The 70,556-nt window shown below is 45.4% G+C and overlaps 7 protein-coding genes across 8 annotated transcripts in view; 2 read left to right on the top strand and 5 right to left on the bottom strand.

Annotated features, from left to right (window-relative positions):
* Positions 1-2,930, bottom strand: part of ass1 (argininosuccinate synthase 1) — a 29,797-nt gene extending 26,867 nt beyond the window's left edge. Inside the window, exons 1-2 of one of the 2 annotated variants that reach the window (XM_084486666.1) lie at positions 2,764-2,930; positions 373-478 (exon numbers count right to left, since the gene is read on the bottom strand). In XM_084486666.1, coding sequence (XP_084342792.1) covers positions 373-474 — 102 coding nt within the window. In that variant the 5' untranslated portion in view covers positions 475-478; positions 2,764-2,930. Of the gene's footprint in view, positions 1-372; positions 479-962; positions 1,056-2,763 lie in introns of those variants that run through there. The other variant, XM_084486665.1, reaches the window with a different exon arrangement.
* A 2,755-nt stretch (positions 2,931-5,685) lies between these two features.
* On the bottom strand, positions 5,686-7,565 carry LOC311367964 (butyrophilin subfamily 3 member A2-like; the record flags this gene model as incomplete). Its single annotated transcript, XM_084486831.1, has 3 exons — positions 5,686-5,795; positions 5,935-6,207; positions 7,202-7,565. The coding sequence occupies 3 exons, from the start codon at positions 7,563-7,565 to the stop codon at positions 5,686-5,688; spliced, it is 747 nt and encodes a 248-aa protein (XP_084342957.1).
* Positions 7,566-15,504: 7,939 nt separating this feature from the next.
* On the bottom strand, positions 15,505-17,101 carry LOC311367284 (ubiquitin carboxyl-terminal hydrolase 29-like; the record flags this gene model as incomplete). Its single annotated transcript, XM_084486099.1, has 4 exons — positions 15,505-15,584; positions 15,699-15,834; positions 15,949-16,021; positions 17,054-17,101. The coding sequence occupies 4 exons, from the start codon at positions 17,099-17,101 to the stop codon at positions 15,527-15,529; spliced, it is 315 nt and encodes a 104-aa protein (XP_084342225.1). The 3' UTR covers positions 15,505-15,526.
* Positions 17,102-27,701: 10,600 nt separating this feature from the next.
* Positions 27,702-29,291, bottom strand: LOC311367323 (ubiquitin carboxyl-terminal hydrolase 29-like; the record flags this gene model as incomplete). The annotated part of the gene is made up of 4 exons (XM_084486147.1): positions 27,702-27,781; positions 27,891-28,026; positions 28,141-28,213; positions 29,244-29,291. 4 exons carry the CDS (start codon positions 29,289-29,291, stop codon positions 27,724-27,726), a joined length of 315 nt encoding a protein of 104 aa, XP_084342273.1. The 3' UTR covers positions 27,702-27,723.
* Positions 29,292-37,801: 8,510 nt separating this feature from the next.
* On the top strand, positions 37,802-49,888 carry prkaa1 (protein kinase, AMP-activated, alpha 1 catalytic subunit). Its single transcript, XM_084486707.1, has 9 exons — positions 37,802-38,058; positions 39,372-39,513; positions 41,406-41,499; positions 42,078-42,222; positions 43,128-43,215; positions 44,081-44,305; positions 44,902-45,481; positions 46,002-46,128; positions 46,651-49,888. Exons 1-9 carry the CDS (start codon positions 37,959-37,961, stop codon positions 46,962-46,964), a joined length of 1,815 nt encoding a protein of 604 aa, XP_084342833.1. The 5' UTR covers positions 37,802-37,958; the 3' UTR covers positions 46,965-49,888.
* Positions 49,889-51,042: 1,154 nt separating this feature from the next.
* On the top strand, positions 51,043-64,039 carry ttc33 (tetratricopeptide repeat domain 33). Its single transcript, XM_084486989.1, has 4 exons — positions 51,043-51,598; positions 56,135-56,216; positions 60,288-60,419; positions 63,083-64,039. The coding sequence occupies exons 1-4, from the start codon at positions 51,375-51,377 to the stop codon at positions 63,467-63,469; spliced, it is 825 nt and encodes a 274-aa protein (XP_084343115.1). The 5' UTR covers positions 51,043-51,374; the 3' UTR covers positions 63,470-64,039.
* A 1,828-nt stretch (positions 64,040-65,867) lies between these two features.
* ptger4b (prostaglandin E receptor 4 (subtype EP4) b) lies at positions 65,868-69,123 on the bottom strand. Its single transcript, XM_084486160.1, has 2 exons — positions 68,106-69,123; positions 65,868-67,486 (listed from the first exon to the last, which is right to left on the bottom strand). Exons 1-2 carry the CDS (start codon positions 68,883-68,885, stop codon positions 66,857-66,859), a joined length of 1,410 nt encoding a protein of 469 aa, XP_084342286.1. The 5' UTR covers positions 68,886-69,123; the 3' UTR covers positions 65,868-66,856.
* Positions 69,124-70,556: the final 1,433 nt, after the last annotated feature.

The following is a 70,556-nucleotide window of genomic DNA, read 5'->3' as shown; positions in this document are numbered from 1 at the left end:
CTCCTGACACCAACAATGTCAAATCCCTCCTCCCCCCCCCCCCCCCCCCCCCCCACACACACACACACACACGGTCACACACAGCTGTTCCCATGAATAAAGAGTTTGAAAACAATATCTGTCCACAATCTGCAATGCTTTGCTGTTCTGAAAGCCCAAGGGCAAAGCGTTAATCCAGCTAGCTTTGCACTGGCATTATGGAGATAAATCCTATGGTTTGTGTGTGTGAGTGTCTTTTTGTGTCAAAAGAAAATGTGACAATGGAAAACACGCGAACACAAACACCTGTTGTAGGCTGTATGCTGTAGGCCTACATTCACGCAAACGATTGCACAGCCACACAAATGGTTACACAACTGGTCCCAACCTTACCAAGTAGGCAATAACGTCGTAGCCCTGCTCCTTGAGCCACACAAGAATACAGGAGGTGTCCAATCCACCGCTGTACGCCAGAACCACGGTGCCCTTCGACATGATGCTGAGTGTTATGGAAAAATTGAAGAATGAATAGAAAATGAATATAATTATGTACTCAAATGTAATTGTATGATGATGCAACAATATCAAATTGCATGCTTAATCAAGTCCAAAGATGCGATCGGGATGTGAGGGAGTCATAGTGGTGACGAAATGGCGTTTGCATCAGCCATCAACAGCATGATATATGGAGCAACAGCAGGAACTATAAGGAGCGACAGCGTGATATGTAGCGACAGACCGCTATAGGGAGCAACAGCACGATACAGAGAGCAACAGCACGATATAGGGTGGACGCTGTTATAGGACCACGGATGTAGACAGGTTTCTTTAAAGTTAATGTCTGTTAATGTGGCCGCAACAGATCACTCGAATGAATCAGTGCATATTCCTGTTAAATATTCCTGCATATTCTCTGAATCAGAAATAGTCCACGTTGAAAGAGAAAATACGAAACGAAGTGGTACTTAATCAATTCTACTTACAAATAGCAAAATGATGCGGCGTAAAGGGAAATATTCTCTAGGGCTTGATGGTGGAAGTCGGGGCCTCTTTGACTCAATAAAGTGAAGACTACAGAGAAAGCGACCAGTTGTGGTTTACGACACAGCGTGGTCGAGCCGAGCTCAACTATGATTGGTCGATCGTATAGAGCGTCACTACATTCTGCGTAGCCGACGTTTGTCAATAAACAATGATGTACTAACAACAGTAATAACAGTACTAACAACAGTAATAACAGTACTAACAACAGTAATAACAGTACTAACAACTGTAATATTAGTACTAACAACAGCAATAGTAGTAGGCCTACTTACAACGGTAATAATAGTAGCCTACTAACAACAGTAGGCCTATGTACTGTTTTCCGTTAGTTTGTAAGTATCCGTGCCTTAATGTTTGCTATTAATGTATTCTCAGTTCGTGGCACATGCTCAATATATATAGCCTAGGCCTATATATATAATTTTTTTTACTTCAGATTGAACATTTGCAAAGCAGGAGACCCATCCACATCAACTCCTAGCAGGAGACCTCTAAAGCCTGTTCAAGTCCTCCACCGTAGCACCAATGACTTACCATCAGATAAGGAATACTAATTATAGTAATAATATCACTTCTCAACCGTTAGTAGAACATGACAGAAATTGAATCACAGGTCCTAGATGAAAGGTGACGTTAAACTGTATTATTTCAAGATTCAAGATTCAAGATTCAAGAAGCTTTATTTATCCCGAGGGAAATTGCTGTGCAACAGTTGCGATATAAAGTGGAGAAGTAATACAATAAAATAAAAAGTAACAAAATACAACAAAGTGCAAGCACAATAGGATAAAAAGCACAGTAGCATAAAGACTAACATAAAATAAAGTACAACAGCAACTAAATGCAACAATGCCACAAAAATGAGATGAGTTTACGTAGGTAGGCTATATATATAATATACAACAATACGCAAGTTCGCTGCATACGTTGAAATAAAATAAGTAGGAACTAAATATAGTGATCAATTGTTTAAAGTGATAAAGTGACAAGATGTATCGGCATAGTACACACAAAAAAAGTGATGAAGTGATATGATAGTAAAAATGATAAAGTGACAAAGTGACATAGACACAGTGTCTCCGCTGTCCCTCCTGCGGCCGGAGGCAGATGTGTTGAACAGTCTGATGGCCACAGCCTGTGACGGACTGGGATTAAAAAACGGCCCTAGCATTTTCACCCACCAGCGGCCCACACGGGGGCGCACGTGTGGGCCCCCCCCTCTACACAGATATAACTTCACACGCACGGAAATAACACGCACTTTTGTAGCCTCATTGGTGATTAACTCTAACTATAATATGCATAAAGACTGCACCAAAAACATGGATATATCAATGCACAACTCCAAAAAAAAAAAAAATAGCCTAGAATAGATCTTCAGAGCAGCCACTCCATAATACAAACGTGTCTTAATTAACGTCATGCAGTTAACAAGGTGCGAAGGAGCTTGCTCTTCTCCGCAACCCTGTCTATCACGTCATCAGCATCCAAGTTCATTAGGACCTCTTTCTCTGTCACCATCAGCATAAAGGCCTCCAAATTATCCTGTGACAATCGTGTCCTTAGGCGATTCTTGATTAATTTAAGAGTGGGAAAAACTCCGTTCGCATGCCACTTGAGTAGGCTACATGGGCATGGCCAACCATATATTGTTGTACTAGGCACAGGTGAAGAGGTTTAACTGCTGGAGAGGGAAATTGCAACAGATTACACAATGCAGGTAGCACATTCCTTGCTCACCAGGACAGGTTTATTTCTGTAGCCTATCTTCCTCTATCTCCGCGGCATCATCAAATTCCGACGCTCTGACGTCTCTCTGTGTTCTCGTTTAGAGGAGACTTTCATTGTCAGCCAACAGTAATCTCATTCTCTCCTTCTGTCGCTGAATTCCTCGATTCATAGTTTAACCTCAGCAGACTCTCTTCCAACAACCCCCTAACACGCAGACGCTGTCTGATTCGGTTTTGAAATTCCCAGAAGTCATTGCTTCATATAACTTTTGTAAACCACCGCGGTAAAGTGAGCCGCTGTTTGCGAGTAAGCGGTAAAGTGAGCCGCTGTTTGATTTTCGTTGCGCCCGAACTAGAGTAACTACGGTAAGCATGGTCCTTGAGCAAAGTGAAGGTCCTGAAAGATACATAAAGCCTACATGTTTTTACTGGAGAAATGTGGAGAAAAATCACCTCAAAGATGAGTCAAGTTATATTAGTTGTATTTTATATATTATATTATGTATTATTAGTTATATTTCACTGCCATAATGTAGAGAAAAATCAGATTCCATTTACAGTATGCTGACCTTTGACCGTACGTCACAATATTTTTAAATATATTTTTTTAATTATGTAAATGGAGTTGAGTCATTATGGGTGGTTTTAATGCGTTTTTTCTCCACATTGCTACAGTAAAATGTCACCAACATGATATCAGAAGTAGAGTAAGACATCAGGAACAATATGCAAAAGAAATGAGGATCACATGTATGAAGGAATTGATGTGACGTACGGTCAAAGGTCAGCATACTGTAAATGGAGTTGAGTCATTATGGGTGGTTTTAAAGTGGTTTTTCTCCACATTGCTACAGTAAAATGTCACCAAAATGATATCAGAAGTAGAGAAAGACACCAGGAATAATATGCAAAAGAAATGAGGATCACATGTATGAAGGAATTGATGTGACGTAAGGTCAAAGTTCAGCATATTGTACTGTAAATGGAGTTGTCATTATGGGTGGTTTTAAAGTGATTTTCCTCCACATTGCTACAGTAAAATGTCACCAAAATCATATCAGAAGTAGAGTAAGACACCAGGAACAATATGCAAAAGAAATGAGGATCACATGTATGAAGGAATTGATGTGACATAAGGTCAAAGGTCAGCATATTGTAAATGGAGTTGAGTCATTATGGGTGTTTTTTTCTCCACATTGCTACGTTGCGGCGTAAGGTCAAAGGTCAGCATAAGACAGAATCTTCCACAGGTAGGGTTAAAAATGTATACAGCTTTAAAACTTTATTGAAGGTGATACCAAAGCAACACACATACAAACACATACACTACTATCTCTCTCTATTGCCTTCCTTAGAGGTTGAAGGCTTACAATGTCACCCAACTGGTCGACTTCATTTGCACCAGACTGGAGGCCTACTACATCAGGCGACTCCTTGATGTAGCAAACGGAAGGACTGTGAACAGTGTGAGTCCTGACAGAATAGTTAAGGTATGTGTTCTTTGTGCAACTCCACTACCAGTAAGTTTGGAACCCAGAAGCATTAGTGAGGGGTTTTGTAATGCAACGAAGGGATCCTATTTAGGGGTGTAGTAGATCTGGTTGTCCAATTAGAATTTAGTATTTCAGAGAGCCTTGTAAACAACTCATTTTGGGATTTACAAAAATGCCTTGTTTTATTATAATTAGCAACATCTATTTTTTCTTTTTCCTTTTTCTTCTCGATGAATCAATCTACACTGTTCCCAGTGAACAAGGGGGTGTTTATCTGGTGAACATCTCCATGGGCATGTGCACCTCCCCAGCTGGCAGCAAGGGGGCGCTCTGCAAACACCAGCATTCTGTAATGCAGGCCTTCAAGCTGCAGGGAGGCCAGAATTTCTATAAGATGGCCACAGGTATTAGCTTGCTTGTTCTGAAAGGTCATTAGCTTGTCTGTTGCAGCTTGCTTGTAGAGGGGCAACTGTAGCTCAGTTGGTAGGTTGTTCAGTACCTGAAGGGTCGGCAGTTCAAAAAAAGTTTTGCTATTCTCCCCCATACAAGTGAAGGTTCCACTCTTTGTGACGTCGGACTACCTTTTCCGAGGTCTATTGTTGCCAGCGGCTCGGTTTGTGTGGACGTCGTCACCTCTGACTTGGCAGCGGTTGGCTGGTTGACATTTATTGTAAAACACCACAGTGTGTGTGTGGATGTTGAAGTTCTGTCGAAGCAGCAATGTAAATAATGTCCGCGTCCGAGTGATGGTTATGCTTCCTGACACGGCAAACCTTTTAGGGATTGGAATTGGCAAAAATGTAACAATCCGAGTAGTATTGTGATTTTTGGGCCACGATTCCATAGAGGAAAAATAAGACTGATCAACTTATCTTCTACACATTAACTTGAGTGCAAAAACTTTGTCGTTGAACATTCAGGACACAGGACCATAGTAAGAGACCTCTCACATGAAGGCTGAGCACATAGCTTAAAATGATTTAAATAAAATCGAGTAACATAAAGCGGACATAATAGAGTATATAAACCTGGGAATAATAACATATATAATAACATAATAAAAATAACAAATAAGATTAACTTAGAGCTTCAATAAAATTGAGAAAAATAAATAAAAATGTGTACTGCTAGAGTCCAGTCCTGTTGGCTGCAAGGTCAACAACCAAAATGTTAAATTCATTTGGGAATATTGGCACATTTGTTCAGAAAAAAATAGTTGGTCAACATGCTATCAGAGTAAACTAAATATATATTTATAAAATGGGTGGCTTAAATCAAGCAATCTGATTGGTTCCTAACTGTTGTATAATGAGCTTATACAAACAGCTCCCCCCACCACTAGCACCTATAGTATGTGTGGTGGAACGGTATTAAAAAGATATTATAAAGTTGGCGTAGGTCATAACCGGGGGGATAACACAACCCCCTCTTTCCCTCTTTCAAATGTAATGTATAAATGTATAAATGTATATAAAACCTATAATGAATACCACAACCACAGCAATAAAAATTATGAGCCGATGGTTGATGGTCGATGACTGCTGATTGCCTGAACAAAAGGAGAGAAGAGAAGAACGTTATTCTACGCGTGATTATTACCACATAAACATGTTGGTGTGCTTGACAATCCTACAGATACGGCTGCTCTTGCCCTCATGGCCCAAGATGGCTGAGTTGATAACACTCACCAAAATATTGTCTCCTAACTCGAGCAGGGTTGACGTCTCCCTGCAAGGCCAGACAGGTGTAGTTCCCTGGCTTGGTCACTCTCAGGTCCAGACGCAGATTGTAGCGGCCACTACTGTCTGTTGAGTTTGTTGTTTGTCCTGCAGGGATCTCCGCTCCGTCCTGGTTCTGCAAAACCAGACCCGTGGGCTGGGGGTGGCCTCCTGTAGATACACACGATAGCCTGGCCCCGCCTGAGTCCTCTTCAATAGTCAGCCTCAACTGAGGACCAACAACTGTAGGCAGGATGAGGGAACTCAGTCACGATAGAACCATGTGTGCGGATTAGAGCCGCTGCTCCTCTGCTTAGAAAGGAGTCAGTTGAGGTGGTTCGGGCATCTGGTAAGGATGCCCACTGGACGCCTCCCTTGGGAGGTGTTCCAGGCACGACCAGTGGGGAGGAGACCCCGGGGAAGACCCAGGACTAGGTGGAGAGATTATATCTCAACACTGGCCTGGGAACGCCTCGGGATCCCCCCGTCAGAGCTGGTCAATGTGGCCCGGGAAAGGGAAGTCTGGGGCCCCCTGCTGGAGCTGCTGCCCCCGCGACCCGACCCCGGATAAGCAGACGACGATGAGGATGTGTGGCCTTGCCCAACAATTGCTAGGCCTGGTGGTCCTACACCTCCACCCTACCAATAGACCCCGGCCCTAGACCCTACCCCTGGAGAGGAATATTGATGAACTGCTCTGATTGCAGTTGGTTCTTAGGTCAACAATGTTTTGTCTTCCTAGACTCAATACCTCATTGAAATTAGTGCTGTCAATAATTTCTACACTAGTTTTTAGTTTTATAGTGTGGTCCAATGTTTAGCCGTTGAAACGGTAAAAAAGCTTAAAGAAAGGCAAAAATAGAAAGACAAATGGAAATCATAGTGGTTACAAAATAAAGTGTGAATGAGGTGATTCGTATGTAATTCATTTATTAGCAAGGTCGCAGGTGAATAAGTTGGGAGAGATATGAAGGATTTAATTGTTTTGACTCAGTTTGTGTATCGAGTTTCAGTTTTTTTGACTTAAAAAGGTAGGCTATAATCTGCAACATCAAAACACGACTAGACCTGTTATATATTTTGTTGAGTTGTGTTCTTTCCAACAATGTTTTAACAGAAATCTACATACGCACTCTAATAGATCAAGGTCCGTTTCAGCCTTTGTTTTTTACGGAGTACCCTTAACTTAAAAAGTAGGTAGGCCTACGGTAGGGCTGGGAGCGAATGACTTACGTACCCACGTTCAGCTGGATAAAACTCGTCCGTTCCCCGGGCAGGACGGTACACTTGTATTTTCCGCTGTCCTTCTCGGTCACATTGGACAAGATGACTGAGGCATTTCCAGCATGCAGCCCCCCTGGGGCCAGGCTCACCCTTCCCTTGAACTGGAGGTCTTGTCCCTCGAGGCCGTTTGTATAATCTCTGCCAATACCATCGTAGAAGAAGACCTCCTGGCTCTCTTTTTTCCAGTCAAACGCTCGAGATTTTAGGTTCCCAGAACCCAGGTGACACGGTAGAGTGACATTATCTCCTTCTCTGGCGAAGATAGTAGTGATGTTTTCACCCCTTGGTTTAGTCCCATGGGTAACATCTGGAAACATCAAAATTCAGTTTTAGTTTCTAAAGCCGGAGATAAAATTAAAACCCAACAAATTACCATACAAATATTTCTTTCTTGCTAAACTGCTACAAAAAAAGACAAAACCTTGCAAGAGGAAACAAGCATTTTACACAGTACAGACAGAGTGTAATGGCTTTTTATTTTTTAATAGGGTTTTTCCTGTATAGAGGATTTATGGTATGGTATATTCCTTGGCAATTCAAATCATCTCCGAACAGTGTAATAACGGCGTTTAAAATAACGGCGTTAGGTAACGCTGTTATTTTTTCAGTAATTGGGTAATCTAACTAATTACTAATTCTCCGTCGTTACAACGCCGTTACCGTTACTGACAGTTAAATGCGGTGCGTTACTATGAATTGATTGAATAAATTGCATAATCCGAACGCACCCCTGGCTCCACACAAATGGAGCGAGTGTTTTTACACACAAGCCAGGCCCCACACACACACACGATGAAGCAGTAGAAATGGCGAGTCCGGAGCAAACTGATGAAAAGTTGGCATTTTCAAGGTGGAGATATAAGCACTAATTCAAATTCATTGAGGTCAAAGGCAAGAACATGCATGTAAAGTGAACATTATGTCCAGGAGCAAAGACGTGTCGACATCCGTTGTAAGCAACTCTAATTTAATGAAGCATCTCACAACGACACACGCATCTACAAAGCTACTTTTTCTTTTTTACAGTAACGCAAATAATTACTTTCCCTGGTAACTAGTTTTATTAGAGTAATTCAGTTACTAACTCTGTCCGTTCCCAACACTCAAGTGCGTTTACATGACGCTCAAGAAAGTCGACTTATTGGCTTAGTCCAACTATGACTGGATTACTAAGATGCATGTATACACCTTAGTCGAGCTATACTCGAATCTAATTGGGTTACTCATAGTTGAATTAAGACCCCTAGATAATGCGATTCAGTCGAGCTAAGCGTGCATGTACGGAGTCGAATTGGATTATGCGTTGAATTGCGTTCTGCGCATGCTCGAGATCTTTTCCCGGGGCCATGAGCCGGAAGTAGAGTAGAGACGATAGTCGTGTTGTTGTTGTCGCCGTCGGAAAACGAGAAACGGCAATTTATTTAAAAAGGTGGCGCAGAAGATGGAGGAAGCCGGTGAATGTAGTTACCCCCGTATAAGAATTGTGTCCCAGCCGCGGGAGCGTGCATGGCATGCATTCATTAAAGGTGGAAGCACACAGACACTATGCTTCGATTTCACCCAAGGCTGAATTAAAAGTACATGTTTTTCTAAATGTGGGTCATCAACAAGGTTGTAAAGTAGTAACTTCAGGCACATCTGTCAAAATAAATGTTTTTTTCTCCCGACGTGTTTACGATCTTTATTCTTTCATTGCGCCGTGGCGGGGAATGCCGTATACGGACAGGCAGCGGAGGGGCTGCTCCGGCGGGAGAAAGATGTTTTCAGTAGACAGCTGTCAACTCACTTTGGGTCGGCGATTTATTTTAAAAGCTGGAGCAGAAGATGGAGGAAGCCGGTGTCGTGCCAATAGTTACCCCCTAAGGAGTGTATCATCATCAATGTGCATTCAGTACACACTACGCTTCGATTTAACCCAATGCTGAATTAAAAGTAGGCCTACATGTTTTTCTAAATGTTTCTCATCAACAAGGTTGTAAAATAACTACGATCTTGCGCCGATCATTGCGCCGCGGCCGAACTGAAGATATTATGAATCTTAGACTATAATTTCTCCGACGCTCCATTGTTCCTCTCGGTCGTATGTGGAATCCTCCACCGGCAGAGCAGCCGGAGGAGTCTGCATACGACCGAGAGGTCGGAACAATGGAGTGTCAGAGAAATGATATGGACCCGAAGTGAACTGACAGCTGTCTGCTGAAAACATAAATGCCACCTGAGTTTGTTGTTGCTGGTGACGTAAAGAGGTCAACCGGTGGCTCTACTACCACTAGTTGAAATGGGCACAGCGCCACCTATCGTACCGGGGAATGACACGCTTCAGCTAATGAATCGATTTACTCACCGCCATGTATACGCAGACAATTGCAGTTGTCCAATTGAGGAGCATAGTCGAGCTATGGCTTTAATCTAATTAAGCTGTGCATGTAAACATACTGACTGTCTCCGAATGCGTTTAAAGGAACACTCCACCCATTTGCATTAAGCTTTGCATTGTTAGAAACCCAGTCATACTTTTGAATGGTCTTGCAACACTCATTTTCCCCTGAGACGGGAGCAATCCGTATTTACCTCTTTCACTTCATTCTGCAATGACGCAAAAATCGTCGTCATTGCAGGAGGAAGTGTATGAGGGGGGGGGGATTTCTATTAAAACTACAAGCACTAGTTCCCACCCTTTCAAACCCGGCCATAGGGGGTGGGACCTAATGCGCTAACACACCTATCACAGATCAGTGCCAGTACGTTAGGCTTCACCTGCAGAAAACATGGCCACTACAACAGTGGGAGTGGCCTGCGGAGCTGAGCATTGCAATGCATTATGGGGATTGTTGTCTGCAATCCACAATCCCTAAAAAGTAATTTTCTGCCTTATCTCTGTCAAAAAAGCACCAAATTAAAAATTGATGCCACTAATCGACTACATATATGATCCACTTTCAATACATATTCATGTCTCCACCGGTGGAATGCTCCTTTAATAGAAATGTATTCAACAACTGTTAAACAAGCACAACAAAAATCTAAATACAAAGTCGAGACAGATAGAGCTATAGTTTATTTTTTACTCACCTGCTGCAATCACAACCAATGAAAGAATAACCCACAGGCAAATACTTCGATTAGAAGTATACATTTTCAACTGACTGTGCAGATTATTTCGTCCTACAGTAGCGCTCGACTGGCTTTGGAAAGCATTGTGGGGAGCAGCACGGGAGAGATGAGACCGGAGTCCAGGTTTGAGCAAATTCCGCGTCCCATACACCGCACGACAACAGAAGCACTTTTTTTTCCAACACCAGCGTGAACTTGACCAACACACACAACACTCTCACTAACGGTCGCGATCACACTACACATCACACAACAATGTAACGCGCCACACAAATAATTAATTAATAAACACCCCCGCCCCCACAACAACCGACCACAAGGTAGCCCAGGGGCCCCCGACAAGCCCCAAACCCCTAAATGAGCCCAAAGTACCATAATCCCTTACGGCACAACCCGGAACCGGCGTGCACGACTTAAAGAGTAGGCGCCGTGGGTGCCCTGCTGTTCCCGGTGGCGTACTGGGCTAAAGCGCCTACCTAATAGGCACAGTCCTAAACGCACTGACTCAGGATCGAATCCGGCCTGGGTCATTTACTGCATGTCCTGTCTTTCACACCTTCCTCTCTATCTCTCTCCATAAATAAAAGCAGACAAAATGCTTATATGTCTATGGGAAAGTGGCTGTGAGGAAGTGGCTTTGAGGAGAGAAAGATTCACTATAAGTGATTATTCAATTGTCTGCAGTCAACATTTTAAGCAGGCTGATTTTGATAGGACGGGTCAGATTGTCCGACTACATGATGGTGTTATTCCATCCCTCTTCAGCTTCCAGGTTCACCTCCAAAAAGTACATGTAAATATTCTATTATCAAACAAACTTATCCTTTTATATATTGTATTATGTATTATGCGGAATGTTTCTTCATTTCAGTTGGTAAAGGGCAGGGCTACGTCTACCTCCAGAGGAGCTGAAGAAAGCCTGTCCGTGGTCTCTAAGGATTCCCCAGAAATGGCAACCTCACACCCACAACCTCAGCTTAATGATGTGAGTATTTCTACTTTAAACATCATATCATAATGTTCCTGGACATATTAAAATCTCACTTGTTTTGCTGCCACTCATATTAAACATACTCACAAATAACTGGCTTTGACAGGTGATGACTATAAGAAAAAATGTGGATGTGGGCCATAAACTAGTGGTGTCAAAGTGATGTTTGTGAAGTGAAACATTACTCAAACCACTTTCATCCCTCTTTCTTTCTACTAGGACCATGTCTAGTACTCAAACCATGTTGGTCCCTCTTTCTACTAGGATCATAGCTATGCCTTTCCTGCTTCTCCTACCGCTCTTAAGGCCAAAGTCAACGAACATTTGACAAGTACACACATGAGTACACACAGGACTGCAGAGAGGTTGCACTCACACTCCATCTACATGGTCCAAAGGCATACAAATACCTCAGAGAGACTCAACATTTTCCCCTCCCACATCCACAAACATTACAAAGGTAGGTAGGCTTAATGTTGTCCGATTGAATTTTTGGAAAATACTGATGCCAACACGTTATAGCTTCTTCTCAACATTTCGGCCCTTGTGTCTGACCATAGTTATCTCCCCACTCGGTTTGGTGGACTGGTGGAAAATGCTCTGGTCTACATAGCAGGATTTGTAGTCAGGCAGATTCTACGAAAGCTGTCCTGTGCTGTGTGCCGTTGGAGCTTGGTCAGAGATGCTGTGCCATCTTCATTTGACAAGAACTTCCACCTTCTGACCCTGAAAAATCTAACCTTCACTGTGCCTAGTGATGGAATCACTAGGCACAGTGAAGGTTAGATTTTATTATCTTGGTTTTTTTAATCTGTTAGTCTTTGAATATTAAAGTTGCTTTTTTCTTATTTTCTCTGTTCTGTAAAGTGTATTTGAGCACTGTGTAAAGCACTATATAAATATAATGTATTATTATTATTGTTATTATTATTATAAGGTGCTGAGAGCTGCAGAGAGGGTGATCCGCCAAGCTTCGACAATGCAAGCTCAAGCTCCTAAGGTGTCAACAGTCCTACACATTGTCCGAGGGGAGATTGGTACAGAGGATGTATTTCTGCTTGAGGACCACATTGAGGAGACAGTTTGCCATCGACAACCACCATTCTGACTTGTTATCATTGGTTGTGTCTGTGTTTCATAAGATAAGGCTGCACCACATTGCCAAACTCGCCTCTCTTGAACTTCAGAAAGGAAGCACAAGAAAGAAGCTGTGAACACTGGTTTTCAGCGGCCCTCACAACCCCCCCCCCCCTCCTTCCCGTGAGGATGGACACTATCGTTCTCTGCAAACCTATGTTGGCATAGGTTATCCTACCTACCTACCTACCATAGGCATTGTAACATACACCCCAGGTGGCTCTAAACACCATGTTCTATTCTCTACACCTAACTAACCTATTCATTTATCATTTATACAAACCTTACCTGTAACTGACCCTAGGCAGATGGGTCAGGCCCTTGAGTCGTGGATCTGCTCGAGGTTTCTTCCTATATGTATCTCCAATTCAACACTCTGTAAAGCGCCATGAGACGTGGAATGTTTTGGCGCTCTATAAATAAAATTGAATTGAATTGAATGTTAACGTGTGTATAATTCCCAATTTTTATTGATGTATTTGCACTTTTAAACTTGCTGAATTCTACAAGGCAAATAAATTAAGTTAAAACTTAGTTCCCCGGCCCCATTCGTCTTTGTAAGGAAATGTTCTATTTTGTCTTTATTGTTTTGTCAGAATGCACCAGAATGCTTCATTTGTGAAAATCACAAAAAAAATCTTCTGGGGGAGGATGACCCCCCTACAGGGGTTTGGTTTACAAACGTTCAGCCCCACCGAAAACTAAATTCACCAGCTGCCACTGATTATGATGCATTCTCATTTTAGGCAAAGTATAAGACAATACTTTCTTAACAGTATAATTGTAACCATGAATAAGTCGTTCAAGTAACAATATTCAAATAATAACATTGTTGGGTAAGACAGAATTTGGTTTTATTCTGAATCCAGTGAAACAGATTGGTGGTTTTAGCTGATATAAAAACTTTCAGGTGTTTATATATGTTTATGTTTAAGTATTTGGCACTTGACGCTTTTATCCAAAGCGACATATACATAAAAAATACATATAAAACAATCACTGTAAACATTATAATCATTTAAGGGAAGAATATAAATTGTAAATGTAACAAAATATCAATACAAAGTGTCAAGACAGAATAAACTCTGCGGCTGCAGAAACAGAGATACAGTCTATAGGTCCCTAAGATATATAGATATCTAATGTATTCGTACATTGTTTATGTAGGATATACGTACATATATATATAAGTATATATAACCTAATCATATTGTTTCTTCAACTTAAAAATAGCTGACCGTTTTTTTTCCCCTTCTCTGGGATTATGTTCCCCATTTTGATCTTGGACGCCTGGTCACTTATAGCATATAAGAATATTCTTATATGCTATAAGAATATTATATGCTATATTCCCCCCCCCCTACGATGACTGTGGTTGTTGTGTGTTGGTCCGATATCACGGTGCGCTCCAGGCGACCCGTAACTCGTGTTTCCACAACCTTCGACCCTGCAGCGGCAGTCAAACCCGTAACTCTCCACCGTCAACTCGAACCAGATCCATCTACTGCCACTCACAGCTTCTGACGGCCCACACAACAACACGGCGGCCTCTGCTGGTCGGCTACTATCTATAAAGTCAAATCAATCGGTTGGTAGGACATGTTTTCAACGTCCATGCGGCCTTTTCATGGGAGAGACATTTTAAGTCCTGGTAACTAATCCGAGGAAATTATGTATTTTGATCTTTGATTGTTGTTTGGATGTTCCTCAAATCTACTGCTCAAACGATGCAGAGATGTGGTCGATGTAAACCTGTGTTGTGTGGTTGATGTGATTAAAGGGTGAGGCTGGAGACTGAAGAAACGGACCAAACACACGAGATGACAAGTAAACACATTTATTAATGACCTATGTTATTATGATTTACTCTGGTGATTATTATTATTAATTATATTATTGAAATTATATTAGTATTACTATCATGAACATTTTAATTGTTATTATATTATTTATACATGAAACACATTAATTTAGAAAAATATAAACCAGAGCCAAATTATCATATATTAGTTCCACAGGTTATCTTATTTTTAGTTACATTATATACAGTGCTATTATATTATTATATATATATACAGTTTATATATTATTCACAGTTATCATATTATACATAATATGATCCTCAGTATTATTATACATTATAATAATGTGATCCTCAATATTATTATTAGTATACATAATGTGATCCTCAATATTATTATTATTATTATTAATATACATACATACATAATAATAATTAGGGATCGGCATGATTAATCGATAATTGATGGTTAAGAATTTTGTAGATCATGTGATATTTTTATCAGTCAAAAGGAGGTTGTGTTGCGGTTATTATTTGAATAAGAATAAAGATATTGTCTTTTTGAATTGTTTCCAAACATTTAAGAGCACCAAAGGTTCATTGTTCGGCTTTTACGAGTACCGCTTAGGCCTACATTTGTTATTATTTAGTAGTTGTTCCCTTAAATTGGTTTGTATGATTAACGATTCAATCAATAATTGATGGTTAATTTTATCGATGATTGATCAAGAAAATATCTTAAGATGCCCATCCCTGATAATAATAATGTTATTATTATTATACATAGTAATAATGTGCTCCTCATTATTATTATTATTATACAAAATAATAATGTGATCCTCATTATGATCAGCCTTAGCGTCCACAGAGGGGGACTGAGGGCCCCTAGAGGGGGCTGTAGAGGGGGGCTGAGGGCCCCTAGAGGGGGCTGTAGAGGGGGGCTGAGGGCCCCTAGAGGGGGCCGTAGAGGGGGGCTGAGGGCCCCTAGAGGGGGCCGTAGAGGGGGGCTGAGGGCCCCTAGAGGGGTCCATAGAGGGGGGCTGAGGGCCCCTAGAGGGGGCCGTAGAGGGGGGCTGAGGGCCCCTAGAGGGGGCTGTAGAGAGGGGCTGAGGGCCCCTAGAGGGGGCCGTAGAGGGGGGCTGAGGGCCCCTAGAGGGGGCCGTAGAGGGGGGCCGCAGGGCGTGGCCCCTAGAGGGGGCTGTAGAGGCTCCACCAATCAGACGCTCTCCTGGGCCTCACAGGTCTCCGTCCCTCTGGGCTCCAGACGGCTCCTGGTCTCCCTCTCCTGCTCCGCTGGTGGAATAAGACAATAAGGAGTCAGTCTTTCAGTAAGTTCAGTGAGTAAAACACACTTTGAGTTTAAAAAGTTGCATTGGCTGTTGTAGAGAGTAACGTTTAAAGTATCACCTGAGGACGTAAAACAAAATGTAGGCAGTCTTCTCTCTGGTCCTCAGGACCAGCGACTCCGCAGGCGTCACGCAGGCGTCGTTGAGGGTGAACCATCCGGCGCCGTCCTCTGCAGCGACGTCACTGATGTAGTGACCTGGGGGACACAAGACATCCATTACCTCACTGTCTCCCAGCGCGGGACGGGTCTAGTGTCTAACGCATGTGCCAGGTACAGATGTACATTCTTCACTATGAAAGCTTCAGTTACCGGTGTCGATGCTCTCCCCGAGGTGAGAGACCATCCCTGACAGACGGTAGGCGCTCTGGTTGCTGTGGTCCTTCTGTAGAGAAACAGGATTCATTTGTCAGAGAACCTAACACTTACCCTACTCTACCTAAACACATGATGAAACAGAGGGCATTTTTACACTGCCAAGCAGGTACGGTCGCTGCTTGGCAGATGTTACAATTTCCCTGTCTTGCCTGTGTGAAACCGAAGGGGTGTATTCCCCCTTGGTCAAGGAGCCGGCTTCCTGGGTTTATTGGAGCAGGCGGGACTACGCACGGAGACCTCTTTCCAATAATTGGCATACTCCCAATGTTTCTTTTTCTTTTGTTATTCAAGCCACTCGCATGCAAGAATGAGAAGAATACATCGAGTGTAGGCTACAAACGCTATTAACTATTTACTAGTGCAAAAACGCCAACACATTCTCTATTTTGCTGACCACATGTTTGTTATCCTGACGAAAGCCTGGTAAGGAAAGTTCCTTTGCTTCTTTCGTAGATCGTACCATCTTTCTCAGTCTTCGTTAATTGCGACCACCTTCCCTCCCATGATGGTCAGCAGCTCGCCGATTTCACCGTCTCTCCAGGTAGAACTACTCATGTTGATTTCGCTGCGTTGTCTCTGTTGTAGAGACAACGCAGCAACACCTCTACCCAGGTCCTGCCCCTGGTACCGCAATGTCGTCTAATTGCATTTACATGAAACTGGAACCCCCAATATGTGTAGGGTTCCAGAGGTGACATTGGGGTGTGAAATCAAGACTGTATATTACCTCGGTCACTGTCAACTCGCAGACCATGCCGGGAAAAGGTTTCAATTAGGACAGGCATATTTGGCAGTGTAAAAACGCTTCAAGCTTCTCTGTTACATCCTCACTTGAATCTGTCCATGTTCTGTCCCACTTTGTACTACAGCTCTCCCTCTGCCCCCTCTCACCACATGCCCTTCCTGAAGATCTCTGTCCCTGTCTCCTGCACTGTCAAGATGATCCACTGCTGCTGAGAAACATACCAACAATCATGTTTTGTACACAACTGACAAACCCAAGCGGTGAGGCATGAGATCTCAATCTCTCTTTTCTTACCCGTGTTTGCACTTGGTTTGGCTCCAGGTGCGATGTCCCACTCTCCATCACTTGCTCTACAACACATTCCATTCATCATGATTAATTGGATATTGAGGATCATAAGTGAAACACTAAAATGATTTAGTGTTTAGTGTTTAAGGCTTTCCTCATCTCTTACCTCAATGGGTCCATCCCAGCTGCAGCACCCTGCTCTCCGACGAGGGAGGCCAGAGACAGCCACGGAGGAACGCTGACGGCATCCGTCACCTTCCTCAACCGCGCCCCGTCATGGTGGAAGCGCTTCACGTGGAGCAGTAACACTCTGTGGACACACACACACACACACGGTTCATCGTCAGATGGCTGCATGCACACACGCGCCCGCACGTATGAAAAAAGTTGCTTCAAGGCAACATGGGAGACAACAGACTCCGGTTCGTGGCTCACCTTGGCAGAGTGAGGAAATGCCGAACCACTGATGCCTGGCGTCCGGAGCACTGCCGGCAGATGCACTCCAACTCTGAAGGCTGAGGGAAAGTGCTGCGTGAGTATCAGTGGCCCAGCGTAATGGATAAGCGATTATTATTGGCTAAGGCAGAGTCATGTTTCATGGTAGCCAATCGGAGCCAGTGTTTTTACACACAAGCCAGGATACGAGTGCCACACGCACACGCACACACGAACACCAAACAGATTCGATGAAGCAGTAGCAAATGGCGAGTCCGGAGCAATCCGATGAAAAGTTGGTATTTTCAAGGTGGAGATATAAGCACTAATTCATTGAGGTCAAAGGCAAGAACATGCATGTAAAGTGTACATTATGTCCCGGAGCGAAGACTTTGTTGACGCATCTAATGAAGCATCTCACAACGACACACGCATCTATAAAGCTACTTCTTTTTTTTTACAGGCTCAGATTTTATTTTTAGGCTCCGATTTCCAGCCCTAAACACAACGGTGTACTGACTTTGAAGTAGAGTTGGAGGCCGGCTGTCAACGTCGGCTGGAGGTCCAGGGACAGGTGGTTCTGCTCCTCCTCCTGGAAGACCTCGTCTCCACAGCTTTAAGACGGGCAGAGATCAGAACATCTTAAACCGTTACAACACAGCAGACCACATCATGATGCCAAAAGTGGAGCAGTGATTGACTCTGATTTCCATCATTGAACGACGGAGGCACTATAGTGGTACTATGTGAGTCGAGCGTTACCTGAGGCAGGTGCGGACACACTGCAGTCTGAACTCAAAGTTCTGGACGGGGCAGATGTAGCTGGGTGACGTGGAGGTCTCCTGCAGGGTCTCACCTTCCATCTTCATCTTCATGAAGAGGAGGAGCAGGAACTCATGAGCATCCTGTCAGAAACCACAACTTCAGTTGACATGTGTTCACTTCTCAACCGCTGCATTAGCCAAGAGATAAGGAGTCATCGGCTGTACCTGCTCAGAGCAATGCTTGTACTCCTCGTTGAACTCAGCCAGACTGCTCTTGATGGACCACAGGAGACGGCGCTTGCCTTTGTAGGAGCCCTTACCCTGCTGGGATTTATAGAGCTCCCCCAAGGACCTGGAGAACAGCATACGAAGACCAAGGGCATTAAGTATACTTAATATTGTACAGTGGAGCATTCAATTTGACAGTAAATCGTCCAAGCTGTACTGTAGTGTGTGAGGGCTAAGGGTCTGGATCTCTTCTAGTGTGAGGGCTAAAGGTCTGGATCTCTTCTAGTGTGAGGGCTAAGGGTCTGGTTCTCTAGTGTGAGGGCTAAGGGTCTGGTTCTCTAGTGTGAGGGCTAAGGGTCTGGTTCTCTAGTGTGAGGGCTAAGGGTCTGGTCCTCTAGTGTGAGGGCTAAGGGTCTGGTTCTCTAGTGTGAGGGCTAAGGGTCTGGTTCTCTAGTGTGAGGGCTAAGGGTCTGGTTCTCTAGTGTGAGGGCTAAGGGTCTGGTTCTCTAGTGTGAGGGCTAAGGGTCTGGTTCTCCTCTAGTGTGAGGGTTAAGGGTCTGGTTCTCTAGTGTGAGGGCTAAGGGTCTGGTTCTCTAGTGTGAGGGCTAAGGGTCTGGTTCTCTAGTGTGAGGGTTAAGGGTCTGGTTCTCCTCTAGTGTGAGGGTTAAGGGTCTGGTTCTCTAGAGTGAGGGCTAAGGGTCTGGTTCTCTAGTGTGAGGGCTAAGGGTCTGGTTCTCTAGAGTGAGGGCTAAGGGTCTGGTCCTCTAGTGTGAGGGCTAAGGGTCTGGTTCTCTAGTGTGAGGGCTAAGGGTCTGGTCCTCTAGTGTGAGGGCTAAGGGTCTGGTTCTCTAGAGTGAGGGCTATGGGTCTGGTTCTCTAGTGTGAGGGCTAAGGGTCTGGTTCTCTAGTGTGAGGGCTAAGGGTCTGGTTCTCTACCTCAGCAGCTTCAGTGTGGTTCTTCCCCGGGGGCTCCAGAGGTCCTCCTGCCCCGTGATGTCCCTGCAGAAGCAGGGCAGGCTGTAGAGACACTGCAGGGCCGCGTTCAGGAAGCAGCTGTTGCCAATGTTGGGCAGCCTGGAGAAAACACATCCACATCATTAGTCAATGTACCAGCCTGTAGGATATAGTAGGGAATATTAGGTTTTAAAGAAGAGACAACCAATGTGCTGGAAGTGTAAATCTCTACAAATATAACCAGAACCCCTTAAACTATGGACTATAAGAGGGTGAAGGCATCAGCGGCCCCAAACAGAGGCTGCTTGTATTCATGTTTATTCTCTAAAGAAGCAGCTTCAGAGATGTCCTTCCTGTATCTTACCCTCGGGCCTGCTGGCGTTGCTGGGTCTTTCTCCTTCCAGAGGAGGCCCGCACCTGGCTGCTCTCGGCCCGCTGAGGCTGACTGCACCACACAGGGACCAGGGGGACAGAGAGGGAAACACAGCCATGAGGAGGAAAGTAACGTCACCTGTTAGCAAAATGGATTCACTCATTCATCAGTTTCTATTTGATGTCTAAAGCCTGTCCCGGTGACGTACCGCTGCAGAGATGAGAAGACTGGTGGGGAGGAGACATCGCTGTTGCTGGGGGTGATGACATCTGGAAGATTCAGGATTCCTGTTGGAGAGGGAGAGGAGGGGAGGGAGGGAGAAGGAGACACAGTTATTGGGGAGATACCAGAGGACAGAAGAACAGGAGCAGGGAACAGAACTGGGAAGGATGTGGCAGTGGAGACAGGAGAAGATGGGGACGGGAAGAGAGAGGCGGGGCGATGAGAAACAGGGAGGGATGTAGTGGGGGAGACACAGGAAGAGGGGAGAGATGTAGTGGGGGAGACACAGGAAGAGGGGAGAGATGTAGTGGGGGAGACAGGAGAAGAGGGGAGAGATGTAGTGGGGCAGACACTGGAAGAGGGGAGAGATGTAGTGGGGGAGACAGGAGAAGAGGGGAGAGATGTAGTGGGGGAGTAAGGAGAAGAGGGGAGAGATATAGTGTGGGAGACAGGAGAAGAGGGGAGAGATGTAGTGGGGGAGACTGGAGAAGAGGGGAGAGATGTAGTGGGGGAGACAGGAGAAGAGGGGAGAGATGAAGTGTGGGAGTAAGGAGAAGAGGGGAGAGATGTAATGGGGGAGTAAGGAGAAGAGGGGAGAGATGTAGTGGGGGAGTCAGGAGAAGAGGGGAGAGATGTAGTGGGGGAGACAGGAGAAGAGGGGAGAGATGTAGTGGGGGAGACACATGAAGAGGGGAGAGATGTAGTGGGGGAGTAAGGAGAAGAGGGGAGAGATGTAGTGGGGGAGTAAGGAGAAGAGGGGAGAGATGTAGTGGGGGAGTCAGGAGAAGAGGGGAGAGATGTAGTGGGGGAGACAGGAGAAGAGGGGAGAGATGTAGTGGGGGAGACACATGAAGAGGGGAGAGATGTAGTGGGGGAGACAGGAGAAGAGGGGAGAGATGTAGTGGGGGAGAAAGAGGGTTCCCTCTGTGTTAGCGATACAACCACAGAAGGGGCCGGGCGGTGGTCAGCTGCTCCTCCATCTTCCTCCATGGCGCGCTGTTTGAAGAAAGATGAGAATTATTTATAATATCACAATATTTTAATGATGATGGGGAAAATAATTATGATACAATAAATAAAAGAAAACACAAGCAGTTATTAAACACATGTTCAAACTTTTGAACTATTACTATTTGAATTACTATTAATTATTGTATTGCACACACAGTATACAATATGCTGTGGGAATGTTTAAGCTAATTACCAATAGAAAATAAATGACAAAAAAGTAAAGTAGATCGATATAACACAATATATAACCACAGAAAATACAAGCTGATTTATCATCTATAAGACTTGAGCTCATTTCTCATCTTACTCTTCTTTTAGCACCGACAAAGTCCCGGATGTCTGCTCCTCTCCTCTTGCCCATGTTGACTCTGTGAATGAAATACAATCAGAGTTCAAGAAAGTAGCCATTAGATAGGCCTTCCATTCATTCCAGTTTGGGATTGCATTTATGTAATAATCCCGATGAGTAACCCGATATTTACGGCCAACACTGAAACCTTATTTTAATAAATTACATTAAAAAAACGGGCCGCAGGCTGCATTGACCCTTTCTAAGGGCGCACTCCATAGTTGCCCTGTACCGTACAAGTCCGATTGCCCCCCACTGTGCCGCTGGCCTGTGCTCACACTAGGCAATCTCAACTGGGCCTTAAAGGGTCACTGCAGCCTGCGGCCGTCACAACGTCCAGGTCGCTAACACGTGTTCAAAGAACAACAAATAAGAAGCTGGCGACCAGATGTTTGTTTTTAAAATATAATTGATTAAAATAAGGTTTCAGTGTTGGCCGTAAATATCGGGTTACTCATCGGGATTATTACATAAATGCATGAACAATAATTGTATCGTTTCATAATTTGATTAAAGGTTTCCATCGCAACCTCAAGGAAAACTTCCAAGGTGTAACATTCAAGAGTTATGATTAAGATTTCATTTTACCTGTCTGGAGCCACAGCCACCGATGTTTGCTTTCCTCTTCGACAAGTAGAGTCAAGTAGATATAATGATCAACCAACGAATAATTAGCAACAATTAGCAACAATCAGCAAAGACAACCTGGGGCAGCGTGTGTCCGCGTGGAGTCTCAGTTGAATGAGGCACTGATGCTGTCGTCAAGGGGACCTCAGCACCTCTCAAAACAAGCCTTATATGGTACGAGATGGATTGTTTTAAATGATAAATGTTACGGGATGAGACGGTGATGTGGAGATCCATCTCATTACCTTATTTGGTAATGAGATGGCATTTAAAATGAATCGAATAAAGGGATGGATGCTAGCCTATCGTTATAATTATGCTTCATATTGTATTATTATCGCTAACCATCGCTGTCCATCAAGCATGGTAGGCCATGCTATGTCAAAGTCGGTCCACATAATCATAACAAATTGAAAATGATTGAAAAAGAAAGATAGGGTTTGATATGAACCATTGAGGGCCAGATGTCTCCGTGCTCTGACCTCAGGGGCCCGGTCCACCTCATCTGCTCAACTACTAGAATAAGACCCCTGCTTGCTAGGATTCTTTAGTGGGCCAACAGGGGGCGCTATTGCCATTAATTAATATCCCAGTCAGTGTGAGTCCCACATGATTGAAAATGTGTTCCGCTCTGTACAATTTATATCCAACTTATTACATTGTATGTTCAAACAAATGTGGAATTTTGCTCAATACACACACTTGACCGTATGCTACTTTTCATATAGCAACTTACGTTTTGAATACAGATGTACATTGAGTATATCTTATTTATATCCATGAATACATTAGATAAATACATTGAGTCTATCTATTGAGAATCTCTCTATAAGCCCTAAAGACTCTGGATAAAAAGCCCTTCTCCTTCCATATCTGCAAGACCCTTACAAAATACAATTTTTTAAGTTTCGAAAATTTTAAAACTTTTAGGTTTGCCTGTTTCATAAAAGTCTCCATGGTCTTGATTCACCACCGCTGAATGAGTTCATAAAGAAAAAGACTCTGAGAGGTATGAGCACCAGGGCTCACGATAGAGGAGACTGAGAGATTCCCCACAGGTGCACCACGTATGGGAGGAACGTGTTGTCTGTTGTGGGGGGGGACATCTGGAACAGTCTTCCCTCCACAATAAGGGAATGCCCCACATATTCTTCTTTTAAAGGACAACTAAAACAATGGCTCAAATCCAATCAAAAGTGTGACCACTAGCTGGACTGGACACTAATTGAACGTTACTTTTTAATGCATTGTTATATCCTGTCTGGATCTGGTGTCTTTATGATTGTGTAATGTATTGTGCTGTGTGTGTTGTCTCCTCTATTTTGTATTTTATCTATTTATTTGCTGTCTCTTCTATTTGTATTTTATCTATTTATTTGCTGTCTCTTCTGTTTGTACTTTTTATATTTATTTTATTAGGGACTACAGACGCAAATGAGCAACTCTGCTATAATCCGGCATGTTTACAGAGATGTTTAAACATCAATGTTCATTAATGTGCACTGTCCCTATTCAAAAATAAAGCATTTATTATTATTATTATTATTATATTAAAGAGCCACTGATGGTTACAGTCCACCATTATCTATCTATATTAAAGAGCCACTGATGGTCCACCATGAATACATTAGATATACATTGAATATATATCTGTATAGAGCGCAACAGTGTGGTGCCGGAAGTAAAAATACCATTCATTTTCCCCGTCGAGATTTTGATTAATAGCCTTAATGTCGTAACCATCGAAGTAGAGTACATGAATGGGTAACACTTTACAATAAGTGGTAAATAAGTTAACCATTAACTAGCATTAGTTAATGCAGTAATAAACATTAATAGCATTACCATAGGGGTTGTGGCGGGTTAGGTTCAAGGTTCTGGCTAGGGGGATAACCCTCATCAATCTGTATTAAATAACTTATACATTAGTACCATAACCCCAGGTGTGTGTTTAAAATGTCATGGCACCTGCATTGGCCGTGCGTGTGTGTGTGTGCGTGCGTGCGTGCGTGCGAAAGAAATTGAGCTGCAGTTCCGAGGCAGAGATACTGGCTATTCATAGTATGTTAAATCATTGTAGTGAAGTAACCCTAGTGGACCACACGATCTGCCACATTGTAGAACTGTGTTCTACCTCTAATCAGCAATCATAGGATTCATTCAGGCTCCTTAGATGCCATAGGGTTACACACACATTTTCTGTCATGGTCTACGGACCCCCTGAAGTAGCCTTGGCCACCCCCTGGCCACCCCATGTATAAAACTCTAGTTCCCCCACTGGTCATAAAGGGACATTGGCCATGCGCTGTCATCACCAGTGATGCACCAGTGATGTTGACCATGGCCAGGCCAGATGCCTGTATGTAGAGAACTGTTTACTGTCCCAGTACACATGGGGATGCTTTTTACTGAATGTTTGTACAAATAAATTGTTTATATTGGGAAAATCGTTTGATTTGTCATGTTTTCATTAGTCATTTTTGTGATATGGTATAATGAAAGATTACTGTTCTGATTTCCCTTTAGGCAGTTGTATCTCATTACATGTAATAAAAACATAACTCTTCTTCAGTCCTACGCCTCAAAGGTCCATAGTCCGCTCTAAGGATGTTGTTTCTGTTCTGCTGGCTATACGATTCATTCTGTTAGGCCAGGCATGTCCAAGGGGTTAGATTTTATATGGCCCGCGGCTCCCTTACAAAAATGTATTATTCATGTCTCCAACTTCCAAACGAAATTTTCCATTCATAAAAGTTGAAGTTGCAATTTCTCAATTTCACCTCATGGTGGCAGCACCGTTCTGGCTCTGGCGGCTAGCCACATCTGCGACCCCCATGACCCCCAGACCCTCACCGCCACAGGTAGGCGACAAGAGTCGGCAGTTGTCTGTTCAACGCAGTAATTCAGACAGAAAATAGCTGATTTTGATGCACTGGGAATATGGTATATTTAAGCAATAGATCACGACAGGCTGTGGTATAATGAACGTATACCACTGACTGAAGTGATCTATTGCTTTTTTATAAAACGGGGGGCCTAAATCAAGCGATCTGATTGGTTCCCAACCGTTGTATATTGAGCGTATACACACAGCTATGACGCCCGTTCAGTTTACAGAGTCCAATATCACTCCGCGCCTAACTTGAACTGTTGTTTATTGATATATAAAAGCGATAGCATAGTTCACTGAAGCCTAAAAAAAGCCTGTAAAGCAATAGGCACACGGTCGCCGGCAATTTAGCCTTCTAAATTGCTAAATTGCCGGCGAACCGAGCTACCATCTCTAGCCTTCTCTCTGAAGGACGCTAGTGTGTTGCATAGCAACCGCCGTACACTTTGCCGGCAGCCAGGAGGGACTACTTTTCTGTATTCGTTAAAAAAAATGCTTTTCCGACTTTCTCGCTTTTTCAAAATTGAGGGTGTCTATGACTTTAATTTCGCCATATTTACGTAACCGTTTTATAAAAGCAATAGATCACTTCAGTCAGTGATACACGGTCATTATACCACAGTGTCGGAAGTCGGAAAAGCATTTATTTTAACAAATACAAAAAAGTAGTCCCTCCTGGCTGCCGGCAAAGTGTACGGCGGTTGCTATGCAACACACTGTAGCGTCCTTCAGAGAGAAGGCTAGAGACGGTAGCTCGGTTCACCGGTAATTTAGCCTTCTATCGAGTTCACTCTGTTCACTCTGGCACTGTGTGCCTATTGCTTTACAACATTTCAACCCTCTCCAGCAATCAACATGTTTTTAGGCTTCAGTGAACTATGCTATTGCTTTTATATATAAATAAACAACAGTTCAAGTTAGGCGCGGAGTGATACTGAACTCATTATACAACAGTTGGGAACCAATCAGATCGCTTGATTTAAGCCACCCGTTTTATAATTGAAGATACGGAATCAGGTACAGTCGGTTCACCTAAAAAGATTATTAAACACAAGTCGACAGACTGTTTAGCATATTAATTGTAAGCAGTTCACTAATAAACACAGAAAAGTCTCCATGAAGCTTGTTAGCTACGATGACTAACTCGTGTTCCCACAACCTTCGACCCTGGAGCGGCAGTCAAACCCGTAACTCTCCACCGTCAACTCGAACCAGATCCATCTACTGCCACTCACAGCTTCTGACGGCCCACACAAACAACACGGCGGCCTCTGCTGGTCGGCTACTATCTATAAAGTCAAATCAATCGGTTGGTAGGACATGTTTTCAACGTCCATACCGCCTTTTCACGGGAGAGACATTTTAAGTCCTGGTAACTAATCCGAGGAAATGATGTATTTTGATCTTTGATTGTTGTTTGGATGTTCCTCAAATCTACTGCTCAAACGATGCAGAGATGTGGTCGATGTAAACCTGTGTTGTGTGGTTGATGTGATTAAAGGGTGAGGCTGGAGACTGAAGAAACGGACCAAACACAGCAGATGACAAGTAAACACATTTATTAATGACCTAAGTTATTATGATTTACTCTGGTGATTATTATTATTAATTATATTATTGAAATTATATTAGTATTACTATCATGAACGTTTTAATTGTTATTATATTATTTATACATCAAACACATTAATTTAGAAGAATATAAACCAGAACCAAATTATCATATATTAGTTCCACAGGTTATCTTATTTTTAGTTACATTATATACAGTGCTATTATATTATTATATATATATACAGTTTATATATTATTCACAGTTATCATATTATACATAATATGATCCTCAGTATTATTATACATTATAATAATGTGATCCTCAATATTATTATTAGTATACATAATGTGATACTCAATATTATTATTATTATTATTAATATACATACATACATAATAATAATTAGGGATCGGCATGATTAATCGATAATTGATGGTTAAGAATTTTGTAGATCACGTGATATTTTTATCAGTCAAAAGGAGGTTGTGTTGGGGTTATTATTTGAATAAGAATAAAGATATTGTCTTTTTGAATTGTTTCCAAACATTTAAGAGCACCAAAGGTTCATTGTTCGGCTTTTACGAGTACCGCTTAGGCCTACATTTGTTATTATTTAGTAGTTGTTCCCTTAAATTGGTTTGTATGATTAATGATTCAATCAATAATTGATGGTTAATTTTATCGATGATTGATCAAGAAAATATCTTAAGATGCCCATCCCTGATAATAATAATGTTATTATTATTATACATAGTAATAATGTGCTCCTCGTTATTATTATTATTATACATAATAATAATGTGATCCTCATTATGATCAGCCTTAGCATCCACAGAGGGGGACTGAGGGCCCCTAGAGGGGGCTGTAGAGGGGGGCTGAGGGCCCCTAGAGGGGGCCGTAGAGGGGGGCTGAGGGCCCCTAGAGGGGGGCTGAGGGCCCCTAGAGGGGGCTGTAGGGGGGGGCTGAGGGCCCCTAGAGGGGGCTGTAGAGGGGGGCCGCAGGGCGTGGCCCCTAGAGGGGGCTGTAGAGGGGGGCTGAGGGCCCCTAGAGGGGGCTGTAGGGGGGGGCTGAGGGCCCCTAGAGGGGGCTGTAGAGGGGGGCCGCAGGGCGTGGCCCCTAGAGGGGGCTGTAGAGGGGGGCTGAGGGCCCCTAGAGGGGGCTGTAGGGGGGGGCTGAGGGCCCCTAGAGGGGGCTGTAGAGGGGGGCCGCAGGGCGTGGCCCCTAGAGGGGGCTGTAGAGGCTCCACCAATCAGACGCTCTCCTGGGCCTCACAGGTCTCCGTCCCTCTGGGCTCCAGACGGCTCCTGGTCTCCCTCTCCTGCTCCGCTGGTGGAATAAGACAATAAGGAGTCAGTCTTTCAGTAAGTTCAGTGAGTAAAACACACTTTGAGTTTAAAAAGTTGCATTGGCTGTTGTAGAGAGTAACGTTTAACACCTGAGGACGTAAAACAAAATGTAGGCAGTCTTCTCTCTGGTCCTCAGGACCAGCGACTCCGCAGGCGTCACGCAGGCGTCGTTGAGGGTGAACCATCCGGCGCCGTCCTCTGCAGCGACGTCACTGATGTAGTGACCTGGGGGACACAAGACATCCATTACCTCACTGTCTCCCAGCGCGGGACGGGTCTAGTGTCTAACGCATGTGCCAGGTACAGATGTACATTCTTCACTATGAAAGCTTCAGTTACCGGTGTCGATGCTCTCCCCGAGGTGAGAGACCATCCCTGACAGACGGTAGGCGCTCTGGTTGCTGTGGTCCTTCTGTAGAGAAACAGGATTCATTTGTCAGAGAACCTAACACTTACCCTACTCTACCTAAACACATGATGAAACAGAGGGCATTTTTACACTGCCAAGCAGGTGCGGTCGCTGCTTGGCAGATGTTACAATTTCACTGTCTTGCCTGTGTGAAACCGAAGGGGTGTATTCCCCCTTGGTCAAGGAGCCGGCTTCCTGGGTTCATTGGAGCAGGCGGGACTACGCACGGAGACCTCTTTCCAATAATTTGCATACTCCCAATGTTTCTTTTTCTTTTGTTATTCAAGCCACTCGCATGCAAGAATGAGTAGAATACATAGAGTGTAGGCTACAAACGCCATTAACTATTTACTAGTGCAAAAACGCCAACACATTCTCTATTTTGCTGACCACATGTTTGTTATCCTGACAAAAGCCTGGTAAGGAAAGTTCCTTTGCTTCTTTCGTAGATCGTACCATCTTTCTCAGTCTTCGTTAATTGCGACCACCTTCCCTTCCATGATGCTCAGCATCTCGCCGATTTCACCGTCTCTCCAGGTAGAACTACTCATGTTGATTTCGCTGCGTTGTCTCTGTTGTAGAGACAACGCAGCAACACCTCTACCCAGGTCCTGCCTAGTACCGCAATGTCGTCTAATTGCATTTACATGAAACTGGAACCCCCAATATGTGTAGGGTTCCAGAGGTGACATTGGGGTGTGAAATCAAGACTGTATATTACCTCGGTCACTGTCAACTCACAGACCATGCCGGGAAAAGGTTTCAATTAGGACAGGCATATTTGGCAGTGTAAAAACGCTTCAAGCTTCTCTGTTACATCCTCACTTGAATCTGTCCATGTTCTGTCCCACTTTGTACTACAGCTCTCCCTCTGCCCCCTCTCACCACATGCCCTTCCTGAAGATCTCTGTCCCTGTCTCCTGCACTGTCAAGATGATCCACTGCTGCTGAGAAACATACCAACAATCATGTTTTGTACACAACTGACAAACCCAAGCGGTGAGGCATGAGATCTCAATCTCTCTTTTCTTACCCGTGTTTGCACTTGGTTTGGCTCCAGGTGCGATGTCCCACTCTCCATCACTTGCTCTACAACACATTCCATTCATCATGATTAATTGGATATTGAGGATCATAAGTGAAACACTAAAATGATTTAGTGTTTAGTGTTTAAGGCTTTCCTCATCTCTTACCTCAATGGGTCCATCCCAGCTGCAGCACCCTTCTCTCCGACGAGGGAGGCCAGAGACAGCCACGGAGGAACGCTGACGGCATCCGTCACCTTCCTCAACCGCGCCCCGTCATGGTGGAAGCGCTTCACGTGGAGCAGTAACACTCTGTGGACACACACACACACGGTTCATCGTCAGATGGCTGCATGGACACACGCGCCCACACGTATGAAAAGGCTGCTTCAAGGCAACATGGGAGACAACAGACTCCGGTTCAGGGCTCACCTTGGCAGAGTGAGGAAATGCCGAACCACTGATGCCTGGCGTCCGGAGCACTGCCGGCAGGTGCACTCCAACTCTGAAGGCTGAGGGAAAGTGCTGCGTGAGTATCAGTGGCCCAGCGTAATGGATAAGCGATTATTATTGGCTAAGGCAGAGTCATGTTTCAGGGTAGCCAATCGGAGCCAGTGTTTTTACACAAACGCCAGGATACGCGTGCCACACGCACACGCACACACAAACACCAAACAGATTCGATGAAGCAGTAGCAAATGGCAAGTCCGGAGCAATCCGATGAAAAGTTGGCATTTTCAAGGTGGAGATATAAGCACTAATTCATTGAGGTCAAAGGCAAGAACATGCATGTAAAGTGTACATTATGTCCCGGAGCGAAGACTTTGTTGACGCATCTAATGAAGCATCTCACAACGACACACGCATCTATAAAGCTACTTCTTTTTTTTTACAGGCTCAGATTTTATTTTTAGGCTCCGATTTCCAGCCCTAAACACAACGGTGTACTGACTTTGAAGTAGAGTTGGAGGCCGGCTGTCAACGACGGCTGGAGGTCCAAGGACAGGTGGTTCTGCTCCTCCTCCTGGAAGACCTCGTCTCCACAGCTTTAAGACGGGCAGAGATCAGAACATCTTAAACCGTTACAACACAGCAGACCACATCATGATGCCAAAAGTGGAGCAGTGATTGACTCTGATTTCCATCATTGAACGACGGAGGCACTAGAGTGGTACTATGTGACATGAATAATCCATTCAACAGAGTCGAGCGTTACCTGAGGCAGGTGCGGACACACTGCAGTCTGAACTCAAAGTTCTGGACGGGGCAGATGTAGCTGGGTGACGTGGAGGTCTCCTGCAGGGTCTCACCTTCCATCTTCATCTTCATGAAGAGGAGGAGCAGGAACTCATGAGCATCCTGTCAGAAACCACAACTTCAGTTGACATGTGTTCACTTCTCAACCGCTGCATTAGCCAAGAGATAAGGAGTCATCGGCTGTACCTGCTCAGAGCAATGCTTGTACTCCTCGTTGAACTCAGCCAGACTGCTCTTGATGGACCACAGGAGACGGCGCTTGCCTTTGTAGGAGCCCTTACCCTGCTGGGATTTATAGAGCTCCCCCAAGGACCTGGAGAACAGCATACGAAGACCAAGGGCATTAAGTATACTTAATATTGTACAGTGGAGCATTCAATTTGACAGTAAATCGTCCAAGCTGTACTGTAGTGTGTGAGGGCTAAGGGTCTGGATCTCTAGTGTGAGGGCTAAGGGTCTGGTTCTCTAGTGTGAGGGCTAAGGGTCTGGATCTCTTCTAGTGTGAGGGCTAAGGGTCTGGATCTCTTCTAGTGTGAGGGCTAAGGGTCTGGATCTCTTCTAGTGTGAGGGCTAAGGGTCTGGATCTCTTCTAGTGTGAGGGCTAAGGGTCTGGTCCTCTAGTGTGAGGGCTAAGGGTCTGGTTCTCTAGTGTGAGGGCTAAGGGTCTGGTTCTCTAGTGTGAGGGCTAAGGGTCTGGTTCTCTAGTGTGAGGGCTAAGGGTCTGGTTCTCTAGTGTGAGGGCTAAGGGTCTGGTCCTCTAGTGTGAGGGCTATGGGTCTGGTTCTCTAGAGTGAGGGCTAAGGGTCTGGTTCTCTAGAGTGAGGGCTAAGGGTCTGGTTCTCTAGAGTGAGGGCTAAGGGTCTGGTTCTCTACCTCAGCAGCTTCAGTGTGGTTCTTCCCCGGGGGCTCCAGAGGTCCTCCTGCCCCGTGATGTCCCTGCAGAAGCAGGGCAGGCTGTAGAGACACTGCAGGGCCGCGTTCAGGAAGCAGCTGTTGCCAATGTTGGGCAGCCTGGAGAAAACACATCCACATCATTAGTCAATGTACCAGCCTGTAGGATATAGTAGGGAATATTAGGTTTTAAAGAAGAGACAACCAATGTGCTGGAAGTGTAAATCTCTACAAATATAACCAGAACCCCTTAAACTATGGACTATAAGAGGGTGAAGGCATCAGCGGCCCCAAACAGAGGCTGCTTGTATTCATGTTTATTCTCTAAAGAAGCAGCTTCAGAGATGTCCTTCCTGTATCTTACCCTCGGGCCTGCTGGCGTTGCTGGGTCTTTCTCCTTCCAGAGGAGGCCCGCACCTGGCTGCTCTCGGCCCGCTGAGGCTGACTGCACCACACAGGGACCAGGGGGACAGAGAGGGAAACACAGCCATGAGGAGGAAAGTAACGTCACCTGTTAGCAAAATGGATTCACTCATTCATCGGTTTCTATTTGATGTCTAAAGCCTGTCCCGGTGACGTACCGCTGCAGAGAAGAGAAGACTGGTGGGGAGGAGACATCGCTGCTGCTGGGGGTGATGACATCTGGAAGATTCAGGATTCCTGTTGGAGAGGGAGAGGAGGGGAGGGAGGGAGAAGGAGACACAGTTATTGGGGAGATACCAGAGGACAGAAGAACAGGAGCAGGGAACAGAACTGGGAAGGATGTGGCAGTGGAGACAGGAGAAGATGGGGACGGGAAGAGAGATGTGGGGCGATGAGAAACAGGGAGGGATGTAGTGGGGGAGACACAGGAAGAGGGGAGAGATGTAGTGGGGGAGACACAGGAAGAGGGGAGAGATGTAGTGGGGGAGACACAGGAAGAGGGGAGGGATGTAGTGGGGGAGTAAGGAGAAGAGGGGAGAGATGTAGTGGGGGAGACAGGAGAAGAGGGGAGAGATGTAGTGGGGGAGACAGGAGAAGAGGGGAGAGATGTAGTGGGGGAGACAGGAGAAGAGGGGAGAGATGTAGTGGGGGAGACAGGAGAAGAGGGAAGAGATGCAGTGGGGGAGTAAGGAGAAGAGGGGAGAGATGCAGTGGGGGAGACAGGAGAAGAGGGGAGAGATGTAGTGGGGGAGTAAGGAGAAGAGGGGAGAGATGTAGTGTGGGAGACAGGAGAAGAGGGGAGAGATGTAGTGGGGGAGACAGGAGAAGAGGGGAGAGATGTAGTGGGGGAGACAGGAGAAGAGGGGAGAGATGTAGTGGGGGAGAAAGAGGGTTCCCTCTGTGTTAGCGATACAACCACAGAAGGGGCCGGGCGGTGGTCAGCTGCTCCTCCATCTTCCTCCATGGCGCGCTGTTTGAAGAAAGATGAGAATTATTTTGAATATCACAATATTTTAATGATGATGGGGAAAATAATTATGATACATGATTGATTCAAAAATCAATAAATAAAAGAAAACACAAGCAGTTATTAAACACATGTTCAAACTTTTGAACTATTACTATTTGAATTACTATTAATTATTGTATTGCACACACAGTATACAATATGCTGTGGGAATGTTTAAGCTAATTACCAATAGAAAATAAATGACAAAAAAGTAAAGTAGATCGATATAACACAATATATAACCACAGAAAATACAAGCTGATTCATCATCTATAAGACTTGAGCTCATTTCTCATCTTACTCTTCTTTTAGCACCAACAAAGTCCCGGATGTCTGCTCCTCTCCTCTTGCCCATGTTGACTCTGTGAATGAAATACAATCAGAGTTCAAGAAAGTAGCCATTAGATAGGCCTTCCATTCATTCCAGTTTGGGATTGCATTTATCTAATAATCCCGATGAGTCAGAGTCGGCGCCAGAGCACATCTACTGGAGGGGCACAGGTCACCAGTAGGGGGGACACTTTCGTTTGAGAAATATTTTAACGCAGTGGAGTCAAACACAGCAGAAATGCAAACGTTTTTCTTTACTAGTATTAGGCTAATTATTTATTATTATCATTATTACTATTACTATTATTATTAGTAGTAGTAGTATTTTTATTATTATCTACAATATTGTGTTCTTGTTGTTGAGGCTATGGATGCAGCCATTACACATTCACACGCACAAATACGATAATAAAAGGCGGAGGGCGCTAAACGCGCTAATAAATGCAATAGTTACACAGGTATGATAAGTCAGATCTATATATTTTTTTACCTCTCAACAGTTTATGCACCAACAAAAATAATAAGGCCTGCCACTGGTTATAAACATTAGACAACAGCCTCCACACTCATCAGAAACACCCCTGGACAACATCAGGACCGCTGACAGAAGCACTGCGTTCGGGCAAAAAGTAACCACGCACCAGGCAGAACTGACCCAACACCATACTGCAGTCATGTAGCCTACTAAACACAAATACAAATAGACCCAGCAAACATCAATCAATAATCCACCTGCTTCGTAAGCCTTATAATGAGTGAAATAAACCAAAGGCTTACCGTCAGAAGAGTTGCAGGCGACGAGTAGGCCTACTGCTGAAACAAGCGGCTATTTGGATTTTGCGCGCAAATGTAACAAGTTTACTCAGCAACCAATGAGCATTGACCGAACCTGGCATGTACAACCAAAATTATGCGATTTCCCCTTGTATTTCTTTTATTTCATTGAAGTTACAGTTTGCACATTTATTATAATAGTAATAATTATAACTAAAAGGGATATTTTTTGTGTGTGTCTGACTGTGCTAGGGGGGGCACCAATGGCCGCTAGGGGGGGGCACGGCCCACAAATGCCCCACCTTGCCGCCGGCACTGCGATGAGTAACCCGATATTTACGGCCAACACTGAAACCTTATTTTAATAAATTACATTAAAAAAACGGGCCGCAGGCTGCATTGACCCTTTCTAAGGGCGCACTCCATAGTTGCCCTGTACCGTACAAGTCCGATTGCCCCCCACTGTGCCGCTGGCCTGTGCTCACACTAGGCAATCTCAACTGGGCCTTAAAGGGTCACTGCAGCCTGCGGCCGTCACAACGTCCAGGTCGCTAACACGTGTTCAAAGAACAACAAATAAGAAGCTGGCGACCAGATGTTTGTTTTTAAAATATAATTGATTAAAATAAGGTTTCAGTGTTGGCCGTAAATATCGGGTTACTCATTGGGATTATTACATAAATGCATGAACAATAATTGTATCGTTTCATAATTTGATTAAAGGTTTCCATCGCAACCTCAAGGAAAACTTCCAAGGTGTAACATTCAAGAGTTATGATTAAGATTTCATTTTACCTGTCTGGAGCAACAGCCACCGATGTTTGCTTTCCTCTTCGACAAGTAGAGTCAAGTAGATATAATGATCAACCAACGAATAATTAGCAACAATTAGCAACAATCAGCAAAGACAACCTGGGGCAGCGTGTGTCCGCGTGGAGTCTCAGTTGAATGAGGCACTGATGCTGTCGTCAAGGGGACCTCAGCACCTCTCAAAACAAGCCTTATATGGTACGAGATGGATTGTTTTAAATTATAAATGTTACGGGATGAGACGGTGATGTGGAGATCCATCTCATTACCTTATTTGGTAATGAGATGGCATTTAAAATGAATCGAATAAAGGGATGGATGCTAGCCTATCGTTATAATTATGCTTCATAATGTATTATTATCGCTAACCATCGCTGTCCATCAAGCATGGTAGGCCATGCTATGTCAAAGTCTGTCCACATAATCATAACAAATTGAAAATGATTTAAAAAGAAAGATAGGGTTTGATATGAAACATTGAGGGCCAGATGTCTCCGTGCTCTGACCTCAGGGGCCCGGTCCACCTCATCTGCTCAACTACTAGAATAAGACCCCTGCTTGCTAGGATTCTTTAGTGGGCCAACAGGGGGCGCTATTGCCATTAAATAATATCCCAGTCAGTGTGAGTCCCACATGATTGAAAATGTGTTCCGCTCTGTACAATTCATATCCAACTTATTACGTTGTATGTTCAAACAAATGTGGAATTTCGCTCAATACACACACTTGTATGCTACTTTTCATCTAGCAACTTACGTTTTGAATACAGATGTACATTGAGTATATCTTATTTATATCCATGAATACATTAGATAAATACAGTGAGTATATATCTATATTAAAGAGCCACTGATGGTTACAGTAGTCCTCCATGATCTCCACTGGTCGGCTCTGATTGGTCCACAGCGCAGCAGAGGCTCCCTGGTCGGCTCTGATTGGTCCACAGCGCAGCAGCGGCTCCCTGGTCGGCTCTGATTGGTCCACAGTCCAGCAGCGGCTCCCTGGTTGGCTCTGATTGGTCCACAGTGCAGCAGTTGCTCCCTGCGGAGACATTCAGATCAACCAATTATCGAAGGGGTTTGTAATACTATACCGCCCATTTAGCCGAGGTAAAATTACAGATATGATTCTTAATAAATGAGCAGTCTGTGGTTTTCGTATATTTACTTTACTCAAACCTTTCTTCAACCTCACTTTGCACTACAGCACTCACCGCATTTTCTTCAGGAAATGCATTTTCTATTTTTTTTTTCTTCTCTTTTGTCTTTGTGGATAGTTGGACTAGCCACAATTGAATTGTGTGCACATCCAACCATTGTACCAGTATATCTATGCATTTCCTTGCTTCCTCTGCGTTGCTTGGCAGACTGAAGATAAGATATAAGCCTAACCAGGGCCTACCCAGGGCCTACCCAGGGCCTACCCAGGGCCTACCCAGGGCCTAACCAGCAGGGGCGGAGCCAGAGGGGGGGCTGGGGTGGCACTGGCCACCCCTGGAACCTGATTGGCCACCCTAGGTGCCACCCTAGTTGATTGACAGTTCACTGCATGTGTCGTTGAAAGCGCGATTTATGGTCTCGCAATCGCAGGCTCTCCCCTGTTAACGCCCCCCCCCCCCCCCTCCCCATCAACAATCCCGTCGCCCCCCCCTGTCAACAATCCTGTCCGCTCCCCCCCCCCCCTCAACAATTCTGCAGTATTTTCCTCTATTATGCCCGGTATATGGACCCCCTTATAAAGCCTTGGGCACCCTCTGGCCACCCCTTGTATAAAAGTTTAGCTCCGCCACTGCTAACCAGGGCCTACCTAACAATCTTTTATTTCCGGAATTAAAGATTCTAGTCCTTAACTAACTGATGTCACAAAAAATAAAGGTAAAAATAAGTAAACTCATATTCATAGGAAGTTCATTCACTGAGGTCCTCATCACCCCAGGCCCTCGTACCTGTCCGTCGACAACAGCCCACGCACACCTCAGAAGAATCCACTATTCATGTACCGGCAGGGGGCGCAATGGCTCTCGGTGCGCAGACATCATGGCAAATTAACAATTCATGAACCGTGTGCTGTTAATATGACCAGCCTTTTTGAAACCGAACCCATAGTCTACTCACCAACTAAACGTTGGTGAAAAGTAGGCTATTTGTGTTAGTATCGCTTATTGGAAATTTTAACTACGTCTTAATGCCTACATTAAGACTACAGTATTACCTTTTCCCCACCAAATGGAGTACATGAATGGGTAACTTTACAATAAGTGGTAAATAAATTAACCATTAACTATCTAATGCAGTAATAAACATTAATATAGCATTACCTTGTGGTGGGTTAGGTTTAAGGTTCGGGCTAGGGGGATAACCCTCATCAATCGGAAAATATCAAAATAAAAAAATCAAAAGTTATCAAAATAACTTATTAATACCATAACACGTCATGGCACTTGCATTGATTGAGGTGTGTGTGTGTGTGTGTGTGTGTGTGTGTGTGTGTGTGTGTGTGTGTGTGTGTGTGTGTGTGTGTGTGTGTGTGTGTGTGTGTGTGTGTGTCCTTGCTGTTACCGACAACAGTCCGCAAGTTCAACGGGAATCGGAAACGTCAGATTTGCACAACATTTGCCAATCATTAGCAGACCTCACAAACGTGTCCCGCCCATTCGTTGAGATGCAGAGCGGTAGTAGTGATCCTCCTCCCGGGCGGTCACGTCTCTCGACCAAACCCCGGGACGGGAAGCTCACAATGTGCGTATCTAGCGAGAGAGAGGGCGGGATCTACAGTTACATTGCTTTAGTGGCAAGAAGTAGAGAAGGCGGGACTTTTGAAAAAGCGGAATATCCGTTTCCGTTACATGCGTCTGATAATGCCTTGTCAAATGTTTATTTAAAAACCTCTAAATGTATTGTTCTTATTGTTGTTCTTATTGTCGTGTTGTTATTCTTCTCGTTCCAGTGACTACTGATTGGCGTGCATTGCACATGGGAAGTGATTAACCGGAAATTGCTCTTTGTAGACCGGGAAAACGCTACTATTCCCTACCCGCTACTACTTAACCCTCTCTCACCCTGAATCATGTGTAGACATGACCAGTGTGTCCCGCCCACCCGGCTATCAGAGCAGTGGGAGCCGCCGTTGGAGAGAGACGAGCCAGCCAGTAGCATCTCTGCCCGCAGCTAGCTAGCTACTAGCTCCACAGAGCTAGCTACTAGCTCCACAGCAAGGCCACTGCGGGAACATGGCCACGACGGACAAAACCAAACATGAAGGAAGAGTTAAAATCGGCCATTATATCCTCGGAGACACCCTCGGAGTGGGCACATTTGGAAAGGTTAAAGGCAAGTGTCTGAGTATTCTGCGTTGTCCACCTTTTTAAATGCGAACTCAACATATGTCAAGAAGACAAGCATCAGAGCTGTTAGCTGCGCTGCTAGCGTGCTAGAGCTAACGTTAGCTGTAACTTGGCACACTCTAGCCTTGGGTGTAACGAGACCCTTTGAATGGAGTGACGTCTGACAACTTTCGGGGTGAAGTGGCGGTCCAGGACCACAGGTGCTGAGGGCGTGTTGTCTTCGGCCCTCTGCGCTGTAGCACTAAAGAGGGGCTGTGCACTGACGCTACCTTCAGTGTATACGAGCCCATCAGACATTGTGAGCATTGCAAGCCCAGCAGTCCAGAGAAGTTAGACTACTAGATACTCCTCGACTACTTCACCACCGTCAACACACTCCTGTTCATCGGTGGTGTTTCGATCCGTTTTCCGGTTTCAGCTTGTGTGTGTGTGTGTGTGTGTGTGTGTGTGTGTGTGTGTGTGTGTGTGTGTGTGTGTGTGTGTGTGTGTGTGTGTGTGTGTGTGTGTGTGTAGTCGAATGAAAGGGGGGAAACACACACCTGTACTGTTTCGGTTTTGTTCTCATATCTATGTGCATTCATCAGTATCCAATAGGTCTGGCTGGACACATCCACTGTGTGTGTGTGTGTGTGTGTGTGTGTGTGTGTGTGTGTGTGTGTGTGTGTGTGTGTGTGTGTGTGGTTCACTTGCGCAAAGTGGGGTGTAGTTTGGCCAGGCAGCAGCTCGCACCGTGTCATTACACACAGTCAGGGAAGTATCAAGCCAGCCTTGTTTTGGAGCTGCTATGATGTAACACATTGCATTAAGATTCGCATGGTCACTTAAGGCCATTCTCACAATGAACCATACATTGTAATGTGTTGTCAAGTGTGAATGGACTAGTGTGGAATAGTTATTGGGACCTAGCCAGTTGGGAACCAAACAGGACCACACAGGCTTTAACTTTTGTGAACCTGGGGGGTTGTCCCATAGTAGTCACTGCTGAGTATAAAAGTAGCGGAAGACCACAGCCCATTAAGGCTTAAGTTCTCAGTAACTCATGGCCTTGGCTGTGGCGGACTGGACCAAAGCTTCATCCAAACATAAGTCAACAGAAGCTAATCATTCATGTACACAAGAGTAGACTTTTTTACTTAACATTCAAAGAGAAAATGAGAGATATAACTAGGTGCTCCTCTTATTTACTTAGCATTTCTGGGACCAAAATTTGCATTCCCTTTTCACGGCTTCTCTTCTCACGCTTCCCAATGAGCCTCTGATTCCCAATCTTATCTTGTCTCCCTTTTCTTGGCCTCACAGTGGGCCAGCATGAGCTGACGAAGCACCAAGTGGCCGTGAAGATCTTGAACAGACAGAAGATCAGGAGTCTGGACGTGGTGGGCAAGATCCGCCGGGAGATCCAGAACCTCAAACTCTTCAGGCACCCTCACATAATCAAACTGTAAGTCCTCCATTACATCCCCCTGCATCAGCCAATCTTTGTGCCCCCCCGCCTGCTGCCAGACTTTGCCACCCACGGTGCTATTTTGAGGCTTTAATGATGTGGTCTGGAAACACATCCCTCTGGAGCAGGCTTTGTCTGACCCGGACTCCTCTCTTTGTTTATTTATCTTTTGTTTAGTCTATCTTTATCCATCTGAGTCACATGTGGAGATTTGCAGCTTGTTGTGTGGATTGTGTCGCGGTGGGCTTTGTTCAGGAATGAAACAGACGTTTTTTACACTAGTTGGTTCCTTGGTATGCAGCCCAGTTTTGGGGCGGTTAGGTTCATAGTTATACATTACAAGAACCTTCAGGTGGTCTTGTTTACCGTTCCGGTTCCAGGCTGCTGCAGGTCAGTTTGGAGAGTTGAGTAATACTTTTAGCAGAGGGGTCGCAAAGGAAGCCTTTTTGTGGTATAGTGAAAAAAAACTGCATCCGCACTTTCTGCCCAGGTAATAAAATAAAAAAAATAAAAATCAGGCACGTGCTATTATGTAAAATTTGATAAGTCTATCTGGAGAACAGTGAACTAAATGCTGTTTGCACTTGAACACCGTTTGAGCTTGTAGTTGTATGCACACATGGGATTATCTCTACATTATGGTTTTAAATGTTAGAGATATAAGCTCCCTTTCCAGCAGTTGTCTGCATGCATAGATTTAGGGCTGTAACACTAACAAACACACACATTGATGGTTTTGATAGCTCATGGGTCGCCCTGGGCCATTAACCTACGACTATTTCAGGTAACTCATCTTGTTCGCTGTATAATGGGGTGACTGACCTCTCCTCTTTTTCCGGGGACAGTCTGAGGTTGTGATGGCCTGCCCCCGTTTAGAGAAAGGGGTTTCCGAAGTATGAGTACATTTTGAAATGGCAAAGGTTGTGGCTTGCTGATTAATATACATTTTGAGGCTGTTGTCTTTTGTCTATCGGATAGGCTGTGACGTGACCTCACTCTGCAGGGGTCTATCTATGGACTTTATACCATCATCAGGCATGACCGATCACAAACCATAGGCTGTCAATATAATATAACTATTCTATATTTGAGGAGCCTACTTTGGGTGGTTTTTGGCTGGTGGACCAAAGCTTAAAACACATCAAAGAAACCGGCATGTTCTGCCCCAGGTAGTTACCTTGATAAGAAAAGGATTAATATAAATGTGTCCCCTTTTTCTTTCTAGAAATATATTTTTGTTGTTTATATGCACTGCTAAACTGCAAATGCCCCAGTTTTTCATTTTAGAAATCTGGTCCCCATACTATATAACAATCGACCTGGCTGTACCATTGCTGTCCAGGGGGGTCCCTATGACTGTGTTTAGTTGATTTTGATGAATCGTTGTTTAACTTGTATGTTTAACTATAAGACACCAGGATCAACTTTTCAACAACACACCCATTGACTCATTCTCTCTTTAGTTCCCCATAGCGAATAGACATGAATACCATGACTAATACCAATCCATTTGAATTCACAAACTACTGCAGCTGACTAGTAGACCTGGCAGTTCGTGGTCAGCACATATAGGGCTTTTATCTGGCCAAGCAAAACATTTTCATTCAGCCGACATCCAAAGCAAACTTGCATGTCAGGCTGATAATTCAAAACAGGTCAATGTAAACTATCGTAAAACTAAGTGCTGCACGTGACGTTTCTAGCTAGACAAAGTGTAGAGAAGCTGGGAATCAGAAACAAAGGGTTCTCATTTTCTTCTACTTCACATTTCTCCCATGACCTGGACATACAAAAGCTGGTGTATCAATCATGTGTCCCCTAATTTGATTACTGCTGTGCAATAATCAAGTAATCCCAAAACCTCCTTTTTTATTTTATTTTTTGTGCAGGTATCAAGTTATCAGCACACCTACAGACATCTTCATGGTGATGGAGTATGTATCAGGAGGGGAGCTGTTTGACTACATCTGCAAGAATGGAAAGGTAAATGCATGCAAAGTTTAGGGTGGGGTGGAGTGGGGCTTGACGGTTTGGCTGTTTCTGAAGGTCAGTTTATTTGTTCAGTAATTTAGCAGCCGCCAGTGGCTCGAGTTATAGCTACAGTTATAGCTATTTCCTTTGGAGGTAAAAGTGGACAAGAATAAATCATTTATAGAAAAGCCTTGCCTGGATGGATTGACCATTGATTGTGGTGGATGGGCCAGTTTTATTTTTGTGAAACTTTCTAGTTCAGATATTTTTAGGAGTAAATAGCTGCAGAAGAAATAATACATTGTGCATACATTGGTTAAAGTGTAACATTCACACCCATATTAATTTCCTTTTCTATCAACTTAACCTTATTAATAAAATACCTTATTGATTACTGATTTGATTTTATTCAGCCATTTATAATATCACCCTGTGATCGACTCTTTTATTTCTTGTGTTGTATGTCTATTTAAACTGTAGTTGTAACCGTGTTGTCTAGCAGAAGCTCCGTGCCCAGTCTGACCCCGTGGCTCTGTGCCTCTGACAACACACCTGAACCCTAACTTACTGTCGTGCTTCTGGGCTGACAGCTGGAGGAGAAGGAGAGCCGGCGGCTGTTCCAGCAGATCATCTCGGCGGTGGACTACTGCCACAGACACATGGTGGTGCACAGAGACCTCAAGCCAGAGAACGTCCTGCTGGACGCCCAGATGAACGCCAAGATCGCAGACTTCGGTACACGTCCTTATCGCTAACTAGGTTTCCTGCCACTGCGTAAACACTGATAACGCGGAGGGCCTTGACCACAACCGCGCTACTTCCTACGGCTCGTTAATTCATTTGATCTTTATCTGCATCCTCATTGCCGCAGGACAATACTTGTCTTGTGTTTGTTGTGTTTTTTCACTATAGTTACATCCCTTGCAGCAATTTTGTCCAAGAATAAATCCTTTGTTAGTTTTGCATAAACATTGTGTTGCATAACATGGTTTCTGCTGTGTAAAGGTATTTAGTAAGAGGAAACCATTACTAAACTGATTACGGGTGTGGTGGAAATATCTATCGTAACTACAAATGCTATTAACCTTATTTATATAATTAATAGGCAATTTAAAATTATTTGTATACGTTCTCCCTGTACCTAGAGATACCTCCCTTCCTTCCTGACTTCTGAGTTGCGTAGATTCCTTTAATTGTGTTGCAGCCTTGCTTGCAGACTTGCAGACATGTCCACTTCACCCATAGTGTATTGCAGTTTAACTTGGCCTCTCCCGCCGTGGCTGACTTCAACCATGACCAATCCTAAACTCTCCACGATGGTCACTCGTTACCTTTGTATTAATTACCCACAATGCAAACGTTTCCCTATAAGAATCTTGTTCACCCATTGTTTCACTGAATGTATCTGTGGTAATTTTGCTGCCTGTACTTTCCCATGATCATGCTCTATAATATTTTGCTGGCCGACGTGTCCTAAAAATAAGTTTTTCTTCATCAACGGGTCTCTACCTCAAAGTGATACTGGTTGAATTGTTTGTCAAACTTTTTGACACATTTTTTAGCACAAAAAGCGTTTCCATCAGCACATTTGTTTGTGTAGGGTCGCCGTTCTAATGGATTGTTGTGGTCTGCGTGTGCAGGTTTGTCGAACATGATGTCAGACGGAGAGTTCCTGAGAACCAGCTGTGGTTCTCCAAACTACGCGGCCCCAGAGGTCATCTCAGGGAGGTGAGGGCGACCACCCACTTCGAATCAGTCTTCTGTGCTAACAGTCGAAGCAGCTACAGACCCTTTTCACGGAGGCGTCCTCTAAAGACAAAGACAGGTGTCGTCATGACACTTGTTGTAGGTCTGCTCCTTTTATGAACGGCCATATGTACATAGACGCCGCATTGCCTGCCTTGACACGCTGCTACGGTACGTCAATGTCACCGCCATATTGGAGAGGCCAAGTCTGGCCTGTAAACACATTTTAATAAACGGGTGAGCTGTGGTCTTTCCGGATATAAAGCCTCATCACGATTACATCTCATTGGATTACAGCCATTTTTATATTCATATTAAATCCCGTATGTGGGCTTATCTTCACTAGTTCAGGCCATGCTCTGTGCCCGTTACACAAAAGGAGCAGACCTGTGTTGCGGTACCCAGCTGGGTTTGTCCTACGATGACAAACTATTGGCTGCTTGTGTACCAATCTATCTGAACAAAATATGCACACACGAAAACACCTGACAATTATGGTAGACCCTTCAAAACCTCCATTCTGGTCCCTTCTCTAAGGGAGCACTCACACTAGGCCATCTGTACAGTGGCTAGTGTGAGCATGCCATCCGTACTCAAGTACAGTTCAACTCTGTGGCCTCAGTACACACAGGACATGTACAAGAGGCAACCGTACTCAGGCCCAGTTGTGAGCACAGGCCAGCTGCACAGTGGGGGGGGGGGGGGGGTACAGGGACACTGCCTAGTGTGAGTGTGCCCTAACAGCATGGCTTCAGCCTGTACCTCAGAGCATTAACATTATCTGTTCCAGACATCTGGAATGGCTCATCGTTGTCAGTGTGTTCTGACCCTCTCTGCCCCTCCCCAGGCTGTACGCGGGCCCCGAGGTGGACATCTGGAGCAGCGGGGTGATCCTGTACGCCCTGCTGTGCGGGACCCTGCCCTTCGACGACGACCACGTGCCAACGCTCTTCAAGAAGATCTGCGACGGGGTCTTCTTCACGCCCCAGTACCTGAACCCGGCGGTCATCAGCCTCCTCAAACACATGCTGCAGGTGGACCCCATGAAGAGAGCCACCATCAAGGAGATCCGGTGAGCCTGCGCTCCCGTTCCATCGGCCACAGATCCCGGGCTGCGAGGGCTTTGGTAGATCCTGTTTAAACATGGCCTGGGCCCAACCTTTACAGCCCGGGCTGGTTTTAACCAATCCTAAATAAGACTCTAGTAATCCTAGACAGGGAACTTGAGTGTTTCACAAGAACAGGACAGCAGTGACGACTATATAGGATTAAAAAATAACACAAAAGTTAAAAGACAACTCCTTTTATACAAAATGAGGACACAAGTTATTATGTTGGCTTCATTCCAGGCTAAGAATAGCAGTGTTGTCTGACTATTAAATAGATGGGGATAAATATAGAAGCATTTATCTTTCAGAGGAAATTCAAGTTTTAGTTGAGTTTAAGGACGTGGATTTATTTTTTGTCTTGTTAGAGGCTCGGAACCACACAGAGTCTGACTGGTCACTGACATTCTCATGACAAGTCACCGGCAACTACCTATTGAGGGCATAATGTACAAAATAGAGCAAATATTCTAAACATCAAAAAATCTAGAGTCTGCCAAAATAAATGATGAAGTGTAGCAGAAGCCTGACGGGCGTGGCCTCTCTCGTGTCCTCACCGCAGGGAGGACGAGTGGTTCAAGGAGGAGCTGCCCAAGTACCTGTTCCCCGAGGACCCGTCCTACAGCAACAACATGATCGACGACGACGCGCTGAAGGAGGTGTGTGAGAAGCTCAAGTGCACCGAGGAGGAGGTGCTGACCTGCCTGTACAGCCGCGACCACCAGGACCCCCTGGCCGTGGCCTACCACCTCATCATCGACAACCGCCGCATCATGAGCGAGGCCAAGGACTTCTACCTGGCCTCCAGCCCCCCGGACTCCTTCCTGGACGACCAGCACCTGACGTCCTCCGGGGCGCTGGCCTCCTCCTCCTACTACTCCTCCTCCTCCTCCTCCTCGGCCGCTGCCGCCTCCTCCCCCGGCGCCCCCATCCTCAAGCCCCACCCCGAACGCGTGCCTTTCCTGCTGGCGGAGACGCCGCCGCGGCCCCGCCACACGCTGGACGAGCTCAACCCCCAGAAGGCCAAGCACCAGGGCGTGCGGCGGGCCAAGTGGCACCTGGGCATCCGCAGCCAGAGCCGGCCCAACGACATCATGTCGGAGGTGTGCCGCGCCATGAAGCAGCTGGACTACGAGTGGAAGGTAAGGCGCAGGCTGTAGCCGACGGGGGCGCTATTGAAGGAGGCCCGGGCGGACTACGGCCGGGCGTGGCATCTTCAGTCGCATATCGCATATCATATATAGTCGCAGATGCGACACGCGACGCATCACCTGATACGTGCGCGAGGGCCGTATGTAACGTTTCTGGTTTGCCGGCATGTGCGTTTCAAGCACAGCGACTATGAATTAGGGCCGCGGAGAGAGAGATGGAGGCCAGAATATATGTTGAAGGGTACATGACTGCTGCACATTGTTGGTACTCATCCAGGCTAGTAAGAGGACTTGTCAGTAGTTGTACCTCACGGATTACAACGGGACTCGATGATCTGCATTGTTTATGTGATTGTGGGAAAAAAATAATGCATTGTTTTGACTTGTTGTTTGTCACATACTCGAAAATGGATTTCAATGTTTTTCCTGCATCAAGGATCCCGGAAGGCTTAACATATAGATTGCCTTTAGAGTACGTGTCCTCATCCTCGTCCATGTGGCCTCTGCACAGGTGGTGAACCCCTACTACCTGAGAGTGAAGCGGAAGAACCCCGTCACATCCATGCAAACCAAGATGAGCCTCCAGCTCTACCAGGTGGACAGCAGAACCTACCTCCTCGACTTCCGTAGCATAGACGGTAGGCTGGGTTCCATGCGTGCATACTGCCGTTGTTATACGTACATATGACCTATTACATACCTATGACGTCATATGTTGACCTGACTTATCAAATGTAGTATTTGATTTATTTGATGTTTACTGATCTCTACAGAAATGTATAAAGACCTAGCAAAATCAAATATATTTGAATGCTTGTTATGCTCTGTCAGTTTGAACTGTGATCCAGTTTGAGTGTCATCTTAATGAAATGCCTCTCTAAGTAATGCCAGGTATATCCAATGTCAATATGTATTCTGATATTATCTTGCAGTAAGATTACTAACCACATTGACGTTGAGTTGATATCTTAGCAAGTCGTTTAATTCGAAAAGAGCTTTATTAGCTTGTAAAATAAACATGTACATAGCCAAAGCATTGAAAAAAAACCTACAGCGGAAAAGGAGCACGGTGTTAGAAAAAGGTGTAAAGCTGCACGTTGCCCTAAAGGGGGCGATGGCGAGGGAGTCACAGCGTCTCTTCCCCTGTGTGACGTTCCTAGACGACATGCTGGAGACTAAATCCGGGACCACCACGCCCCACCGCTCGGGCTCCGTGGGCAACTGTCGCACCACCCTGAAGAGCGACGGCGACGGGGTGGAAGGGAAGGGGGAGGCCCCGCCCACCACCCCCGTCACCACCGCCACCTCCACCACCAGGCCCCCCGTGGACGGGTCGCTGGCGGCCTCATCGCTTACCTCGTCGGTGGACTCCGTGGGGGGTGGCAGCGAGGCCACGACGTACCCGCGGCCCGGCAGCCACACCATAGAGTTCTTTGAGATGTGCGCCAACCTTATCAAACTGCTCGCGCGATAGCCACGCTAACTATCGCTAGCCTTTTTTTTTTTTTTTTTCCTTTGTTTCTCTGCTCTTTCTCTCCGTTTCTTTGCCACTTCTCGATCTTTCTTTCTCCGCTCTTTCTAGTTGTCTCTCGTTTCTCTCTCTCTCTCTCTTCCCTCCACCCCCCCCCCCTCCTCTTGGAGTGTCTTCAAAGCAATAAGCATGCAACTGATCCATGGCTGGGCCTATTCCCCCTGCTGTGGATTAACTGGTTGTACCATGGCACCGATGCTGGTTCCCCGACACCCTGAACCCATGGAATGTTTATCAAGCTGGGGCAGTAGGGGAGGGAGGGAGGGGAGGGCGTGGGTGAGGAAGGGGGGCACGCAGGAAGAAGAAGAAGAAGAAGAAGAAGAAGTAGTGACACGCGACTCAATAGTCACAGCCGAGTCGACATTTTAAGAGATGTTTTTTTTACATATTCACGATCAATTTTATTGGCACACGACCTCTTGTCTGTTGAGCGCCTCGCCCGGCCCTCCTCCCTCCGGCGTCTGTAGGGAACTCCTGAGTGATTACACTGAATCTCTCCGTACTGGAGCCAAGGAGAGTTTGGTTTTCAGTGCGAAGAACAAAAGCAAGGTTTAGCCTGCAGAGGGAGGGCGGCGGGGGGGGTGGGAGTAGATGTTGCGGTGAGGGTAGTGGCCATGGGAAAGGAAGCAGGAAGCACTTTTGCACAGTTCTGTCCCTCTTGCTGCTCCGCTGCTTGCCTCTCTTTTTTCTACATGGAGACCAGAGATGCGGGGTGCAGAAGTTTCAGGGGCGCTGCTCATCCTAGCACTAAAGTTGCCATGCCAACCTTCATTGGACTAAAGACGTGCAGTGACCTCTGGTGGAAGAGGGGCTGGAGGAGCAGAGGAGCGCGTCATCACGTCTGCTTCATTTGTTTTTACCTTTTTTCTTTTGTTTTTTTTGTTGGTTTCCAAAACTATATTTCCATGGTTTTGTCCTTGTAAAGATACCTGTATGAACATGTATGTCCCCTGCATTTTTTTTATATATAAAGAATTGAATATATTTATCAGTGCTTTAAGTGGAGGAGTGGAGGTTATATAAAAAAACAAACATTTATTAACAGATTATCTTCTTGCATTAAGGACTGTTGCTGGATGGTTTTTATTGGTTGTTTTTTTGGTTTTCTGAATCAATATTAGAGTCTGTTTTATGTCAATCACCATAGAATGGAGACCCATGGTGGTCATTCCATATAAATGTCCATATATTGTTTTGTTGCTACAGGAGTAAGTACTCCTTGCAATGACCCATTCTAGAAAATCCTATTTAATTTACTTTTTTTTTTATCCAAATTTTTTGTCAACGATTTAAGGTGAGAGCAGAATTACCGAATGACTCGCCTTTTGCCTACATTCAGTTTTATCGTGTTCTGCACAGGCTGACTGGGAACTTTGTACATTCTGACAATCTCTTCAACAACTCTATTGGGTGCAGGGCTCAATTTGAAAACGTGAATGGTAGCAGTTACATGCAGTGCATGACCAATGTTTGATGGCAGGTGAACACGTACAGCAATGTCGACGTATATCGTGTATGCTTCGTAGACTTGTATCTCGCAGGCCCACGTGTTCCCAGAGTGGTGACCATTGTTTTGAATTTTCATTTTGAAACCTTTTAAAAATCTGTGTAGAAAGGTTTTGCTTTGTGTGATCACACCCACCTGATTTTGCTAGACTTTTGGTCTAGCAAAGTCTTAAGCCTTTTTTGTTTTGTTTTTGGCTGCCTTATGTTTATCATTACTGTTAATTTTTTCATCAGTTTAAGAGAGACCGTTGGCGTTAGAAATATTGGCATCCCATAAAATGATCACGAATCGATTACTCTCAAAAGTACTCAACGTTACATAGCAGCAATTTTAAACATAAAAGCTCTATGCAGTCGTCATTCTAAAAAAAGCTGGTGTGTGAACTGTTGACTTGAAAAAACAAGAAATAAAGTTAATATAGGTTAGTTTCTGGCATATCAAAAAAAGTTAAAACAAATTCAAACAAATCAATTGACAAAATCGCATTTTAATCAAAGTAGCCTTTTTTTAACAAATGGGCTGATATCCAAATGTTTGGTGGGAACTTGACAATGTTAAAGTGATGGCAGAAAGTGAATAGTGAACCCATGATGAGTCCAACACTATTGCACTTAACCAGTGTCAATCCCTAAGCTGTATTTTGTACTTTCACATCGGACCCAACTGCACTCGATCACTTAAGCAGTGATGCGGTCCTCAACTATAAACTACACCACGGCCAATGAATGTTTCCACAACATGGAAGGTAGAAAGACGAATGACAGCGTTGCACACAAGTGGAGCTGTGTAGTCGTAGGGTGAAGCTCCCTCAGTATAAAGTGATCATTTTGGTTTATGTAAATACAGATTGTTACATGCCAAGCCAAATTATTAGGATGTAACTAAAATGAAAAAGCAAGAACAAGGGGTGCCAATTATTCTCAATGTGTCTGTTTCCGTCTTAGTACAGGTTTGGACAGAAATCTGTTGAGAGTAATTTGGTCACTGTTTTAAACACTATACTATTCCAAGAGTAATTATTACACCAAATGGTCTTCAGAATACTTGTAACTCACCCAAGTTCAGTTTTGAGAAGGCAGTTGCAAGAAAATATTTGATTTGGTGCCTAAAGTTTAATCATAGGTTGATGAGCAAACATGACCGTGTGTAACTAAGTTTGTTGGATGGATCATGTAAAGAGTGGTTAGTCCCTATACTGGACTTTATTCAGGAGATTCCATTTGTCTGAACTTCTTTAATCAAATCTTGTTCATTGTTTTGTTATTTGTTTGGCTGCGTATAGGGACCCTGCCAGAATGACCAATGTAAATCTTAATGGACAGTGTTGAAATCATTTGCATACACAACTGCCTAATAAACAGCTAAATTGCACACATTTCCATTCAGCTCATTTGTTTTGTTTGTCCTCAGTTGTCTTCTGCATGAGTCAGGGAGAGGAAATGGGCGGGGAAGGCGCTCTGAATCAAAGGACGCAGAGGATATTCACTACGCCCTCCGGTGGATCTCTGTTGTCATCGAAAAACCAACCAAAAAATGTGCACCATAGTTCGGAATAATTTATACTTATCATGAATTGTAGTAGAATTGTAGTGTACTATACTATATACTATATAGTATACTATCAGTAGTAGTCTAAGTAGTCTAGTCTATTAAAAAGGAAATATTCTACTCAGAATGGTTAAATGTTGATCTGTAACCTGTCATTATTTTTATAGGTATGATTTATTTAGTTATTTAGTTAAAGATCCCATATTACCTAGGGTTAATAATTGCATTTGGGGGTAGGCTACTACTAGAATAGGGTTACATGCCTGTATGTTAGAAATACCCCTTATTATTCTCACACTGTTCATTTCTGTAAAAGCAGTTTAAGTGGGGTATACTACGAAGCCCGCCTAACATACCCATGCTTTCTTGGGAAAACTTGGATTGACAAATACGTAAATTATTTAGTCTATGCTACTTCCGATGTCATGTTTCAAGCTAACAACAGTTATGAATGGTTTCTTCTCTACATAATGCACAACACCATATAAGGTTTTATGAGTTTGTAGAGGTTAAAGAACTACAAACATGGCCACCTGCCATTTCCGCTGAAGCCAAGACAGACCAAAGGTTCACCTGGGTCAATATAACCTGTAGGCGTGGCTTATTCACCACTCCCGATACACACTGTTGTCGGTGTGTTGGAGAGATGCTCCATGGACCACCTCCACAACGCAAGCGCGTTTACCTTGTGTGTTAGAATAAACCAGTGTTGAACATTTACCACTCTCCGAGTCATACCTAGCCCGAGACGACCATACCACAAAGGATCGAAATAGTTTTTCATCACTGGGAATTAGATTTTTCTAGCCTAGCAGACGTAAAACATGCATGCATACAGCATATAACTGTCGAAAGCAACGTGAAAAGGCATGCTCCCCTTTAATGCGTATTTATGAAGCGGTTCCTAAGACACGTACTGTCTCTTTAATCGTCCAGGACAACACGGTTCTTGTTCCGGGGCAGGATTTGAAGGCTCAAAACATGGCAGCAGTACCTGTAATATAACTAAAGCTTCCCATGTTGGTGGAGCTGTAGATGTCTGTTAATAATTTAATACTGCTTGAGTCAACCGAACAGCCCTTCTGCCTCTAGTGTCGGCCATGGATGCATTCCGCTAAGCTGTAGCGCTATGCCCGGGACTGCAGCAGACTAGCACACATAGGTTACCCAGCCACAGCCGTATGGTTTACAAAGTTATAATCACCATGAGGGCTGCGGTGAACTAAAGGTACAACTACAAGTCAGTCTATCAAGTTGCCCCCACTGTCAGCAGCTACTTAATCGGTGTGTCTCTTAAAATGGCTTCATTTGGCTGGAAGAGGAAGGTTGGGGAAAGGGTGTCCAAGTCCACGTTACAGCAGTTTGAGTCCGAGGCGGAGAAGGCGGGGGACAGACCCCGGAACGAGGACGGCGTGGACTGGATGCACGCCGTCAAGAGACGCCGGGAGCTGTTGCTGGAGGACTGCGAGACCAAGAGCGAGAGGCTGAAGGGGGAAGGTGCTTTGCTAGCCGAGGAGGGCAGGTGAGATCAATGTGTGTGTGTGTGTGTGTGTGTGTGTGTGTGTGTGTGTGTGTGTGTGTGTGTGTGTGTGTGTGTGTGTGTGTGTGTGTGTGTGTGTGTGTGTGTGTGTGTGTGTGTGTGTGTGTGTGTGTGTGTGTGTGTGTGTGTGTGTGTGTGTGTGTGTGTTCTCCAGAGGCATTGTGTCCCCTTCACAGAGCTGACTCGGTCACAACAAGAGGAGACGAAGCGCCGCCAGTAGCTTCCACTGCGTTTACAGATGGTGTTATGTCATCAACACACTTCCCCTCCCTGAAGGGGAGGTTTCCACAGGTCACCCTGCCCTCAGGGCTGGTGTCAAGGCGTGGTTCATCAGGTGCATAACAAAGCACATGATCTTATCTTGTGAATCCTGCCTTACGTTGGATATCAAATATGGCTCCATAGAAGTGCATCCTCATATGAGCCCATCCTTGTGTAACTGTTGGGACGGTAGGTTAGGTAGCAATAGGAAGGAGGACCCAGCGAATGGTTTTGGACCTTCTGTGCACACACCTGGTTACAGTAATGTAGGCAGCTTTACTTGTCACAAAAGGTTGAGTGACTGCTGTGCAACTTAACGCATATAGTTGAATCATAATCATGGTTTTATGATTTATATACTGTTAAACTTATTTTGTTTGTTGCAGTAGCCATTTTTAATCACAAAAACCGCAGAATCAATCACAATCAGAAGTTTTATCTTGTTTAACATAAAATAAATGTTGTGATCATTACAGTGCCGCCATCTCTCAGCACCAGATTTCAGACATAAAGAAGTTGCAAAGAGGTACACTTCTATAGGATCCTAGGGATTCAGCGACTACAGTTGAAAATTAGCCTGCTGGCTAACACTGGCACATTTACAGAAATGTTGATTAATGTGCACTGTCTTATAAATAAATAAATAAATGAAATGAAATATATGATACTAAACTAGTGCAGAAAGGGTTTCCTTTTGTACATTAAGTTTAACTTAATCTTTATGAAACTTTCCTATGCAGCATCATAGCGTTCCAGAGAGGGGGGACTATTATTGTATACGAACAGTTAGTCCTCATGTAGTTCACTAATGTTAGTCCTCATGTAGTTCACTAATGTTAGTCCTCATGTAGTTCACTAATGTTAGTCCTCATGTAGTTCACTAATGTTAGTCCTCATGTAGTTCACTAATGTTAGTCCTCATGTAGTTCACTAATGTTAGTCCTCATGTAGTTCACTAATGTTAGTCCTCATGTAGTTCACTAATGTTAGTCCTCATGTAGTTCACTAATGTTAGTCCTCATGTAGTTCACTAATGTTAGTCCTCATGTAGTTCACTAATGTTAGTCCTCATGTAGTTCACTAATGTTAGTCCTCATGTAGTTCACTAATGTTAGTCCTCATGTAGTTCACTAATGTTAGTCCTCATGTAGTTCACTAATGTTAGTCCTCATGTAGTTCACTAATGTTAGTCCTCATGTAGTTCACTAATGTTAGTCCTCATGTAGTTCACTAATGTTAGTCCTCATGTAGTTCACTAATGTTAGTCCTCATGTAGTTCACTAATGTTAGTCCTCATGTAGTTCACTAATGTTAGTCATGTAGTTCACTAATGTTAGTCCTCATGTAGTTCACTAATGTTAGTAGAAGTTAACCGATCTAGTTAATCAATAGGTTTAATTATTATGTCCTTTGCACAGATTGATGCTAAGGACATAATAAATAATTGATACACAGAAATTTACCTTTAGAAATGAAACATAATGTGATTTATATGGAAGCATCATACACTGTTTCTGTTTCAGCCTTATTAGTCGCACATAGGTTAACATACGGTCAACGGTAAAATGAAATGTGCTTTGCCGTGAATTGTGCTCAACTGCCCAGCAGTTAGAGCACTAGATGCAATAACAGCACTAGTTGTTTAAAGATACAAAAAAGAATGAGACAAATAAAATGTAACACTTTGTGAATATCTTAAAATAAGCATTTTGTGTAAAAGCCACAGTGTATACACAAGTATTGCACCTTATGTGTGTAGCGGTCCTGAATCAATGTAACCTGAAAGCTGTTTAGGAACAACCGCGCGCCCTACCCCGTTTCTCGTCATCGTTTCTAGTACCTCCTCGTGATGAAGAGGGACGCATCCAAGGCTCGCATTTCTGTTTGCCGTAAACACAAAAGGTTTGAGGGGGCTGAACTGGGTAGTCATCAGCCATGCTTTGACATTTGATATTTCCTCTGGTGTAAGAGACCTTTTCAGACATATATTAGGTCCACATGAAAGTCATCGCCCAGTGGCCGTAATGTCGTTGCCATTAATGGGGCCCTAATTGTGTTTTGTGTGATCTAAGTGGATTCCGATGTGGAAATGATGTTTCTCTGGTGCTGATGCTTAGACCTGGATAATGTGCTTGGACCAGAATAATGTCCTCCATCCTCCTCAGCCAATGAGCCAACGTATTGGCTACATAGATGCATGAATGTAATCAACCGTGACTGGTTGAATTGAACAGGGTCTTTGATAGTGGTGACTGCTCAAACCCTTGCACTAATTTCAAAGGTCAATTGGTTTTGCGATTGGATGGCCGCTCGTCCTCTGAGGAAGAGATATAAGAGATTGTCGCTTTCTTACCGTAGATGGGACATGATTTGGACATAAAAGGAAGGAGATTATTGCCCACTTAATGTGTCAATGTGGAAGATTACGTTGTTATTATGTTGTGTAAAGTAGGCCCCCTGGTGTGTTGAATACGTAACAACATGCATAAATAATTGTTGATTTGATATAAATGGAGCGTAAATTACTCTTTTAGTCTTTATGCAATACAATTTTTAGCACGTTTTAAATTTTTAGCACTGGAAGTGAAAATGCTTTCATTCCAAATTGAGATGCTGAAACTGTAAAATACAATTGTTTTATAAATTCTAATACCTAAAGTGATATAAACGTGGTGTTACCTAAACCGTATAGCTGCAGCCGCTGCTGTAGATGTTTACAGGGTTAACTCAAACTTAAAGATGGAATCACAGAGTGGCAACTGAGCATATGTTTTTTTATTTGATGTGAACTAGAACAATCTCTTTATCCAGGATCTGTATTTCTGAGAATTCCAACCGCCTATTACCGCCGGTTAACTTGAACATCCAGCTTTCCGGCGGACCTTGATGCCGGGTCTGATTGCAATAAAGAGTAACCCTCATGTGTACCTTATCCTTTCTAGGTCAATGCCTGTGTTTCTACATTATTTGATTAGCTAAGGCTGCATGCAAACGCAGCACTAATTGCCAAGCACTTGTATGAGCAGGTAATCCCTCTAGCAGGATTATCTCATGTTGTTCCTCTGTCAATATTGACCTGAGGAGGGCTGTGCAGGGGAACCAGAGCATGGCACTCCGGGAGGCCACCGCCTAGCAGAGAGAACTGACCCATTGCATGCTGACACACAAGTTATTCTGATGAAAACATTTACGGCATGAATGTTTACAAATTTTAATATTGGCAACTTGTGAGGGTTGAAAGGTCAAAAGACAACTTTGTTGTAGATCAGAACTGTGCAAGGCAGTTTAGAAGTTGGTGGAGCCAGTGTTTACATGCAAAAAGTTGGCATCAGTTGGACTTCTTTGCGCGCGTACGCACACGCACAACCTACACACACCTTTTGTGTTGCGTGAAATGGCCAGGTGGATATAAAGGTGTGTCTCTATCTAGAGACATCTAGCCGGTCTTTCTCACAAACTATGATCAAATGGATTTTATTCATGCGAAGAGAAAGGCCTGGGTCTGGTGACAAGCGTCTGTGGCCCAGCTGAGACATGTCGCTTTTATCAGGAAAATGGGTTATGTTAAGTCTTGTTATGTGCCAACTGTGAACTTTAACGTTACAAAAGATACAGGAAAAAAGGTCACTGACTTACCAGACAACCAACAACACCGGCTTCTCCCCCGCTTTGACCATTATCACTTCATTTGCAGTGTTACAGCAGCAAAGACGATAAAGAAATAAAGACGACAGTAGTGCAAAATAAAATAAGAAAAATATACAAATAATACAAATAATGGACTATGTACAACAGTGCACTTGTGCATATGCATTGGTAGTGAGTTACATAGATGATTTTGTTAACACTATGCATTGAGGGTAAATTATTTTAACCATGAATTAACATAAATTAATGCAGTAATAAGCATTATTAATAGTTCATTAACTGTTACCTAATGTGTCTAGTAATCATTTAACAATGGTGTTCATGTTACTAAGGTATGCATTTCTGCATTATTGGGTTCCACTAACCCTAAACCCCTGCCCTTAAGCTAATACTATTAGTACTAATACTACTAATACTACTAACGATGCTTATGAGTGGATTAATTAGAGAGTGTGTGTGTGTGTGTGTGTGTGTGTGTGTGTGTGTGTGTGTGTGTGTGTGTGTGTGTGTGTGTGTGTGTGTGTGTGTGTGTGTGTGTGTGTGTGTGTGTGTGTGTGTGTGTGTGTGTGTGCGCGCGTGCGTGTGTGCGTGCGCTCTCTCTCTCCACAGGCATTGGGAAGCCATTAAGAAATGGGACGAGGCCATTCAGCTCACTCCAGAAAACCATCTGCTGTATGAAATGAAGTCTCAGGTACAAGCCTCCCCCCGTGCTGGGCCTGGTGGCGTTAACCCCGAGCCTCTCGCTGCAGGTACCTGGTCCTGTCCGCCGATGGCGTGGCGTTACTGTACGGAGGGAGGACCTCTGAGGACCCTGTGTTTGTGTGTACTGAATAAGAGGCGCGTCGCGTTGGAGCGGCCGTTTGGGTCTCTGTAAAGTAGTGCGTGTGGCGTTCTGTGTGGAGCCCAGCGGATGTGTCACGTGTGGCAACACGCAGCCCTCGGCCAGGCCTTTCACAGGACTCTCCTCAACCCTGTCCTGTGGGAAGAAAGGGTGTGTGTGTGTGTGTGTGTGTGTGTGTGTGTGTGTGTGTGTGTGTGTGTGTGTGTCCAGCCATGCGTTTATATGGGATCATATATTCCTGTGAGTGTGAAACAGCCACCCTAGTCACTAAAAGTTGTCGCATTGATTGATTGTCGCATGCGTTCAGGCCACTTATTCGTTGGTAACCACGGCGATGACCAATGACCCCCCTTGGAATTGTCGTCTTTTTTGACCTTTTTTTTCTACCTTTCCTTCCTTCTGCTTTCAGTCGTTCTGCCGCCTCTGCTGCTCTAACTTCCTGTTTGTGCTCGGCCCCGTCTTCCATTATCGTACGATTCTATTTTTATTTCTCTCTCCGATCCCCTTTTCTCAGGAGTCGTTTCTGTTAATGCTGCGACCACGGCAACGGTCACTTCATGTTGAGGTCCCCTGTCCAGCAGTCGCTCCGGCGTAATCAAATCCCGCTCTCTCACATCCCCCGTCTCCTCACATGTTCCTAATGTACCGTTTCTCTGCCCATTATCCGACATTTGAGAAGGAAATCACCTTCCGGAAACCAGGCCTGCCGATTCTTTTCTTTTCGTTCCCTAATGTCCAGTGTCACGGTTTAACGACTGCACAACTGTGAGCACTATATTTGATGTTGTCAGTCAGCCCTGAGTCTCACACGCCCCGTCTGTTGCTATGAATGTATGTGGCTCTTGAGTTCATCAAGTCGTCATGGGAAACAGGGCTGGGTTCCATAAAGCTGATATCCTGCTCACACCAGATCTTGTGTTGATTTTGCGTTTGAGTTCCTCTTCACTAAATTTAGCCCTTATCTCTGACCGCTCAAGGACCGACGTACTTCTTCTTTTTAAAAAATATTTATTGACAATTTAGCATTAAAGAAATGCAGTCACACAACAGGCACACACTCCCACATGCCAAACACACCTTGCACAGATATTGAATAGTATAGTAGTATACAAGTAGTATACAAATGAAACAAAATCTTTTCCGTCAATGTAGACAATGGACGTTTAGGCAAAGCTTATAATTCCATGACAGAAGCACTTTACTTTTAATGTTGTATTATTGACGTCAATCAGTCATTTGTTTGCTGCCAAACGATCCATCATCAATATCTTCTGAATGAAGAAACTCACGATATATCTGTTGCCTCTAAGCTATATATTTAGTATATGCTACACGTTCGCTATCTCGGGATGTTGGGCAATATCCCATGATTGAGATCTCAAACTCGGGATATTGTTGTCATCGCATAATGTCAAGTGTTTAGCATATACTAAAACAACTATTCACCTCAGGCTCCGTGAATAGTGTTCACTTCTCCTTATTCACTTCGCCTTCGGCAGATAATAGTTAAATATAACATAAACCATAAACATCAGGCCAACGGCTGATGTTCTGATGCTCTACGGTTATGTAAATGATTAGAGCAACACCAACGCCCTGTTAGCAGTAATCTCCATGCAGCCCCGCTGGCAGCACTGGGGACTAGGGGACTTAGTTTGAGCCTTAAAATGGGCTTCCTTGTCCTGGTGTCAACCCGACCTTGGCCGGGTGGTTGCAGGTGAATCCTGGGTGTTGTGTTCGCTGGGAGTGGGTCTCAACGTGTGCAGATGAATGAATCGGGGAGCTTTTATAAACCTGTATGTGTGGATCGTGGGGAGAGTGTTGTGGTGGAAACGGGTCGGAAGGAGATCGTCTAGTGGTAACAAACAATCCCCGAGAACCAAACCTGGTCCGTTGGGTCAGGTGAGAGCTCACCGCAGGAAGGGCTCTGCCGCTCGGCCCGCGGACCAGCAGGGGAAGCAGGGTGGAAATGTTTTGTCTTCGGCTGAATGTTGTGTGTTATTATTAAGGCCATAGTTTTCCTCACTGGTTTTACTCCTCCGCTGTGTTTTTTTTAATACATTTGATTTCTTCTGTGAGGCAGAAGACCAGATTCCACTTGCTGGACAATAGAGGCAGTTTAACATAACAGAATGAACTGCCAGAAGCGTCAGATAGCCCATGTCTCAACTCTTTATTGTTTGTAATTCTTCAATATCGTGGGTCACTGATTCAGCAGTAATTATGAGGATTTGAAACTGTGTGTTCCTTCTGCTTGCTTTACATCTATGGTTAAAGTTGCATGAGCCAAACCAACTATTGTTGAACAACATATACACAGCAACCTTCTGTCAGCTGCATGTACACAGGAACCATTGTGTAGTCCTGTGGGCATATATTGATATTGTAGTTAGTTATTGTGCACTGAGCCCCAGACCGGGGGTCATATTAAGTTAAACCTGAAGTTGAGCCCTGTACACTACTGTAGGCGGTTGGGTTAGCAGTTGAAGCCACTTTCTGGCTAAGGCCTAATTCAGTTTGGTTTGACATCAACAATGGAACAAAGATCACAGAGTAGCATCATCTGTATTGTGATCAGCCGACGCAGGTACACGGAGGTGTGCAGCGTCTAAAAGATCAGGATTAAAGTTATCTTATAATGTTAAGGAAAAGCAAGTGCACAAACTCAGTGGGTGTTAAGATCCTTTGACCTGTGTCATGATCCTCATTTTGGTATCCATGAATTCTGCTGACCAGGCAACTGCCACGAAAAGGCTGGACAACAGTTGAAATAAGGGAAACTCTTTGCCGTGAGAGGTCATGGCTGGTTGAGATCCTCTCTGACTATCGAAAACAAGGATGAACGGTGAAATAACCACTTGACCCTTTTGATTTTAAATACACATAGAATTTCCAATCCATTTGACATAGTATGTACCTTTAGGACTGACAAATCAATTATTATCACTAGACACAAAATAATTGTTGGTACTTTTAAACCCCTTAAGTCGCTGTAAAGTAGCCTCATATGAACCCCTTACAGCAGTGGTTCTCCACTGATCTAGTCTCAGGACCCACACGTTTCATCAGTCATGACCCGGAAATAAGACGATACCTTCATGTACGGTCAAAACATGGCGCAAACAAAAAGCCACAATTATTGTCACTAAACTCAATAAGCCAATGAAACATGAATTAACATTGAAGCATTAGATGGAGATTAAGGTTCGGCATCTGCTCTGCGAACTTCAAAATGCCCTTGCAACCCACTTATGGGTCACGACTCGCCGGGTGAGAATCCTAACCCTATCCCTGCCTTAAAGCACTGTGGAGTCGTGCATCAGGTTACCCTGACATGAGGCCTTAACCCTCATTCATTGTCACCGCTCAGGGGTGCATAGGATAGGTGAGCCGGCACAAACCGAAAGCGACAGCCCTCGCACTGCACGGCTCATTGGGCGATTCGTTGCAGAAGGTAAATGGACTGTCTTTATACAGCGCTGTTCTAACCAGTCACACCAGGCAAAGTTGCCCTGTGCCGTACTCCAGTACGACTGAACCCCCTATCAAGGACAGCTCCCACCCTGGGTCTGACCTGTTGGTCCTGCTGCTCAGGGAGGCGCTACAGGTGCATCAAAACAAGGACTAACAGACTCAGTTTTTTCTCACACATGCGCTGACCTCATGCACCTTTTTTTCTGCACTATTTATTACTTTTTGTACGTTATTGATAGATGATAGATTTGTATTTTCATATTCTACATGTGTATGCACTGGGAAGGGGATGCTTTCAATTCCATTGAACTATGTATAGTGACAATAAATGCCATTCATTCGGTTACCTTTTAACATGAACCTGTGACCCTGTGTCCGGTGACATGTGCCCTGTGGACGGTGCAGGGACGTGAACGCCATGTGTTGTGTTGTGTCGTGGCCGTGCAGGTGCTGTCCATCCTGCTGGAGCTGTTCCCCGCGGTGAAGGCGGCGGAGACGGCGGTGAAGCTGAAGCCCATGTGGTGGGAGGGCTGGCAGACCCTGGGCCGGGCCCAGCTCAGCCTGGGCGAGGTGGACCTGGTACGTACGCCCGCCCGCCTGTCGCGACCACCTAGCCCTTCCGTACCCTCTGCCACTCGTCTGGTCCAACCACAGCCCAACCAGCAGCGCTGCCGGCCCTCCTCGGAGCACGGCCCCCTCAGAAAGAGAGTGATTAGAGTCTGTTGTGGAATCCTTAACCGCAGAGTCTGCAAGGACGTGTGTGTGTGCGTGTGTGTGTGTGTTGTGATCGGGGCTTATTACTCCACATGAAAGCCTCAAGACGCACAAGCCGCTGTGGAGGCGCTACCGAGCGGCCGGCGGCGTCGGGGCACGGAGTGGAAGGCGCTCAGAGACAGGCCAGGACCTGAGAGAGCAACAGGGCCGCCCCGCGTCCCAGGCGGGCCGGGCTGAAGCCAGCCAGCGGGCCGGGACTCGCAGCGCGTATAGCTGAGGAAGTATGGAGAAGCCGAGGGGCCGCGGGGGACGGCGCGGTCGGAGCGCCCTACATCAACAACGGGACGTGTTGAAAGTCACTAAACCCTGAGCCAGATGTAGCCACGCCCCCCCCCCCCCCCCCCCCCCGAAACGAAGGAGCGACGGGAAAAAGAGGTCCAACCAGAAGAAGAGGGAAAACGGGAGTCTATTTTTAGCGGGGCATGTCGAGACACACCTGGGGACCGGCCGTGCACAGACACGCTGTCGGGTAACGCAATAGGCTGAGAACAGAGGGGCAGGCCGGTGCCTTTGTGATGCGTTCCCGTGCAGGTTATCGCCGTGCAGAACGCTGGGCAAACAAGGACTCTGTCCCTTGGACACCGTCACGCCCCGCTGAGCGATGGTGCTTGTTTAAGGCATCCTCTGTGAAACAAGTCGTATTTCTTCAACTGACATTCGTCGGTGGGTAATGTCCACCGGGACAATGTTTGTTGTTTTTGTTCAGCTGCCGCGTGTGAAACCAGTTCTGTGGCGCTGCGGACTGCAGTGGGCCTGGTGCTGCTGTTCTGGTTTGGCCTGATGTCTGTTCCCTGTGCTATGAACACCGGTGCTGTGAAAGGAAATGAACTTGGAACGAGAATGGGGGGGGGAAAAGGCGCTCTGAAATGTGTGAATGGAGGGCGAATTAGCAGGCTTTGTTTTTAACGGTGTGATAAATGCTCTCATGACACATGACTAATCCTGGCTACAGGCTGATCAGAGGGCTGAACTGCCAAGGCCACCGCTCATGACTTCTGGTTTAGCACAGTAGCCATGTATCCCCGTCTAGACTACTTTGGTCCAAGCGGTTTTATTCTGTGTTTCTAATAGAACGTTATTGGATGCTTCATTGCATCAAGTCATTAGGCGGCATTAGCTCAGGGGGTAGAGCGGGTTGCTGGTTCGATCCCCGGCTCCTCCTAGCTGAGTGTCCCTGAGCGAGACTTCCTCACCCTAACTGCTCCCGATGAGCTGGCTGTCGCCTTGCATGGCTGACGCCGCCGTCGGTGTGTGAATGTGTGTATGAATGGGTGAATGTCAGGCAATATTGTAAAGCGCTTTGGCCACTGGTGGCCACTGGTTACAAAAAATGCGCTATATAAATGCAGTCCATTTACCATTAACCAGGCACTTGTCTAGTACACCGCCTACATTCGTCAGGATAGAAAATGCGGGGGTGGTACAGAGAATTGATGGTCATTTATAACAATATGCCCCCATTACAGTAAGCAGCTAGCCGCGTCACTGGCATCGGAGGAGCCACTTTGATTTGAGCGGACTGCGGTAGAGGAGGTGGTCTACGCACTCATCGCCCTTTAATTAGTCAGCCCCCATTTGTATTTTGCACCTGACTACGGTATCGCTTTCTGTTGCTTTTGTCATCCAACATGTCTTTGTCCGTTCAATCCCTTATTCATCCTTTGTCACGTCGATACTGCTCTGTGGGAGGATTGATTTCACTCTGTCACTGGCAGGAAATGATCGGATCCGAGGCCTGACATATGATCCTATTACTGTTTGGAAGCAATTTGTGCGCTGAATATTGCAAGTGGCCCTGAAGCGCCCGGCGGACTGAGTGATATTGGCAGATTAAATCTGATTCAAGGAATTGTTTGTGCCCTGTATGCTACGCAATAAGTCCCTGGTCTATACCATTCATCTATAAATGGCATGCGTTATACCATGAAGATCGCATCTGTTGAATGGACACACTGGCCGGTATTTCCCCCCCGTTATTCATCTCAGCGAAACAGAGAGAGAGAGAGAGGCACAACGTTAGGACTTTGTTAGAGAGCCTACAGCGATGAATGAGAGGAGACGCCCCTCGGGGCCAGACTCCACACCGGTCACGGCGACAAGCCGAGTCCTGGGTAAAGGGCCACCCCGGATCTCCAGGTCTGGTCTTAGTTCCACAGCAACGCCTCGTGACCACGTGGCGCTCATCACCCGGTGACAAACAGCTCCGTTAAAAAGGAGGTTTTATTCAGTGCTAAAACGCCTTTCTGACCACGTGACCCCCTCACCCCTCCCCCCCCCCTCACCCCTCCCCCCCCCTCCCCCCTCCCCCCTCACCCCTCCCCCCCCCTCACCCCTCCCCCCCCCTCACCCCTCCCCCCCCCCTCCCCCCCCCCACCCCCTCCCCCGTCACCCCTCCCCCCCCCTCCCCCCCCCCACCCCCTCCCCCCTCCCCCCCCTCACCCCCTCCCCCCTCCCCCCCCTCCCCACAGGCGGTGCGCTCCTTCCAGGTGGCGGTGCACCTGAGCCCGGGGGACCCGGCGCTGCGGGAGCAGGACCTGGCCTGGGCCCAGAAGCTCCGGCGGCAGCAGCGGGCGGCCCGGGAGCGGACGCTGCAGGAGGCCGAGGCGCGGCGGCTGGTGCTGGACGCGCCCGAGCTGCGGCGCGACTACGACGACTTTGAGTCGGACGAGGTGCTGGAGGCGTGCGCGGCGGTGGCGGAGAGGCAGCGGCGCCTGGAGGAGCTGAGGCGGACCACGGTGGTGCTGGACGCCGACGGGAACGTCAGGAGCGTCGTGGCGGCGGCGGCGGCGGCGGCGGCGGCGGCGGCGGCGGGGGAGTCGTCCCAGGCGCCGCTGGTCAAAGCGCGGGGGCTCTGAGGCGGGCTGCAGGCGGAGGAGGAGGAGGAGGAGGAGGAGGAGGAGGAGGAGGAGGAGGGTGGACTTTATTTAACGTAGTGCTGTAGGCGTGTCCTCTCCTGGCCGGTGGGACCCGGTCCGCCCCTCCACTCGCTCAGTCCCACCGCCGGGTGCGTTAGCCGCGGCGCTGCGGCGAGAGATGTAAGGGTCATTGTATGTACATACGCGGGCTTCTGCAGCGAGCGACACAAAGGTCGCGGTTGCAACACAGGGACTAGAAAAGCAGAAGGAGGATAAATGTAGAGGACATAGGTTCTCACATTTTAAATAGTTATTCTGCAAAATATGGGAAGTGAAATGAAAAACATTCTTATCTGAAGAAAGACCAAGGCACTTAACATCTAAACATGCTGAATATTCACTGTGAGGTTTCTGCTACCCAAACATCATTAAATGAAATAAAAAACCTCACATATGAATGACTTCGTTTTTTGCCGCCATCCTATACACCACCTTACTCCTTTCCTTGCGTGTCATTGCTCCCTTCTCGGTCAGCAGGGCTGGTCAGGGTCAGCAGGGCTTGGTGTGAACCATTTCATGGACCGCATTCATACAGCGTTTTTCTAACCAGTGGCCCCTCAAAGCGCTTTACAATACCGCCCAACATTCACCCATTCACACACCGACGGCGGAGTCAGCCACGCAGGGCGACAGCCAGCGGGTCAGGAGCAGTCAGGGCGAGGCGTCTCACTCAGGGAAGACTCGACACTCCGCTAGGAGGAGCCGGGGATCGAACAAGCAACCTTCCGGTTACCAGCCAACCCGCTCTACCTCTTTTACTGCATACTACCACAACATTTTGAACCGGTTCCTTGAACCACAACCGTTTCTATAGTTCCCGTTTCTGGAATGGCCTCTGGGTCACTGGAATAACGGCTCCGTAGGTCTTCTGCCGCTTCCCAGTTTTGAACAAGCAGCCGTTTTTTAGTTCCTAAATGTAGATTTCACAATAATAGTCGCCCACCCTCCCCCCAAGATGTCCCTTTAGATTTATTCATATACTTTCTGATAAAAGTTCCAATATTTCAGTGGGGGGAGAGTTGGGTCAGGGAGTCTGACAGTAGCCAGAAGCAGGTGGCTGGGCATGGTTTCAGCCCCAGACACTATGGGACAATAGTCTGGGAGTGGCTCCTCCTATTTCTACAGACTGTTAAAACAAGAACTATATTTTGATCCTCCCAAAGTCCTAAAAGTATTCTTGTGTGCTCACCGATATGCTGAACAGTGTAAAGAGTTAGTCATCATTCTGGGATCTCTGTTCACTTGTTGGAGCAATTATTTAGCTTGACTCTGCATATCCATAATATGTGATGAACCTTTAAAAGATTTGTCAAACTTTGTTTATCAGAGAATACTACTTACAGACTAGTAGCCACTATACTAAAAGAATATTTATTTTGGCTCAAACCAATGTTAACACATTTTAGTTATTCATTTTATTCTTATTTTTAGACAACGAGATTTGACATGAGTTGAAGTGATGAGTCACCTCGTGATGTGAAAGTGATGAACCAAATTGTGAAATCCTACAGCAGTTGTAGATCTAATGCGATATGGATGTAGACCTATTGGATTCCATCTGATTTGGTTACTGAGAAGAAATGTTTGGCAATCCGCGAGCAGAGGGCAGACGATAAAAAATAAAATGCAACACGTGTCAATCGTTCTCGCTTCTCTCGAATCCACGAGGTTGCGTGGCTGTTCTGACACCAGATGTGGAGATCAATAGCCCACCTGGCTGATACCGTGTCGTTATTCTCTGGATGCTGTCCGCTGTTCTGGACAATTATTGTCCACTGAGCAACAAGCTGCTCTTATATTGTACCAGGGGCGGAGCCAGACTTTGTGTACATCCGGAGCTTAGCCCGGGGGGGGGTCTGGGGGTCCTCACCCAGAAGATTTTGAATTTCTAAGATGCAATTTCTTGCATTCTAGTCCATTTCAGAGTGACCTGCTGGACATTGGCAAATCCTAAATCCCTTCTAATTCATAGCCTACCTTTTCAGTTGCAGATTTGGCAAATTTGAGACTAACTTTCAGTAGATTCAAAGTAGCATTGCAGAGATGGATTGCTTGTTTGTTTGTTTGTTGGCTTTTTTGTATTTTAGAAGTGGTATGCCCACTGTGCTTAGCCAACAATAGGCCCATGATTTTGTAGTGAAGTATTAACATGTATTAACATGTATTAACATGGTGTCAGGGTTGTCATAACTTCAAAAGCTTAAAAAAGATCCGGGGAGATTCCGATTTTCAAAACGGCTTGTAATGGCTAATCACACTAACACCTGGTGGCATGTCACGGGACCTTAAGTCTCGTAATGCGGCCTCCTAGTATATTGAGAGGAATTTACACATAGAATGTGATTTTAGCTTTTATTTTATTTTATTTATTTATTTTGGCACAACACAGTTCACTGAAAATGGATTTATAACTTGAAGTGGTTATAAAATAGACAGATTTATATTTGCGTGTGTGATTTAACAAGAATTCAGCAGCGGTTCATGACATTAAATCAGAAAAAAATATAACGTTGATAAATAGGAAAATATTCACAATGGGATGTGTTTCCAATGGAAACCTTTCAAGAAACCAAATGATTTATAGTTACTTAAATCAATGTCTTAGTTTAAATAGCGTTTCATTGGGACATCATATAGGAAAGACACAATCTTTATTGAAATATTAGCTCTGTGATATCATAGATGTATAGGCCTATATAAGTTGTATTTGTATGTGTTTCTGTCTAGAAGTTACAGTAGCCTATTAGCTGCCTTATGAAATGTCGAAGTTAGTTATTTTCATAGCTTGGGTAGGACTGCATGCTGCCATGACAACCACTATGGTTTGGTACTCTGCAGATTTAAAAAAAACATGTATGGTCTCAAATGGATGGAAACCTTACGGATCTTCTCACAGAGAAGACAATGTAAAAGCTAAAAAGTTAACATCACGACACACACATCGACGGTAGTGCAAAGCCAGTCAGAAGAATCAGTCAATGCACCCTCGGAAAAAAAAGTTATTTTCCCTCCATTTTTCTGGTTTGTAAAAATAAAAAGTTCACTATACACAAAGAAAGTAAATTTGTGTTTTGCAGTAGGTTTTTAGAAAAAAAAAAGTTGTTTGTATTCTGTGGGAAGCTATTTGCAAGAGATAAAATACGATATTGAGTAACTTTGAGTAAAACATTCAGTCTTGGCTTGCATTTCTCCTATAGGCCTGCATCTCAGTAGTCCCATCTCACAGTCTGGTATCCGTCAGTAATAGTCACTCCATCTCAGTAGTCCCATCTCACAGTCTGGTATCCACCAGTAATGTGTCCGGTGGATCTGCTCCGTGTTCGCGGTTCAGATGCATTTCTCCCGCGCGCTCTGCGCCTCGTCGGTAAAGGTCACGTTAAGCGCGTGGTCCTTGGCGCCCATCACAAGTCCTCCCGCCGACGACACACCGTTCCCGGTGCGCAGCCCCCTTAGTTCCGAGGGCTCCAACACGCACCCGGACTCTGTCCCCTCCGCCGGGCCCTCCTCCGCTGTCCTTCGCTGCCCCTCCAACAAAAAGCTCTCCGTCGTCATCGATGGAGAGCCGGAGTGGCCGGTGTGAATCCCTGCCGGCTGGCCGGCGTGCGAGAAGCTCCCGTCGAGGCTGCCCTCCGACGGGCACCTGGTAGACCTGGAGATCCCGCGGACGCCCGTCAGCGTGTTGGACGCCAGCGACGGCGAGTCATGCGAGACGATGGACGAGGTCATGTGACCGTCCATGCAGCGGAAGCGACCGCCGCCTTGCCGCCGCGCGCCCATCTTGCAGAACAGGCACTTGATCTTCTCCACCACCTTGAGGACCACCGTCTTCCGGAGCAGGATGTAGATCCAGGGGTCCAGGATGGGGTTGACCGAGGCCATGCGGATGGCCAGCAGGTCGGGGTTGATCTTCTGGTCGGTCGCCTGCGGTGTGTACAGCTGGTTCACGAAGATCCTCAGCTGCGTGCAGAGAGACACTGGGTTATGTGTCTGTCGATGAGTGTTGTAATAGTTGAGTTCAAATACTTTGCATTCATTTCCTTGGTCTGGGTTTGGCCGTGGCTGATGTGAAATGTTCACAAGCCTGCTCTGTGACCACAGTCACGCCTGGCCCGGAGCCAACAGCAGCACCAGGCCCAGCGGCTGGTAAGCAAGCTGCTGTTGGCTGATCGGGTCCCAGGAGCGACCTCAACTTCTTCTGACCCATCTCCCGTATAGCTGGGCTACGTACAAGTTCCAAATGGTGCCATTTTTTTTTAAATTAAAAATCTTAGATGACTTTGAATAGAATATTATAGGCTATTTAAAATCAATTGTAAATGCTATGAATAACAAATTGTGCCTATAGAACAACATATTGCGCAACCTCCTAAAATGAACGAAACTTAACTCCTTACACTTACGTACTAGGAGGTCCTACTCACCCAGGGCCGTTGCTAAGCTTTTGGGGGCCCTGCGCGCAGATTATTACATTACAATTTCAAAAATTGTAATGTAATAATTATCAACCTTCATCCCCCCCCCCCCCCGGCCATACGCGCTCTGCGCACTCTGCGTTATGGGGAGCGGCTGTACTCACCACTAAAGGTATGGAGCAGATGATGACCACGGCGGAGGTGGCGATCAGCAGGATCACCATCTGGATCTCCGCTCCGGCCAAACGCCCGTAACTCCGCCGGCGTCCGAGCTCCGTCACGCGCCTCGGGTCTGCGCCCAGCGACGTGCGCCGGAGGAAGCGCCTGTGCATCAACAGCAGTGCCCCGCACACCATCACGTTGCATATGACCGTGGCCAGCACCAGCGCGGAGTTCACGCCCGCGTACATCAGGTTATACGCGGCGACGCTCGTGACGTTGGTCCGCCAGTTGATGAAGCACCAGGTCGGGGGCTTCTGCAGCGCCACCTCCCCGAGCCCCATGCCGGGCAGCGCGCAGAAGAGCGCGTTGGAGACGTAGATGGCCAACAGGGTGAGCGCGGCGAGCCTCTGGTTGACGTGCCGGTTGTAGAAGTACGCGTGGTTTATGGCGAGGTATCTCTCCACGGACATGGCGAACACGATGCTGAGCTGTACCAGGAAGAAGAAGAGGAGGATGAAGCCGGAGTACTGGCACAGCGGGTCCCCCCCGGGCCACGCGCCCTTCATGTAGGTGCAGATGGTGACGGGGCTGGCCAGCAGGGTGCCCAGGAGGTCCGTCACCGCCAGCCCGCAGATGAGCGTGTAGAAAGTGGTCTCCTTCTGTTCCTTTCGGGATACTCGGAGGACCACGATGGCGGTGACGTTGCCCACCACCCCGAAGATGAACATAATGACGGGAATGGTGAGCTGCCGAGGCGCCGCCGCTCCCATCGTGTTGTTCATCGCTCTGCGTCACCCCTCAAGTCCCCGATCTTCTACACGGAAAGCTTGCAACATTCAGATGTCCGCCCGGTTCGCATGCGGTTGCCTGCCCCCGTTCAGGCGCATTCTTCTCCAAAGTTATCCAAATACGCACGGAGTCTTTTATAGTTCCTACTTTACGCACGCGGTCATTTCGATCCACAACACATAAACAACCCGTATGGTGTCTCTCACGACTTGGTGCGGTGTGGTGTGTGCTCTGCGCTTCCTATTTGGCAACTGACAGCATGTAATGGAAGTCAGTCCTGGAGACACTGAGCGCCACTCCTCCTCTGCAGCGCCGTCAGACGCTGAGTGGAAGAGCGCGCAAAGACGCATGTGGGTCCTCCTCGTGACAATCATTGCCTGAATGCACCGACCTGGAGGCTTACCGTAGCAAAAGGTCATACGACGGCCCCAAGTACCCCCCAGGTACTTGGGGCCCTACGCGCTCTGCGTACTCTGCGTATGGGGAGCGCCGGCGCTGCATAAGGGGATGCCCTAAAAATAATCTATTAAAAATAATCAAATCAGGTAATGTTTACCCAAGACTCTACTATGCATACATTAAAATAGGTTAATTGTCTACAACTAGTGTAAGGTTGTTGCATTTAGAACTGTCCTAGATGCAATATCTCCAGAGGAATTGCCACGATAACACACAAATGTATAATAATAATAATATAATATAATAATAAATGGACCTCATGGTGCCAGTGAATAACAGCTAACATATAAGAATATATAACATAACATATGAGAAGCTGCATTGTAGGACTATTTTAATATGATTAATGAATATGAAATATGACACGTAATGATGTATGAGTGCATTCATTTGAACTATTAAGGAGAAATTATTGTAGTGTGGTCATGATATCAGTATAATTAATGATAATCAGCTATCATGAGGAATCCAGAAATTGTGTTCAGGCACATCTTTTTACCATCGGATGACTTTCCTAGTTCTGGTGATGGTAAACTTGGAAGGTTTACCATCCAAGGTTGAAGTTCACTGGTCATGTTGTCTCTTTTTATTGGCTGTTGAACCTTCTCCTGAACTTGTTTCTCTCACCAGCCTTTTCAACTTAATCAATATAAAAAACCAAACATCGCCCAACCACACAACTTCAAAAAGTTGCAATAACAATGTGCTATAAGAAAATACATATTTTAAGTATACATTCATGCAAATAAGTATATAGTCCAGCAAATTACCAATATATAAAATATACACATATAGGCTACTTCTGAAAAAAAGCCCCCCTCTTTTCTTTAATTCATACTTTGAATGTTCATCATACGGTAAATCAATGGAGGTCCTGTTGATCCGTGGTGATGAGTGTGGTCCCCGTGCTGTCATCGCTGAGCTCAGGGGATGATGGCCGTCATGTGGGGTGACCTGGACCAGGCCTCACACGCACACAGGGGGACGCAGTGTGCGTGCACCAGCAGCCCGCGTGTTGGATGTCGCGTGTGAACGGAAACAGCTGTATGGGGTAAATACCTTGTTGTGTGCGTCCAGCCGTCAGTTTCGGTTCAGTCAGTGCGTTTCTCCAAACAACAAAGTCCAGCACATCGCTGGGAGATAATCCACCATGGGAGGATGTTTATGCTGACCAGGCAAGTTTGTGACGTAGAACCAGATTTGTC

This window comes from Micromesistius poutassou, assembly GCF_964030765.1.
Source record: "Micromesistius poutassou genome assembly, chromosome: 22".
Classification (NCBI taxonomy): domain Eukaryota; kingdom Metazoa; phylum Chordata; class Actinopteri; order Gadiformes; family Gadidae; genus Micromesistius; species Micromesistius poutassou.
This window is presented reverse-complemented; position numbering and strand designations above follow the sequence as displayed.

Excerpts from the sequence above, each read along its gene's own strand:
- prkaa1 (XM_084486707.1), top strand. The coding sequence starts at position 37,959 with ATGGCCACGACGGACAAAACCAAACATGAAGGAAGAGTTAAAATCGGC. Across the intron at positions 39,514-41,405 it reads CACCCTCACATAATCAAACT|GTATCAAGTTATCAGCACAC; the intron begins GTAAGTCCTCCA and ends TTTTTTGTGCAG. Across the intron at positions 46,129-46,650 it reads CGACTTCCGTAGCATAGACG|ACGACATGCTGGAGACTAAA; the intron begins GTAGGCTGGGTT and ends TGACGTTCCTAG.
- ttc33 (XM_084486989.1), top strand. The coding sequence starts at position 51,375 with ATGGCTTCATTTGGCTGGAAGAGGAAGGTTGGGGAAAGGGTGTCCAAG. Across the intron at positions 56,217-60,287 it reads TGTATGAAATGAAGTCTCAG|GTGCTGTCCATCCTGCTGGA; the intron begins GTACAAGCCTCC and ends GTGGCCGTGCAG. Across the intron at positions 60,420-63,082 it reads GCCTGGGCGAGGTGGACCTG|GCGGTGCGCTCCTTCCAGGT; the intron begins GTACGTACGCCC and ends CCCTCCCCACAG.
- ptger4b (XM_084486160.1), bottom strand. The coding sequence starts at position 68,885 with ATGAACAACACGATGGGAGCGGCGGCGCCTCGGCAGCTCACCATTCCC. Across the intron at positions 67,487-68,105 it reads TCTGCTCCATACCTTTAGTG|CTGAGGATCTTCGTGAACCA; the intron begins GTGAGTACAGCC and ends CTCTGCACGCAG.